The sequence below is a fragment of the Cynocephalus volans genome, chromosome X (genome assembly GCF_027409185.1).
Source record: "Cynocephalus volans isolate mCynVol1 chromosome X, mCynVol1.pri, whole genome shotgun sequence".
Taxonomy (NCBI): Eukaryota; Metazoa; Chordata; class Mammalia; order Dermoptera; family Cynocephalidae; genus Cynocephalus; species Cynocephalus volans.
The window spans coordinates 168,490,447-168,561,232 of record NC_084478.1 but is presented as its reverse complement, the minus strand read 5'-3'; the positions used below and the strand labels follow the sequence as shown (position 1 = coordinate 168,561,232).

The 70,786-nt window shown below is 46.0% G+C and overlaps 4 protein-coding genes and 1 pseudogene across 4 annotated transcripts; 2 read left to right on the top strand and 3 right to left on the bottom strand.

The window, feature by feature from the left end:
• The first annotated feature begins 1,081 nt into the window (after window positions 1–1,081).
• Window positions 1,082–2,176, top strand: LOC134367627 (melanoma-associated antigen 10-like). Its single transcript, XM_063084374.1, has one exon. It carries the CDS (start codon window positions 1,082–1,084, stop codon window positions 2,174–2,176), a length of 1,095 nt encoding a protein of 364 aa, XP_062940444.1.
• An 8,192-nt stretch (window positions 2,177–10,368) lies between these two features.
• Window positions 10,369–10,437, bottom strand: LOC134368735 (U4 spliceosomal RNA; annotated as a pseudogene).
• Window positions 10,438–26,279: 15,842 nt separating this feature from the next.
• Window positions 26,280–27,571, top strand: LOC134366576 (EOLA-like protein). The gene is made up of 2 exons (XM_063082938.1): window positions 26,280–26,532; window positions 27,348–27,571. The coding sequence occupies exons 1-2, from the start codon at window positions 26,280–26,282 to the stop codon at window positions 27,569–27,571; spliced, it is 477 nt and encodes a 158-aa protein (XP_062939008.1).
• A 1,324-nt stretch (window positions 27,572–28,895) lies between these two features.
• Window positions 28,896–30,326, bottom strand: LOC134368551 (heat shock transcription factor, X-linked member 3-like). Its single transcript, XM_063084985.1, has 2 exons — window positions 29,847–30,326; window positions 28,896–29,420 (listed from the first exon to the last, which is right to left on the bottom strand). Exons 1-2 carry the CDS (start codon window positions 30,324–30,326, stop codon window positions 28,896–28,898), a joined length of 1,005 nt encoding a protein of 334 aa, XP_062941055.1.
• Window positions 30,327–30,496: 170 nt separating this feature from the next.
• Window positions 30,497–50,925, bottom strand: LOC134368550 (transmembrane protein 185A-like). Its single transcript, XM_063084984.1, has 6 exons — window positions 50,913–50,925; window positions 46,817–47,009; window positions 44,186–44,393; window positions 38,544–38,627; window positions 32,720–32,896; window positions 30,497–30,598 (listed from the first exon to the last, which is right to left on the bottom strand). Exons 1-6 carry the CDS (start codon window positions 50,923–50,925, stop codon window positions 30,497–30,499), a joined length of 777 nt encoding a protein of 258 aa, XP_062941054.1.
• Window positions 50,926–70,786: the final 19,861 nt, after the last annotated feature.

The window sequence follows — 70,786 nt, the reverse complement described above, 5'->3', positions numbered from 1 at the left end:
GAGCTGGGTCAAAGGATTAGAACCCGGGTCAGCACAGGGAAGAGTGCCGGGCCATGCCAAGATGCAAGGTACGGACTTCGGGTACATCCCACACCAGAACAGACGGAATTCCAGTCCCGCCCTGCCACTTTTGTCAGCCATGAGAGGGTACAGAGCATAGTGGTTGGCTGGGGCGCCCCTCACTCCTCCTTCAGTACCTTATGAAGGTGAGACTTTGGTCTAAATGAAGGCGGCCTCAGGTCAAAAGAGGGAGTTGTTTCAGGCTCAGCCAGCTGTCAAAGTTAGGACTGAGGGGACCCCCTCATCTCAGGACAAGTAGATTCCACACTTGCTGTCCTCCCTATGGGGCCCTGGCAGATGTGGCCAGATGTGGGCCCCTCACTGCCCTTTGTTCCATATCAGGGGTGTGAGCTCTTGTTCTGAGAGTTTCTCAGGGCAGCAGAAGGGTTGGGTCTGGGTCCTGCCGGGGGAAAGATGAGGGCTCCGAGTGAGTATGGAGGGGACCATTCATTCACCGCAGAACAGTGGGGACCTCACAGAGTCCGGCCTACCCCTCCTGTCAGCACTGGGAGCCCAAAGTGTCCTTGCAGTCTGCAGCCTGAGGACCTCCTCTGTTCCTCTTACAGGAGCTCCAGGAACTGAGAGGTGAGACCTTGGTGTGAGGCAGTGTCCTCAGGTCATAGCAGAGAAGGCCGAGGAGTGCAGGAGTCAAGGTGAGGTGCGTGACCTGAATGAGTACCAAGGGCCCCACCGGCCCCGGGACCGAGGGGACCCCACAGCACCTGGTCCCAACGACAATACTGTCAGTGCCGGAGCCTCAACCTCTGGTGGCTGCACCCTGAGGAGCCGTCTCATTCCCCCTTCAGGTCCACAGGAGACAGGCCGACCAGGAGGCCAGGAGCCCTGTGAGGCCCCGAGCACCACCTAAGGACAAGACCTGTGAGTAGGCCTTTGTCACAGCCCCCTAGGGTGTGGTTCTAGGCTGAGGCCGCTCACCTGCTCCCTCCCTCCCCCAGGCCTGTGCGTCCCCATCACCCAACTCCAGCCCACACTCCTGTCTTCTGCCCAGGCCAGAGCCATCATGCCTCGCCCTTCAAAGCGTCGGCGCTGCATGCTTCAGTCCCAAAGTGAGACGCAGGCCGTCGTGGACGCACAGCTTTCGGAGGCTGAGGAGGAGGATACTTCTTCATCCTCCTCTACCTGCTCCTCCTCTTTTCCCTCCTCTTTTCCCTCCTCCCCCTCCTCCCCCTCCTCCCTTTGTCCTCTACTCTCAAGCAGCCCAGGGGGGGAGGAGGAGGTGTTTGCTGCTGAGACACAGAGTCCTCCCCAGAGTCTGCAGAGAGCCGGCTCCCCCCTCACTGCCGCTGCCTCCACTTCATGGAGTCAACCCAATAAGGGCTCCAGCAGCCAGGAAGAGGAGGAGCCGAGCACCTCGCAAGACCCTCAGTCCTTGCCCAGAAATGAGTTTGATAAAAAGGTGGATGATCTGGTAAATTTGCTGCTCCTCAAGTATCAGATGAAGGAGCCGATCACAAAGGAAGAAATGCTGAATGGTGTCCTCAGAAACTACGAGGACCAATTCCCTGCCATCTTCAGCGAAGCCTCTGAGTGCATGCAGCTGGTCTTTGGCATTGATGTGAAGGAAGTGGACCCTGCCGGCCACTCCTATGTCCTCGTCACCACCCTGGGCCTCACCTACGATGGGATGCAGAGTGATGACCAGACCATACCTAGAACGGGCCTGCTGCTATTTGTCCTGAGCATTATCTTCATGGAGGGCAACTGTACTCCTGAGAAGGAGATCTGGGAAGCGTTGCGTGTGATAGGGGTGTATGCTGGGAGGGAGCACTTCATCTTTGGGGAGCCCAGGAAGCTCATCACTGAAGATTGGGTGCAGGAAAACTACTTGGAGTACCGGCAGGTGCCCGACAGTGATCCCGCATGCTATGAGTTGCTGTGGGGCCCGCGTGCCCACGCTGAAGCCAGGAAGATGAAAGTCCTGGAGTTTTTGGCCAAGATCAATGGGAGCGATCCCAGATCTTTCCCACTGTGGTATGAGGAGGCTTTGAGAGATGAGGAAGAGAGGGGCCAGGCTAGAAATGCCACAGTAGATGATACTACTGCCATGGCCAGTGCCAGTTCCAGTGCCACCAGCGGCTTCTCCTTCCCCCAGTAAAGTCAGGCAGATTCTTCGCCCTGTTTTAAGTCAATGATCTTCCCAGTCAGTGATCTAAGTAGTGGCGGGCCAGGCTGGGGCTGGGGCAAGTACAGTGTTATAACCTCATTGTCTTCGCATTTTATTTGGATAACTTGGGGACTTGTCTTCTTTTCTTTTTGTTATTTTGAAATGTTATTACTTTGACTAGAAGGTGTATTAGCTTCGCAATCTAAGTTTACCAATGATGTTAGTCACACATTTATTTGTTGTTTATCCAGTTTGGAGAAAGAGTTTTGCTGTTTTTGTGCAACATATTGGGGAGCCTTCCATCTTATTTGTAATCTGTAACAAGGTGCCATGGCATTGGGATCAGAACTGCCATGGAAATGTAACAGAGTGTATTAGTAAACTGGAGAAAAAGATTTAAAAGGGTTCATTTTTTTATTTCCTTACTGTTTTAGTCTATCGTTCTGTACAATTAAAAAATATACACCTGGATCTTGTTCGCTTATTCAAATCAAAATTAAATTGTAATCAATGAAACCCCTGCTCACTGGTGCATTTCTTCCCCAAACATTCATTGAGCATCGCTCTCTGGAAGGCCCTGTGTTAGTCATGGAGATACTAGGATAAGCCAGACCCACGTCTACCTACAGAATGGGGGAGCCTAGGAGCAGCCACCATATTAGGAGTGTGGTGAGATGTCCTCTAAATCCTACAGAACAAGTAGATAAGGATTGGCCAGAAGGTGGGTCTCCAGGTGAGAGCGGTCGAGTGTGAATGCCCTGAGCCAAGGCAGCTTGGGAGTTCAGGCATCTGCACCTCCCTCTGTGGGAGGTGTCTGCACTGAAGCTGGGTGGTGGCAGGGGCCAGGCTCTCAGACGCTGTGTCTTAGGACTGAGAGCAGAGCCTGGATTGAAAAACTGCTCTGAGCAGGTCCTTTTGGATGGTGGATCAAGCAGAGAGAACTCTCCACCTGGGGCAGGTATGGGAGGTGTCCTGCACTCCTGTGCCAGTGCGACTGAACACAGCGCAGGAAGCAGGTGATTTGTACCCACCACCTGCAGGGATATCTTGATAAATAAGGCTGTTAAGGGATGCCCACAAGTAAGCTGGCTCCATTAGAAGAATGTTTTATTTAGGTTACCTTTAGTGTAATTTAGACAACTCCAAGCAAGTGTGAAATAATTTTGGGTGGGAGTGAAGTGAATGAAAATAGTGGTTTGGATGGAAAAGCAGCTGGGAGAGAGGGAAGGAGTTGGTCCTTGACTCAAATTCCGGGAACTGTGAGGGTCATCCAGCTGGGAAATGCTCTCCCACAACCACGTTAGATAATAGACCCTCTGAGAGAAACAATTCACGGAGTCATTTGCAAAGCAGCGTTTTTGGCTGACTTGGCATCCCATATCCCATTGAGCGGCATATTCTGAGATGTACTGGAGAACAACCACCACGACAAAAATTCCCGAGGAAAGGGTGGTAGGGTCTGGGGGTGAAATAATACTAGAAATAACTGCCAGTCACTAAATTCCAATATACACCAGGTACTCTGCCAGGTGCTCTACATAAGGTACATACGTTCCAAAGTCCTGTTGGGCAGGGCTTATCAAACCCGCTTCACGGATGGAGATCCTGAGGCTCGTAGGGCTTGGTAATTTCCCAGGACCACATGGCTAGCAAGTGACATGGCTGGGACTAGACCCTTGGCCTAAGTTCATCTAGAGCCCACTCTGTTTTTACTCCTCTCAGCCAGAGGCAGGCCTTCTGACTCGTAATTCGTTTCTCTTCTCAGCACTGCATAATGTCTCTCTGGTAACAAAAAGAAGGACCCTGTGGCCAAGGTACTAAAAGCAGGCCTAAATAAGGTGCCAATGAGAATGAAGCACAATCTGGGGATAGTGTGCGGACTTTGTTAACCTAGGGTCCTCCTGTCTCGATCCCCAGGGTGCCTTAAGAGCTGACTCTATCCAGGAGCCAGCACTTCCGTCTGGCCCCCAGCACTTTCCTGCATCACTGTACCCTTCACCTGGTTGTGTCCTGTGTGGCATCCTGTCCACCTCTAGAACCTGGCCTGCTGACCAGCTTGTCCCTCTGGACTCCTCTGAGTGCTATGCCTTGCTCCCAGCAGGACAGCGCAGAATCACCCGCTCAACTCATGACACAGAATTCCTATTCCGTACAGACGTCCTTTTGCTGTCCTCTTCCACCTCTGGAAATCCTTCTTATAGCAACAGCCCTTTCAATATACAAGTTGACTTTGGACAGTGATGTTTAGATACCTGGTTGTTCCCTTGGGTACCTTCAACAAACTCTGTTTTCCAAATGAGCTGGTGAGTGAAACTGATGTGACCCATCATCTACTAGTTCTTTGGAAATGACCCTAAAGTTAGAGGACTAGTTTTTGAAGCTGCCCTGGTATTTACAGTAGGATTTTAATGGGATGTCTAATTTGAAACAGGCTAGTGAACATATACTCAGATGAGTGAGCTTAACTAGGTGGTCAAAACCAAAGCCTCCCTTATAAGTAGAGAAGGAAAGACCATGGAAATTACTGTGCAGCAAATATCTACAGAGGCTGAATTCCTAAAACCTCTGGGGGCCCCTAAAAGGTGAAAAATTGTCTCTTGATGGATATGCTCTCTGTAATTTAAAAAGAAAGAATAATTAACCACCTGTCGGGCTAGGGCTCAGACCCTTCAAACCCATTGTACAGACTGGGACACAGACCCGTCACATGCCAGGCCGGGTCACCAGATCCGTCATGTGCCCGGCTGGGCCACCAGACTCCTCACGTGCCAGGCTGGGCCACCAGACACCTCACATACAGGTCACGCGCTATGAAATTGGGAAAAGACCCCAGGAGCCATTGGCACAGTTGACGGGTTCAGTCCAAAGCGAGCTCAGTCCTCAGCTTCCTCAGCAGCAGCAGAAGCAGCTTACAGCAGCCTCCAGCAGCAGTGCTGGTGGCCTCCCGAGGCATCCCGGGGGCCCTGGCAGCAACAGCTTGGAGCAACAGCCTCCAGCAGCAGTAGTGGCCTCCCCGTGACCCCCCTGGGGCATCCCGGGCGTGGGGGGCACTGTGGGTCAGAGCCATTGTCCTTTATACTTAAATCCGATAACCCAGGACATCTAGGTGCGAGTCAGACAACCAAAGAACACCTGGGTGCACATGCGCAATTACATTAGACAATAACCAAGGTACTCCTGCGCACACGTGAATATTTACATCAAATGCTCAGCAAGATTGTGAACATCTGAGGGACCCTGACCATTTACCTTCACTTTCCCTACACCATCCTTCTACTGTTTCTTGTCTGTGTACCCACAGGAAAATCCTGGTTTTCAGCATGCCTAATGGCACCCATTATTTGTGTTCAGGCCTGTTCAGTCATGTGGAAAGGAGCAGAAACACACAGGATTTTGAACATTCATCAAAAGGAAGGAGAAATTCTCAGTGCACTGAGATTATAGACTATATTGCAGAAAAGTGCTATTGCGTGAGGAAGGCAAACCCTCCCTGCTGAGATTTAGAAGATCCTTGGAAAACTACATGTGATACCAAATTTGAGAGCACCTGTCACATACTAGACACTTGAAAAAGTTGGAGGATTAAGGCAAATTCGGCCTTCTCAGAAACTGCTCCAAGAAACGAGGATGGTTATTGTCACAAAAATTACAATGGTTGCTTTTTTTGAGCATCTATTGTGTGAAAGTGTGTGGGGGAAACTACAAGCTTTCATCCATACTTTGCCTCTCTCTCCTTTGTGGGCCTATGGAAAGGCTACATTGCCAGTCCACTTGCAGTTAGGAAGGGTCATGTGACTACCCTTTTCCACTGAAATATGAGCTGAGGCATCGTTTGTCACATCCAGGCACTTGAGAGCCAGTGTGCCATTTCCATTCTTTATCTTCCACTCAATAGCAAACGTGGCAGCCCCATGTCGAGGTGGTGGAACTACAATAGTGAAGTATCTTGGATCCCTGGGTCCCCTGATAGTGGAGACCTGCCAACCGACATCAACATCCGTGTGCTCAAAAAATAGACTTTTGTTACGTTAAGCCATTCAGATTTCAGTTTTCCTCTGTTGCGTCAGTTACAAAGTCTGGCAATTACTTTGATTAAGATATAGCTACTACAACTATTGTTAGGCATATTTAAATACTTTAATTACAAAGGCAATAGTGCATATATTCTTATTACAAAAAATGTGAAATTACATAATTCTTCTCTTTACAAAGTTCCTCCAAAATTCAGCCCCCTACTCAAACATAACCACAATTAACATATTAAGGTGGTTATTTGGTTAGGGCAGAAAGGTTGTGAATATTCTAAATTTTTATATACGCTGCCAATATTTTACTCCAAAAATGCTGTACTGGTTTGTGTTCTCAAAAATTAATATGTGTGAGCATCTTTCACTCTCAAATAAATTTTACCATTCTTTTAAATGTTGGTCAAAATTACAGGTTCCTGTTATTTTAATTTGTGTTTTCCCATTTCCTAATTAGGTTAAAGAGAACATTAATTTAATTCCTCACCCATGTAAAGCTAGATTCATGAAGCGATGTCCTGAGTAATAGGATGCCACTGGGCATGATCTAAAATTTTGCACTTTGCTTTGGAAAGGATTTGGTCAGACTGACCGGGAGCAAGGGAAGGAGAGCAGACAGCACGCCCTCAGCCAGTGGGTTACCTCGAGTGTGATTTGGCCAATTGTAAGCAAGGAGCTGGATTTGGGGTAGGGGTGAAATGAATGAAAATAGTGGTTTGGATGGAAGAGCAGCTGGGAGGGAGGGAAGGATTTGGTCCTTGACTCAAATTCTAGGAGTTTGAGTTGCATCCAGCTGGGAAGACTCTTCCACACCCACATTTTGAAATATATCCTTTGAGAAGTAACAGTTACTAAATTTTAGTTGTGAATCCTCCTTTTCTGGCTGATTAGCTACTCTATGTTCATGGGGGCATTGGGAGGATCCAGGGGACAGCAACTGCCAGAGTCCACGAGACAGACCACAGGCAAATCCAAGTCCACGGAGCCCCAGACAGACTGGTGCTCGGAGCTCTGAACCCAGAGTTCAGCACAGGGGGTGAAGGGACCAGAGAGGATAAGGGGGAGAGGAGGGAATGCAGGACTGGTGACACCCCAACCTCCCTCAGAATCCCCCATCTCTATCGGGAAGACAGCTGGACCCCACATCATTCTGGGTGAGCTACATGTCTTAATTTTTTTTTTTAATTCAAAATATTTTAACATTTACTTGTCCATGTTTCCGGGGTACAGTGTGTTGTTTCAATACGTGCATATACTGCACAATGATTCACTCAGGGTAGAGAGCATGGTTTTGTCCCCATTAGTCCACCACTTATCCTCCTCCCCACGCCCATGCCTCTGGTCATCTTTATTCTACTCTCTACTTCTACGTGAACCACTTTTTTCTTTTTTAAGATTTCAGATATGAATGATATCATGCAGCTTTATCTTTCTGTGCCTACCTTCACTTAACGTGATGGTTTCCAGTTCCATCCATGTTGCTGCAAATGGTACCATTTTTCTTATGGCTTAGTAGTATTCCACTGCGCATATGTACCACGGTTATTTTTATCCATTCATTCATTGATGGACATTTAGGTTGATTCCATCTCTTGGCTATTGTGAATCGTGCTGCAATGAATATGGGAGTGAAAGTGTCATTCTGATACATTGATTTCATATCCTTTGGCTATATTCCCAGTAGTGGGATAGCGAGGTCATGGGGTAGATCTATTTTCAGTTCTCTGAAGAACCACCATACTGTTTTCCACAGTGGCTGTACCAATTTATACTCCCACCAGCAAGGTGGAGAGTTCTTTTTCCTCTGCATGCTCACCAGTATTTATTTTTGTCTCGTCGATAATAGCCAGTCCAACTGAGGTGAGATGATATTTCATGTGGCTTTAATTTGCATTTCTCTGATGATTAGTGATGCTGAGCATTTTTTCAAGAACCTGCTGGCCACTTGTATGTCATCCTTTGAAATGTCCATTCAGGTCCTTTTCCCAGTTTTTAATTGGGTTATTTGGGGTTTTATTTCCTCTTGAGTTGTTTGAGTTGTTTACGTATTCTGGATATTAGCCCCTTGTCTGATGTGTAGTTTGCAAACACTTGATCCCATTCTTCAGGTTGTCTGTTCACTTTGTTGACAGTGTCCCTTGTTGTGCAGAAGCTTTTTAGTTTGATGTAGACCCATTTCTGCATTTTTGCTTTAGTTGCCTGTGCCTTTGTGGTCTTGCTCGAAAAAGTGCTGCCCATTCCCATTCCGTGTAGCATTTCCCTTATGTTTTCTTCTAGCAGTTTCAGAGTTTTGGGTCTCAAAGTTAGGTCTTTGATTCACTGTGAGTTGATTTATGTGTATGATGAGAGATAGGGATCTAGTTTCAATCTTCTGCATGTGGATATTCAGTTTTCCCAGCACCATTTATTGCAGAGGCTGTCTTTTACCCATTGTATATTTTTGGTACCATTGTCAAAAATCAGTTGGTTGTAAAGGTGTGGGTTTATTTCCTGGCTCTCTATTCTATTCCATTGGTCAATTTGTCTGTTTTTATGCCAGTACCATGCTGTTTGGGTTACTATAGCTTTATAGTATATTTTGAAGTCAGGAAGTATGATGCCTCCAATTTTGTTCTTTTTGTTCAATATTGCTTTTGCTATGCAGGGTCTTTTGTGGTTCCATAAATTTTTAAGATTTTTTTTTCTATTTTGGTCATTGCTATTTTGATAGCGATTGTGTTGAATGGGCAGATTGCTTTGAACAACATGGACATTTGATGATGTTAATTCTTCCAGTCCTTGAACATGGGATATCTTTCTACTTATTTGCATCCTCTTCAGTTTTTTTTCCACCAATGTTTCACTGTAGAGGTCTTTCACCTCCTTGGTTAAATTTACTCTTAGGTGTTTCACTTTGGGGGGTAGCTGCTGTGAATGGGATTACTTTCTTGATTTCTTCATCTGCTATTTCGTTGTTGGCATATAGGAAGGCTACTTATTTTTGTGTGTTGATTTTGTATCCTGCCACTATACTGAATTCATTTATTAGTTTTAATAATTATTTGGAGAAGTCCTTAGGGTTTTCTGTATATAGGATCATGTCATCTGCAAATAGGTATAGTTTGACTTCCTCCTTTCCAGTGTGGATGCCCTTTACTGCTTTCTCTTGCCTTATAAAAGTGCTGGCTAGGACTTCTAGTACTATGTTGAATAAGAGCGGGGAGAGTGGGCATTCTTATCTTGTTCCAGATCTTAGAGGAAGAGCCTCTAATTTTTGTCTATTCACTATTATATTGGCTGTGGGTTTGTCATATATGGCCTTTATTGTGTTGAGGTACATTCCTTTTATATCTAATTTGTTGAGTATTTTCTATCATGAAGGGGTATTGGATTTTATCAAATGCTTCTTCTGTTTCTATTGAAATGATCATATGTTTGGTTTTTTTTCCCCTTCATTCTGTTGATGCTATGTCTTGTGTTTATAGATCTGAATATGGGGCTGAGCCCGTGGCGCACTCGGGAAAGTGCAGCGCTGGGAGCACGGCGACACTCCCCGCCGCGGGTTCGGGTTCGGATCCTATATGGGAATGGCCGGTGCACTGGCTGAGTGCCGGTCACGAAAAAGACAAAAAAAAAAAAAAAAAGATCTGAATATGTTGAGCCATCCTTGTGTCCATGGAATGAATCCCACTTGATCATGGTGTATGATCTTTTTAATGTGTTGCTGGATTCTGTTTGCTAGTATTTTGTCAAGAATCTACACATCTATGGTCATTAGGGAAATTGATCTGTGGTTCTTCTTTCGTTGTGTCTTTTCCAAATTCAGTATGAGGGTAATGCTGGCCTTGTGGAATGAGTTTGGATATAGTCCCTCCTCTTCAATTTTTTGGGAGAGTTTGAGAAGAATTGGTGTTAGTTCTTCTTTAAATGTTTGACAGAATTTGGCAATGAAGCCATCTGCTCCAGAGGTTTTCTTTCTTGGAAGACTTTTTATTACTGCTTCAGTCTCATTACTTGTTATTGGTTGGTTTAGGTTTTCTAGGTTTTCATGACTTGACTTTGGTAAGTTTTATGTGTCCAGGAATGGTAAGTTGTATGTTCCAGTTTGTTTGCATATAGTTGTTTGTAGTATACTCTTATGATCCTTTGTAATTCTGTGGTATCAGTTGTAATGTCCCCTTTTTCAATTAGCAATAATCGCGCCTCGGATAAACCTCATTGGCTACGATACTGCCACTGCACAAAGCTTGTAATGTCCCCTTTTTCATTTCTGATTTATTTATTTGAGCCATCTCTCTTCTTTTCTTCATTAGTCTACCTAAAGGTTTATTGATTTTGTTTATCTTTTCAAAAAACTAATTCTTTGTTTCATTGACTTTTTGTATTTATTTTAATCTCTAATTTAGTTCTGCTCTTTTCTTTGTTATTTCTCTCCTTCTACTGACTTTGGGTTTGGTTTGTTCTTGTTTTTCCAGCTCCTTGAGGTGTAACGTTCGGTTGTTTATCTGGAGTCTTTCTTCTTTTTTGATGTAGGCATGTATTACTATCAACTTCTTTCTTAGAACTGCTTTCACTGTATCCCAGAGGTTCTAATATACTGTGTTTTTATTTTCATTTGTCTCCAGGAATTTAATTTCCTTCATGATTTCTTCATTAACCCATTCATTGTTTAGCCCATTGGCTGTCCAACAGGTAATTTGTCTCCACCAGCACTCCAGCTTCTACTGTGCCCTGTGTAGGCTCGGGCAACCTTACTGGTTTCCATTTAGCATGTGCAATTAATATTGCTTGAAGGGTGGATTCACATACCTTCTGTTTTACAGTACTAGGTAGGGGGAACTTTCCCCAGTCAGACGCATTGTCCTTCCCCAGAACATAATCAGGTAACAGACACATCTTCTTTACATAAAGCCTGTTTAAACATTCCATTATCCATAATCCTATCAATCCTTACAGTTTTTATGTTCTAGTCCACCCCTGACCATTTTATTCTTTCTTTTGGAAAAGCCTTTGTGTTCTTCAGCAAGGAGTTGAGCCAAGGGATCCTTGCCTGTTTGTCAGTCTTTATCTTGATTAACCTTCCTGACTACTGCTCCAGGCAATTTCATTTATTTGGTGGTCAGCCAGTATGGGGACCCAAACCCTTGACCTAGGTGTTATCACCACCACGCTCTTGCCAGGTGAGCTAACCGGGCAGCCCTCCCAGGCAATTTTAAATCACATTTCTCACTGCAAACTTTGCCTCCAACTTCTTAAATTTCTCCACAGCGGTAGAAAGACAGCAAACTTGTTTGGAACCCTTTAATGCTGGGGGACCAGCAGGGCCCATCCAACCTTTGATAGTGTTGTATTAAGATCGTTGTTTTAACCCCATCAATTTCCATTTTATTCTTTTCATTTCTTAATAACCATCTCAAGATTTCCACTCTGCTGGGATGAGTTTCATGACTCTTCCCTTTCTTTTTCCTCTTAGTTTCACCCCATCAATGTTTTCTTTATTCACCTTATTTCTTAACTGTTTTTAAAAATTCCCACCTTTCTGGGATGAGTCCTTTGACTCCCCTCTGCCTTTCCCCATCCTCTTGTTAATTACCCTCATGTTTTTATTATCATCTGTAAGACCCAGGAGGGGAAGCTGAGACAGCAAACTTGATAACGCTTCCCTGATGGTAGCTGTCTGGCAGCAGTAAGGTTCCATGGGGTGCCCATGCTAAAGGGGCCCTATTAACCACAGCATTTGCCACGACCTGGGAAATGGGCATATGCAGTGGGTGGACATCCTGGTCATCATAAAGCCAGTCCCACATGGCTTGCATACGAGGCATAGCAGCTGCTTCATCTGGGGTGGGCCACTTAGTATTTAAAAGGGAAGTTGGGCAGTCCCCGTTCTCAGGGTGAACAGACCTTACAGTGGCCTTTGTTCAGTTCACCAGGCTGGCTGTTCCCTCGGGAATAACCTCCTGTGTGTCTGGATCATATACAGCTGTGATTGTTCCATAGCACATAGTGGGGCTTTCATCAACCCAAACTTTCTTCACTGTGCAGCATTGAAAACCAAAGATACTGCTCCAAATCACTCTCACAATCCATTTCAGTAAAGGCTCCTCAGCGAGCTGATGAAACCGATCTACGAAATGAAACAATTCCTTCACACTACCTCTGATCTCAGTTGTTTCTTGGTTTTGCCGTTCCCCCACATTGACTGCCTCCTTAGGAACCACAGGTCTTAGAGTTACTTTGTGTCGTCCCTGCGTAATTTTCCCCTTGCAAGACAGCTTTCAGGGTAGTGGCTGAAGCTCAGACCCACTGAAATCTGGGCTTGGTCTAGCATCAAGGTCCAACATGGCACTCTCTTTTACTTTCATTTTAGCTATTACAGGTAACAATAACCAAGGGATTGAATATTTTTCTGTTTTCTTATTAGTTTGCATTTCCTTATGCATCCAGTGAACCAAGGACTTGGATCCATCTCTAAATTCCACTGGTAACTTTTACCTTTCATAGCTGAGCGCAGCACAGATGCTGCTCCACACCACAGGTGACCATGCAGCCACCCAGGAATCAAAGGATCCTCATCCCCCACCCTTTTATCCTTTCTGTTCTGAAACCACATGTTTCTGTGAGACAGGACGGATCTAGCAAATCCCACATCTCACCAAATGAGGAGTGGGAAAAACAAAACACAAACTGCTTTTCCTGTACTATTATAGCACAATTATCAGCACAGAAGATCAACTTCTGATTTCTGTGACCAGAAGAGTGGGGACTTCTCCCCACCAGCAAGCAAGCAGCCAGTTCCACAGCCCACAGCTGGGTGTCCTCTAATTGAATTCTGGCACTGTCTCTCTGGAGATAGCATCAGATCCCCCAGGTTGGGGTTCAGTCCTCAAGACTCTCCCACCCCCACTTCTGATGCCAATTGTAAGTCCCAGGTTGTTTTACCTGTGCTTCCGACTGGCCATAAATCAGGGTTCCCATAACCCTCTCTTTGGGTTTGATTAATTTGCTGAGCGGCTCAGAACTGAGGGAAACACGTACTTACATTTACTGGTTTATTACAAAGGACATTACAAAGGATGCAGACGAACAGAGGCATAGGGTGAGGTATGGGGGAAGAGGCACGGAGCTTCCATGCCCTCCCTGGGCCAACCATCCAGGAACCTCCCTGTGTTCAGGTATCCAGGTGCTCTCTGAACCCAGGCCTCTAGGGTTCTTATAGAGGCTTCATTAAGTAGACATGATTGACTAAATCATTGGCAATTGGTGACCAACTTAACCTACAACCACTTTCCCCTCCCCCGGAAAGACTGCCTTGTGCTTTCCTGTGCCCAGCCCCCATCCTGAAGCTACCTAGTGGCTGCCAGCCATTAGTCAATTCATTAGCATACCAAAAGACAGCACTTTGGAAATTCTAAGGATTTTAGGAGTTCTGTGCCTGAATACAGGGAAGAAGACTGAAAATATATCTTTGCAGTGTCACATCTGGGATCTGTGAATATCTTAGATTACATGGCAAAGGAGAATTAAGTAAGGTAGCAGATGGAGTTAAGGTTGCTAATCAGCTGACAGAGTAGCCTGGATTATCCAGGTGGGCCCAATTTAATCGATCACACAGATCCTTTAAATATACTAAAGGGAAGCAAAAGAGTCTGGATCAGAGCAATGTCATGTGATACTCAACCGGCCATTGCTGGCTTTGAAAATGGATAAAGGGGCCAAGGAATGTGGCAGCCTCTGGAAGCTGGAAAAGGTAAGGGGACGGTTTTTCCCCTAAAGCCCCCAGAAGGAACGCAGCCCTGTCTAAACCTTGATTTTCACCCAGTGAGATTTCTGACTTCTAGATCTGTAAGATTATAAGGCATTGAAATTGTCGTATTTTGTTGTGGTGGAAAGCTATTAGCGACCTCTTCATTCTTTGAAAAAATAGTATGTGATGTTTCCTTTACGACATTTTAAATAAATTCCCGGTATGCTTTAGATTCAGGATTTTAAAATGTGCAGATAATTAGACCTCAGCCGTGAACATTTAGAAGCGCCTCTGAGGGCCCTGGAAGGCAGCCGGATTTCTGTTGCTTGGGTCTGATTCTAAACTGCTTCACAAGGTGATTGGAGCCTGCGCGTCTGGTTTGGGGGCCCACTGGCTCTCTCCGGAGGCCTTTGCCATCACTCTCCTCCAGTCCTGATGGCTGCTTGAAGCAGGTGCTGCCTGGGGCCAGCGGATGGAAGGCTTCTGATGTGCCCAGGCCACGTCTACCCTTCTGGTGAGGCTGCAGAGTGTGCTGCCAGCGGCCTTTCTCGCTGCCCTCACCAGTGCTGGGGCTTCAGCTAATTGTGCAGATTCCCTCTCCCAAGGCGGGCGGGTGGGGGGCAGGGGGAGAGGACCAGCACAGCAGTGGGTGCACCTGGACCCCCACTCTAGCCTCAACCAGTTTTGAGCTCTGCTTTTATTAGTTTTCTACCTAGAGCTTTTCATATGATGTCAGAGGATTCTGCAGCTTTAAACAAAACAAAACAAAACACTTCTGAAAACTGCTATAGGTGAAGAGGTCCCCTGTTCAGTGAATATCTGTTTAAAGGAGAGGCTAGAAAACATCTGGTTGGCATTGCTAGGTGGTTCTGCATGGGATTATTTTCCAAATCAGAGGTAATATCTTCTTCAGGAAGTATTGCTACAGTGTGGAGTTCATTACCACCAAAGCAGTGCCACAGCATAGCCAGCTGTGATATTCTTCTTCTAATTATTATTGTTGCTTCCGCTAGCGTGAGATGGTGGAACTGTTAGGTGTTTATTTGTCCTAAAGGCACTGTGAGAAAACCACTGAGGTTCTAAGGGCACTTGAAGCACTAAGGGAATCTATGGACTAAACCCACCGCAAGCCAGAGGACAAGGAAACCCACCCATGTAGCATGTGCCAGTCTGGCTTGGGGCACTGTTGGGAAAATAGAATAATTTAATCAGGCCCCCTTGTCTTAGGTCAGGTTGGGGTTAGTGCAGCACATTCTTTGTAAGAAAATTGTGTGAGGGGGTGGAGTTAGTGGGCCTGTGTGGCGCTGCAACTTGGCTGGCATTTGCCTTGGGCGGCCACCACACACAGCCATGCTCTAGAACCTATGGCTTCCAAGGACCTGTTTGCTGGTTACCTAGCTCATAGACCTGTGTGTGAGGGATCTGGTGACCCAGCCTGGTGTGTGAAGGGTCTGTGACTCAGTCTGGACAATATGCCTGAGGGGTCTGTGAGCTCTAGACCCAGCTCTTGCTTGACAATTGGCCCAGTTGACAGGATTACGGGCAAGTAAAAGAGCTCAACAGGCACAGAGGGCAGGTGTGAAGGCAGAAAGCAGGCCTGGTGCTCAGTACACATCTGCTTGTTGAGCCAGGACCCATGTGGGTCACTGGGGGTGAAGCAGACACTTGCCCCCTTCCTCCCCAGGTTGAAAGCTGTTCCTGTCATGTATTGTTGCATAATCAGCCTTCGTGAACTTAGTGGCTTAAAACAGCAACCGTTTTACTATGCTCATAGATTCCATAGGTTGGGAATTCAAAAGAACACAGCAGGGATGGGCCTCAGTTAGGAAGACTTAGGTGACTGGGTTAGAATCATCTGGAGGCTTTTTCACTCGCATGTCATAAAGGATGTCTCAGCTGGGGCTGGCCACTGAAACACCTAAGTGTGGCCTCTGCATGTGGCTTGGGCTTCCTTACAGCATGGTGACTATTGCACTTCTTAGAGCCCTTTAGGCTCTGAGTATTCATTCAGTGGATAAGGTGCAAGCTGCATGCCCCCACCCACACACCTTTTTTGTTTTTTAACTTAAAAAATTGTTGTTGGGCTGGCCAGTTAGTTCAGTTGGTTAGAGCGTGGCGTTACAACACCAAGGTCAAGGTTTCTGATCCCTGTACCAGCCAGCAGCCAAAAAAATAAAAATAATAAAAAATTGTGGTAAAATACACACAATTTACTACTTTAACCATTTAAAAGTATACACTCCAGTGGCATTAAATACGTTTATGATGTTGTGTGACTATCACCACTATTGTTACTGGACTTAGGTCTGGCTGCTCACCCCCTCGAAAAGGAAAGAAAAAACTCAGAAGTCAAACAGTTGGTGTTAGAAAAGCAGACGTGTTCAGCTGAAGGAGATGGCAGGCTGTCCCATCTCAAAGACTTACATTTACTGAGGGGTTTTTAAAGGAAGGCGTGAGGGAATGGAATGTGAGAGGTGAAAAGCAGGAGAGCAGGAGACATGAGTTACAAGGGGTCCGTGTCTATGGGTCAGGTACAAGGTCTTGCCAAGGCTTCATCTGGTTTCTGTTCTCATCTTTGCTGTTATCTCAGGACCCTGCCAGATTTTGATTTGCACCAGTGACTTGGCTAGTGCCCAAGGTCAGCTTCAGTCATTTGGCCTTGATCATTTCTCAAAACTCCTCGAGTCTCAAAGAAAGAACTGTTAGCTTTGCAAAGTACTAATTAGCTTCTTGGCATTGTTTTCCTACTTAGCGAGCGAGCGAGATAAGAAAGTCCGGGGATGGGAAGCAAGAGTGGAGAGAAAAACTGTCCTTGTTAAAATCCCCCCACCTCCCCCGCAGCCCAGGCAGCTTTAGGTCCCAACATGGCTTCAGTCCTGCTCACTCCAACACTATCTAGTTCCAGAACTTTTTCATTACCCCAAATGGAAACCCTGGACCCATTCAGCTGTCACTCCCCTTTCCCACCTCCCTAGCTGCTGGCAACCACTCATCTGCTTTCTATCTTTATGGATTTGCCTCTTCTGGACATTTCATATAAATGAAATCCTGCGATATTTGTCCTTTTGTGTCTGGCTTCTTTCACTTAGCATCATGTTTTCTAGGTTTCTCCATGTTGTAGCGTGGATTGACACTACATTCCTTCTTATGGCTGACTAGTATTCCGTTGGGTGGATACACCACACCATGCTTACCCACTCATCAGCTGACGGACAGGTGGGTTGTTTCCACCCTTTGGCTGTTGTGCATAGTGCTGCTGTGAGCATTCATGCACAAGTCGTTGTTTGAACAAGTGTTTTCAATTGGGGGGAATATGCCTAGTGCCTGGCCTTTTATGACCTTCGTTGGAAGTCATGCAGTGTCACTTTCACTGCATTCTATATGTTTGAGTCATTTAAGGATAGTGCAGATTCAAGGCAAGAACATATATGCTACTTCTCAAGGGGACAGTGTCGAAGAATCTTTAGCCAGCATTTAAAACTGCCACACAAAGCCACTCAGACTTCAAGGTCCAGCTGAAATGCTGCAACCTTCCTGGAGCCTTCCCCAGCTCTCCTGGTTGGTGTTAATTGCTTGTAGCTCTACTATGATGCCTACTTCTCTGGATTTTTATGAAATGATCACATGTTTGTTATTGTCCTGGTTAATAGCTTAGCTCCATGTCCACCTCTTTCTTTTCTGTCCCTTCCCATGATGCCATGCTGCTGTTGTCAGCTGTTGGGCGCTCTCTCCAGTGAAGGGGGTGGACTCGCTGGCTCTGAGGGTCCTTCCAGTGCTAAGTTCTGTGTGCTTGATCTGGTCTTATTTGCAGAGGCTTTTCCCATGGGGGAGGCCTCCTCCAGGGAGCATTGTGCCCAGCATGCAGCTCCCTTGGAGGAGCTTGTAGAGCATGGATCTCAAGAGGTTTGGATTAACCCATCCATTGAGGATTCATAAAGCAAATGTACTTCACAGGGCCTGGTTTTCCAAAGCCTTGCAGTTTCAAATATTGACCTTGCAAAGGACAGGAAATTTTCCTCAGGCTATAGTCTCTGTTGTAAGATAAAGATTTGTAACACAGCAAGGTCGCTGGCTGAAAGACAAGTTACTGATTGATATGTAAAGATATTGAGAAATTGCTGTAAGAAAGGAATGTTTGCTGAGATCAAGCTTTTGTTGGTGGATCACTTAATTGCCTTACTGGAATGTTATTTGGCTTGTTTCAATGAAAGTTACCAACCTATACTGTTGAACTATAACCCCACCTATGTTCTCTTCCTGTAACTTCCTGGTCTGGAAAATAAATGCAGGAAGAGAACCCCAACTCATGGTTAATTTCCCAAGGAAGGAATGCCTCTTGCTCAAGGATTCTGGGGAAGATTAACCACTTGAGAGGTTCTCACTGCTTAGAAGAGATGGGCTTTGAGTAATCCCTTGCAGCTCTGTCACCCAAGGGAAGTGTGGTGACAAATCTGGGGGGGGGGGCCTAAGCAACACCCAGCAAGGTGGGGAAGCCTGGGAATTTGCCCTTCTCTACCTTGGAGAAGAGTCACTGAGCACCGAGCACTTTCCTGGGTAGAGGCTGTTGAGCATTTTCTCAACTAAGGCACTGTTGACATTTGGGCTGGATAGCTGATTGGCAGGGGGTGGGGTGGGTGATGTTTGGCAGCACCCCTGGCCTGTACCCAGTAGATGCCAGTAGTATCCCCCTCCCAACCAAAAGTTTGGCCAACCAAAAATGACTTCAGACATTGCCCAGTGTCCCCTGGGGGGCACAATCACGCCTGGTTGAGAAACGCTGCTGTAGAGACATTCTTTGTAATTCCACTCTCTGTTTTCCGTATTCCTCGTGAGTCACTGAAGTTTTCTGTCATTACCACATTGCCTCAGGATAGACATGTTGGAGTAAATCAGATCAGAGCCAATCTTTGTGGACTGGTATCAGCTCAGCCGACTCCAGGATTACACCCTAGACTCCTTGATGAGCTTGGAGCTCATCCTAGTTAGATCAGGCATGTCTCCAAGCTCTGTAGGTAGCTGCTTTCTGCATAGATTTCCACAGATGGCATCTCCTCTCCTTTGTGTTGATCCTCATTACTTTCAATTGTGGACGGCAACCTTGTCTTTTTTAATACATCTTATGGTTTTCTGAGAATCGGTGAAGAAGAATAAACAGCAAAATGAGCCAAAGACTTGACCAGGCAATTCATAAAAGAGGAAATCCCATTGGACAGCAAACATGTGAAGAGATGATCAACCTCATTAGTAATCAGAGAGATGCAAATTAAGCTGTAATAAGATAAAATTACATACCTCCAGTAGGCTACAAAGATCAAGTCTGACAATGCCCACCCTTTACATGATGAGTAATGTGTGCTCTTTTTAGTAAACTTGGAAAATGTGGAAAAGTACAGAGAACCCAAACCGCATAGCCCAGGGATAACCACAGTTAACATGTTGGAATATAGTGTGTCAACGCTCTTCTCTGTGCAGAAATATGTATTTCGCATTATTGGTTTCAAACTGCGTATAGCTTTCCCTCTTCATTGTGAAATATAACACAGATACAAAAAAAGCACAAGGCCTATATGTAGAGTTTAACAAAGAAATATAGAGTGAAGACCTGTGTCACCATCAACCAGGTAGAGAAATAGAATGTTGACCACACCTGGGGAGACCAGGTTGACCCTTTAATCCCAGCCTTTCCTCCCCCGGAGGTATCCAGCACCCTGACTTTTGTGCAGTCATTTTGTTGCTTTGTTGCATATCCTACCACTTGTGTATCAGCCCTAAATGATGGAGTTTAGTTTTGCTTGTGTTTTAGCATGTATAAATGGCATCACACTGTAGTAATCTGTTTTGATGTCCCCCCAGCGTTGTTGATGACCTGTTGTGTGTAACTGTCGTCTATATGTTTTCATTGTTATGTGTTGTTCCACTGTCTGAATATACTATGCTTTTTCTGTTTTTTTAATCTAGTCTCTTATTAGTGGACATCCCGGTAGTTTCCAGTTTGGGGCCATTTCGAGGAGTGCTGCCAGGAGCATTATTATGCAGATATTTCTCTATGGCAGAGATTTTCAGACTGTGATCAGGGAACCATGAGACCTGTTCAGGGGGTCTGCAAGGGCCAACTGTTTTCATACTAACATTGAGATGTTATTAGCCTTTTGCACTGTCGTCTCATGAGTATACCGTGTGGTTTTCCAGCAGCTCTGAAACGTGATATTGTCACTCTGGTGGCTAATGGAATACGAGCTTATATCTTGTGGTTTAAAAATGTCTTGGTTTTAATTTCTAATATGATAAATATCAGTAGATATAATTCACATAAACAAAAGCTCCTTGAGGTCAATAGTTTTTGAGTCTACTCATATAAAGGGTCCTAGGGCCAAAAGTTTGAAAATTGCTGCTCTAGAGTTATACCTAGACGTGGAGCTTCCGGGTTACAGTGTTTGTAACTTTGATTTTATGAGGTGGCATCAAACTGTCTTCCAAAATGTTTGTACCAACTTATATTCCCACCAGCAATGTGTAAAACTTGCTGTTGTGTCATAGCCTCACCAGCACTTGGTATTGTCAGACTTTGTTATAATATCAGCCTTTCTGTGTTTGTAATTTTTATATTATGGTTTCATTTGCATCTCTCTGGTTACTAATGTAGTCGAGCATCTTTTCATGTGTTTATTGTCCAATTTGATTTCTTCTTTTATGAATTGCCTGATTAAGTTTTTGACTCATTCTGTTTATTCTTTTTCTACTGGTTCTTACAGTGCTTTATTTCCTTGTGTGCCTGGGTTTTTTTTTTGTAATCAGCCGATTACTGCTCATTGTCATTGAAATATGTGTGGGAGCAATCTTTGAAGTCTAGAATAAGTGTGTCTTCTTCCAAAGATCAGTGTTTGATTTTTGTCAGGTTCCTTGTCAGGTTCCTTGTGTGATTATCCTGGGACCACCTTAAATAAGTTTCTGACCCTTTCCCTTTGTTTTACCAGCATCAATGCAGCCTTCCCTGTAGTTCCTGGGGGTTGAATTGGGGAGAGGCAGGTTCATTTCTGAGTCACCCAAGGGTGTAACATGTTAGGGTCCCAGTTTAATGTGGGAAGAATTTTCCGTCATATTCCTCAATTTAGTGGCCATGGGCCTGGACTTCAGCCCCTTTTGCCTGTCTTGGAAGGCTGCCGAAACCAAGATCAAAGTTTGTCTAGGTTGGCAAATGCGCTCAGAGCAGGTGGGTAGGTGCGCAGGGGCTCTGAGCTCTCTGGGTGCCTGCTCTTAGGTCTTGTCACGGTGGTTTTTTACTGTCTCGTAAGTTCTTCAGAAGATTTAAATGTTTTCAAATGATGTTGTTAAAATTAACCATTTTAGTTGTTTTTAATGAGAACGTTGGTCTATATCTATTCTGCCATTATTAGAAACAGAAATTGATATATGTATTTATCGTGTTTGTTTATATAACCTTATATTGTAAGGCTTTCCTTATGTAATTAAAATTGTTTTGAATATATGATTTTTGATGGATATTTAGGTTGACCCCAGGTCTTTGCTGTTACAAAAGGCATTTCATTAAATGTCTTTGAATATAATACTTGCTTGAAGATAATGGTGTCTTGCTCCAGGGTGGCCAGGAGAGGTTGGGGAGAGAGGGTCTAGACCTTACTGCCCAGTTAACATTAACTCTCATTTCTGTTATTGTCACGTGCACATGTGGGGTGGCCAAGGGGCATATGGAGCAGCCCTGCTGCATGGTCTCAGTCTTTTCTGTGCAGTAGGAGGCAAGGTCTTGTGCTGAGAGTGTGCGTAGCCAGGTAGAGAGTTCAGGTTGAAGAAATGAGCCCTGTCGGGAACAAAGGGGACCAATTAAGGAAACATGGATTGCCAAGCACCCCGAGGGCCGGCTTGAATCACACAACCTGAGCTGGCAACCGTGCCCGTGCCCGTCAATGCAATGTGGCACCACACCAGAATGCAGCAGGTCTGGGATGGCTCTACATGGTCACTTTCCTCTGGGAAGCATTAACTGAATGCTATGGATGTCCCGGGTTCCTGGCTTGGTGCCAGGCCAGTGGAGACGATGCAGGCACTGGCCCTGCCTCGAGGAGCTCCCAGGCTAGTGGGGCTAGAGAGTGGGTTCTCTTCCCAAAGCTGAAAATTGGCAGGGAGGGGACAGACCATCGTGACAGGGATTGCTGGTGCTGGCTAGAGTCTCTGCGGTGACCAGTCTGGGGCGGTGCCAGGTGGGAAAGGAGGAGGAGTCATTTGAAGGTCCTGAGGACAACCAGAAGTGATGGCAAAGGGCTGCCTGGCAGGCTCTGTGGGTCTAGTGGGGTAGCAGGTCGGGCCAGGACTGGGAAGATAGGGCCAAGGCCAGAGAGTGGGATTTCCAAGGTGGGGCCGTTTCTTGTCCAGCATGGGGATGGAGTGGCCTTTAGAAAAGTGAGGGCATGAAGGCTGTTGGGTGCAGAAGGAGGTGAAAGGGCCCAGGGCAGGATCTGGAGGATGGCAGGCCACAGCTCTTAGCACAGGCCAGATGCCTCGCCATGGAGAGAGAACCCAGCCACTGTCAGGCAGCTCCACCTCGCTCAGTGACTGACTAGCAGGGAATATTCTGGAAGTCAGGAGAGGACAGCCTCAGGGAGGCTGCAGCCTCAACAGACGGAGGGCTGTCTGAGAGTGGGGGCGGGTTCTTGGAGGGTCCCAATCTTCCCTCTAGTGGAGGAGACAGAGGTAGAAAGTCACAAAGGGACGTGGCCATGGTCACAGACAGACCCTTCCTATCCATTGCTCTGAGCTGCGGAAGCCCCTCCGCCCACGTTAAAGCAGTTCCATTTTCAGACACCGCACAATTCACCCATTTACAGTGCACAGTTCAATGGTTTTCAGTATATTCAGAGTTGTGCAACCATCACCATGATCTAATTTTAGAAAAACCTTACCTTGAAAAGAAACCCCCGACCCTTTAACTGTCCCTCTTCTGTCCTGCCCTAAACAGCCACTAATCCACTTTCAGTCTCTGTGATGTCCCCATTCTGGACATTCCATAGAAATGTGACTATATAATATGTGGCCTTCTGTGCCTGGCTGCTTTCACGTGTCATCATGTTTTCAAGGTTCATCCATGTTCCGGCGTGGATCAGGACGTCGTGCCTCTTTTATGGTTGAGTAGAATTCCGTTGTAGGGGCAGACCACAGGGGGTTCACCCGTTCCTCAGTCGAGGGACATTCGGGTGGTTTCTACTTTGTGGCTGCTATAAACATTCGTATGCAGGTTCCCACGTGGACTTAGGTATTGACTCCTCTTGGGCGGAATGGCTGTTTTCCAAAGCTGCTGCATCATCTTACAGTCCCACCAGAGTGTACGAGGATTCCAATTTCTCCACGTCCTCACCAACGTTTATTTTGTTTCTCTTTTATTCCAGCCCTCCTAGTGGGTGTGAAGTGGTAGCTCACTGGGGTTTTGATTTGCATTTCCCTAGTGACTAATGAAGTTGAGCGTCCTTTCATGTGCTTATTGGATGACATGTTCTTGAGTGAAAGTCTGTCCAGAGCAAAAGGCACTAAATTAGGAACCAGGAGGCCCTGGCCCTACCCTGACTCACAGCCGGTCCTTCACGTTTCTTGTGACATTTGTTTATTCCCAGGCACTTCAGGGTACATTAATCCTTTATGAAGATGTCTTACCATCCCCGTCGTCCTGCTTGAGAGCAAGGACCTTGTTCATCCAACCCATCCCTCCTGTTCTATGGTTTCACGTGCCGTTCTCTTTTTTCTTGACTCACCTGAAAACGTGCTGAAGTTTCTCTTCGTCCTACAACATCTCTCCTTCCTCTGCCTCCCTGTTCCGCTAAAGCCTCGCCTCCTTCCTTTTTCAAATCATCACTCCCGGCTTTTCCTCATTTCCCTTTTGCTTCTCAATCAAACTGGATTATGGCTTTTGTCATTTGCCCCACTGGTCTACTGAAAGGTTTCACTAAGGCCACCAGGGTACGTGTAGTTTTTAAGTTGACTGTTGAAGTAGCAGGTCCCAAGTCATTGACACTGGTGACTTCCCTGGGGAGTGGAGTTGGAAGGAAAGGGGTGACTCTCACTGCTTACTGTCGATTTGTTCTTTGGGGGGATGTATACAGGGAGCCTCTGGAATTCGCTTAGAGAGCAGGACTGGGTGTAGTGGGGCATAGAACCGATTAATCAGAGTTGGTGGTGGGAAATGTCTAGACTAGTGACATCCAAATGATGGGCTCTAAGGGAGACTGCACAGGACAAGTGAATGGCACCTGCTCCTCAGCACGCCCATGAAAGCGAGGAGCAGCTGGCAGAGTCAGAAGAGGAAGGGCTGTTACAGCACTGCCGTGGGTGTCCCCACTAGAAGCCATGTATTGTATCCGGCTCATTAGGGAAGTTCCAGCTCTTCCACCAACAGGACACGGGAGCAAGGACAGCAGCCCACCAGTCAGGGGACACTCACTCATGATTTGAAACAGCTCCAGGGAGGAGCAGGGGGTTCGGCATAAGCTGGCAACCATGGGTGGGGAAAGGATTCCAGGAGGGGACACTGGCGTGGATGACAATTGGAGCTGCTGATATTTCGGGTCCCTCGCAACCCTGAGGCCTATGTCCCATGGAGAACCTACCTTGTCCCCCTCACCTCATGTCCTCGAGCTTCCCCAGGGACAGAGCAGGTGCATCTCACAAGAATAGAAGAGCAAGCCGTCCTCTGTTGATCCAACATTTACTAACCAGCTCCCGTGTCCTGGGCACCCGGCTTACCGCAATGAGTGACCCACAGGACTTACCCTCAAGGAACTTGGAGACGCTGGATGGCCGACTCTTGCAGTGATTACAACCCTGGGTTACAAGAGCCTGATGGAAGGAGGGTTGGGGCAAGGCAGAAAGTGCCACCCGAACTCAGAGACAAAAGTACCTAACATTTGGGGGGTGGGAGAGGCAGTGAATGTGACTTTAAACTTGGGCCCTGAAGGAGGACAGGGGTCTGCCAGGTCAAGAGGAGCCGGGTCTTCCAGGCTGTGGGAATGGCCTGAGATAAAGCAAGGCGTCCTGGCAGGGCAGGCTGGTTCGGGGACCAGTGACCAGGCAGCACAATGTGACCCAGCACAGAGTGTTAGGCGATAATGTTGGAGCGAGCTGTGGCCGACTGCACTAGGAGAAGGCTTGGCAGGGTTCTCGATAGGGGGCTGATGGCAGTCTGATGACGACTGGAGATTTACAGAGTGGCTAGGAGCAAGCAGAGCCTGCCTGGGGGGTTCAGTCCAGCGGTGCAAGCCTCAGTCTATGGCCCCGTGGACCCCAGGCAAGTGCTACTGCTCCTCTCGCAGCTTCCATGCCCTTTGGAGTGCCCTCTGGGGTACACACAGGGGGTCGGATAGGTCGCTGAGGACTTGGGTGGCCATTCAGTCCCTTCCCTAAGGGTGCAGCACACAAGTACCCCAGCTCCTCCTCATGCAGCCCCGCCCCCAGCTCCTGCTCCCACCCCCAGTCCCTCCTCCCCCAGCTCTTTCTCACAGCCCAGCTTACCCAGCAGCTCCGCCCCAGCTCCTCCTTGTCCTCAGCAGTTGAGTGGGTCTCGCAGTGAGGGTTCAACCCGATGATGCATGGATCGTGCCCACCCCAGGGCCTGTCACAAACAAGGTGTGTGTGCACTGGGGCTAGTTGTTCTCGTTCTCATTATTTCTTTCTCAGGGCTCAGGGCTGGGACAGGGGAAAGAGGTTGAACAGGGTGGCACCTGAAGGAGTCGGGAGGAGACACCTGACGGGGACACCTGAGGTCACAGGTCACTCCTAGGGCTGAGCTGAGGTTGGATACCAAGGACTTGTGCTCAGCAGCCCTGGGATAGGAGCCAGGAAGCTCAGGGCCTGCGGTGCCTGGGGCTGGCACAGCCAGGGAGCTGAGAGTATCGGCGAGGTCTGGGTGTGGAGAGGGCAGCAGGAGAAGAAGCAGAGCCCAGGACTGTCCCTGTGTGCTGCCAGAGGGCTGAAGCCAGCCCCGACTCTCACTAGCCCACACTCGTCCGTGTTCCCCTCGGACTTGATGACCTCTGTCGTAGCACTGATCACACGCTGTCCTGCCTGTGCCTTTCTCTAGCTGTCCCTGCCATAGTCCGTGAGCTCTCCGAGCATTCCATCAGGTCGATCTGAGTGACCCAAATCCCAGCCTTCCCAGTCCCAGTCTTCCCTTGGGCCTGCTGTGCTGACAGAGGGTAGCAGTGAACCATCGAGGTCAGTGTGGATTCAGGGCACCTGGGAAATGGGGTGAAGGTCAGGCCCACTGGCCGTGAGCTTGGAGGACTGGTGTGTGATGAGCTTCTGTGTTCCCACAGGCCACCGAGGCCCAGAGAGCTTGCGGAAGATGAAGATCTGTTGCCTCTCCTTCCGGCAGCCTTATGCTGGCTTTGTCTTAAACGGGGTCAAGACATTGAAGTCACGTTGGTGTCCCCTGCTCGACAGCCACCAGAACCATACCATTGCCATCCACATTGCTAACAGGGACTGGGAAGACGATGCCTGGTGGGAGCTGCTGCAGGGGAGGCTCGGGATGACGCCCGCTCAGATTCAGGCCTTGCTTCGGGAAGGGGAAAAGTTCGGCCGAGGAGAGGTAGCTGGTAAGTGACGATGTGCTGATCGCTGTGCTGATGACTCCAAGTGCTGCCACCCTGGATCTGGCTGGGGAGTTTGGGGGCTTCTCTTTTGGCTTGAACTGGTTTGTGTGTTTGCTGCAATTTTCTTAAGCAACGCACCTTCAAGGGGGCAGCAAGGGGCCCTGGGCTGGGGTCTGCAGGCCCAGCTTGCCTCTCCTCCGGTAAATCATTTCTCTGCTCTGGGCCTCGGTTTCCTCTTCTGACCTGTGAAGCTGGGTCAGGTCCATGATGTCATGTGGTGCTGGGCTGTGCATGTGCGTGTGTGGGGCAGAGACCACCAGAGGCAGCACAGCACATTCTGTGGGTTGGCTGCCTGCCTGGCTTCACTTGCCTGCCCTGTCCCCACCACCAGTGACACCCTGGGCTAATCCCTTCACCTCCGTGGGTGGTGGGGGGTCCACATCCGCACCTGTCCCTGGTGAACTGCCTCAGAGCCTCGTTGTCTCCATGTTCCCGTGCAGTGGCTGGTGCCCTTCCATTCTCAAACTCCTACCCTCAGCAGTCTTGCTGGCGCCTGCACGTTACTTGTGTGGCTTCACAGGGGAGCAGGCCCTGTCCTCTTCATTTCAGGAGAGCTCCCTCGGCCTCACCCAGGATTCCCGGAACATGTTTGGCTCATCATCTGTGCTCCGTGAGAAGGCCCTGCTGCCCTTCCTGTCCTTGTGGTGATGTCATCTAAGTCTGTAGTGGCCGTAATTTTGAATAACCAAGTTGTCACACTGGCAGGCCTTGGTTTATGGAAGGGAAAACCACCTGTATGTTTCTCTCTTTGTGCACAGGGCTCATTGACGTTGGGGAATCTTTGGAGTGTCCCGAAAACTTAGCTCCTGAGGAGGTCGTGGAACTGGAAAATCAAGCTGTCCTGACCAACCCGCAGCGGAAGTACCTGACTGCGATTTCCAACCCCAGGTGGTTACTGGAGCCCTTACCTAGCAAAGGGGGAAAGGATATATTTCAGGTGGACATCCCAGAGCGCCTGATCCCTTTGGGGCAGAAGGTGTGACGTGTGTGGGCTCCTGAGAGGAACGTGGCTGAGAAACCAGCTAAATCATGGCACCGTTGATTCGCGATCTTGGTGCACGTGCATGTAGATCAAGTTAAGTGTGGATTACCCCTGCATTGTAGCGTGCTTCCCACTGCATGGCACTCACAGAAATGGGTTTCTGCGCTTACTTGAAGGAAATAGGGGTGTTGCTGGTCATTTTGGTCTTGCTAATGTCTGGATTGTAGAAATAAATGTGTTGAAGGTAACTGTGAAGTGTTTGGCGCTCCCTTATTTTTCCCCAGTCTTTGTTCTGTTCAAAAGTCGTCAACTGTTTGAACAGCATCCTGGTGACCTTGTGTAAAGCGTGGGTCCAGGCACTGAATGTTTGCCCGAGAGTGACCAGCCATCAATAGCCTGACTCAGCCAGGAGGAAGACGATGTCAGACTTAGAAACATGCAGCTGTCCATCCTTCCAGATTCCTCTAGGTCTCTTGTACACACGTCCCCCAGTCATGAAGGCCAATGGTTCATGAAGCCTGTTTGTCGCCCGCAGCACAGAGCTTCTTCACATCCAAACAAAGGACCTGAGATACAGCTCTCATTGAGTGAGGCTGATTTTGCAAAGTGATCAGTGGTGTTATAATTTTGTAGCAAATCTTTGTTTTTCTTTTGTGATTTCCCAGCAAAGTTTCTAGTGGTGGTTAGCTATGAGGATCATGGGCTTTCCTGCCAGGCATGGACTGGAGTGGCTGGTCTCTTCTGAGCCAGGACATAGTGTTCGTACCTCCCTTGGCAGATGGGGCAGCCTCTTTGGAGGGACCCTGGGTGCTGGGTTGGGACACTCAGCTATGGAACAGAAACTTCCTGGCAAAATTGTGGGGACAGTGATGAGGAAGGAATCTCTTGTTTCAAGGTACAGGAATAATGTAAGGTAATACTCCCAAGGTCAGGAGTGAGGCTGTTCTGTCTCCTGAGCAGCAGGCGAGGCTCAGGGGACTGGATCATGCTGGGCGAGCCCTCACAGTTTCTAGCAAATCCTTTGCTGAGTGTGTGGAAATGCTGCTGCCTCAAATGGAAGAGAACGGGGACCAAGCCTGTCTTGGGCAGGGTCTTTAGCCTCATGTCAGTGAGACATGTGTGGTATAGACGGTTAGAAATGACACGGAGTCCCAATACTCATTTATGTGGTTTATTTGCTACCATGGGGTTTTGTTGTATTTATTAAGACTAAAAATGGCTTCACCGTTAGTAAGTGGCACTTTTTATACTCAGTGGCCTGTGAGTTTAGGGACATGGGTTGTCCTTAAACTGTTCACAGAATGCAAACATGTAATCAGCCCTCCTACTCCTCGTTGGGCGGCTCACTGGGAGCAAATAATAAGAGGGTATCAGTCCGAGTTGGATCATTGATGTAATACAAGGTCATTGGGAGACTATTGCCTTGGTGAAGTGGGAGGTTTGGGAGCAGATGCCGTGCACCTTCCATCCCAGTGTTGGCCCTGGGCTCAAACCTAACATTCACAGAGGTGCCTTCCCTCCCGCTCGGATCATTTGGCTCTTGAGGAGGACGATTTCCTATGGGATGTCTAGCAACAGTGCCCCTAGACAGGGTACCCCCAGGGAAGATGGAGAACTGAGGGTTACTGGGTCCCTGGACATTTGGGGCTTCCCCCTGGGACTTGCTGTTGGCTTCTTTCTTGGCCTTAATGTGTTGGATTCGCAGGGAATGTCTCGTAGGTACCAGCTTCTTTCTCTTTGCGGTTGGTGCACAGGTTGCTGGCAGAGCAGTGTTTCTGAGGTCACCTTTTTTGTGGATGTTCTCAAGGAGCCCAGGCTGGTCTCTCTGAAAATTGGGGTTACTGTAAAGCTGAAACAAAAGGAAACATTTTAGTTAGTCTGAGGTTAGATGTCCATTCCTTTTCTCCCCAGAATCACCAGGGTCTTATTTAATGATGGAGAAAGGAAATGTTTAAGGTGTTGGCCAGTGTCACTGTGTCCTATAGCATGACCTCACTAGAGAGAAACAATTCATAAGTGAGGGTGGCAGTCTGTACATTTGACATTCCCTGGCTCTGAGTCTCTACTCCTACCCACAGAGTATCTCTAAGGGGGTGGTAGTTTAATATCAAAATCTGTGCTTTCAAAGTGTAGATTTTGATCTGTCCATGAATAACAGCTCATGTTAAAGTTGTCCTCAGAAATGAAACTCTTGTAGTATATCATTCACCTTGGCGTCCTGTAAAGATGTTTGTGTAACAGAGAAAAGGGGTAAGAGGAGTATTTTCTACTTTACCATAATTTTCTTGTCCCCTGGAGAATCAGCTGAAGAGGCTTTTGTGCGTGTTTTGCTGAATCCATAGCGGTTCATTTGGCGAATGAAGGTTTTCATGCTGTCTGTTTCAAAAATTCTGTCTGCGCCTCTCTGGCGAAGAATTTCCCTCTGGAAAAGGTCTTCCTCTATGATCACGGTGTGTCCATCGTCATCCCAGCGCACAGACTCGAAAGCGTCATCCTCAACGATCTTCCAGAGCCTCCTCGGGAAGGAGAGTGTTCTGGGGTCACTGTCCTCTTCCACACTGGACGCACGTTGGTTTTGATCTGCTGGTTGTTCATCATTTTGGGAGTCTGAATCTTGTCCCACGGCTTGGTCACCTTGGACGTCTGATACCTCCCTGGGATCCAGGTTTGGATCAGGTGGGACCCCGCTTGCTGGCTCTCCACCAGAAGATGAGGCGAGCTTGGTTTCACGGTCTTCAGTATCCTGACTATCCATGGGCTACACTGTCATCAGGAGCACTTTGTACCCCACACCATTAACCACTGTCCCAGTAAGTACAAACTGCCTTCACTCTGAGTGGCGATGCCCAATAAATACTGTCCACAGGATTCTAGAATCTCGGTAGGGGGGCAACCGGCTGCTGAAGTCATCGTCCTCTTTATTTGTCATGTGATGTCACGTAGGTGGCTCACGGCCAGTCTGGAGATTGAGCCCTGGCCATGTGTTGGGGGGGATTCGGTGGCTGGGCCCCCCAGCTTCTCTCTTTTCTAAAAGTGTAGAAAGGGTGGTTCAGATTCCCAGAAAGGTCTCCCATGTGCTGAGAGACACATGGTTTCACGGGGCCAGACCCTGGATTAGTTGAGCAGCCTTGATCCCATGGCCACTCCCACCCCTGAAGACAGGGGCGGCCTGTTGCCGGCCTCTCTGGTTTGCTCAAGGGCCAGTCCCCAGTTAGTCCGAACTTGGGTATCTCCAGGACTGTCTGGGTCAGCTGGGCCCCTGGGTGACTGTACCTCCCAGGAGATGGTGGTCTCTACCAGGCTGGGAAATCTAGTCTCGGTTGGTGTCCCTCTTCTCTCCCCATCTCTTTCCTGCTTTGGTCTCTTCCAACCACTCCTGCTGGTGGGTTCCATCTTCTCAGAAGGGCCCAGAGAAAGAGTGTGACTTATTACCACCTGCTCCAGTTGTCCTCAGAGTGGGGCTGCGCCTGAGCACGGTCGGAATGCTCCTCTTGCTCCTCTACCAGAGTGGTACTCAGAGCACTGATGTGTGATTGGATGGGCACATGCTCGCCTGGGCTTTGCACTGTCATGTGGAGCTCTGCCTGTCCCAAATGCATCCCTCCACCGATCCCAGCAGGGTTGTCTTTACTTTCCATTTCTTCCTCATACATCCTGTTCTTATTGTTGGAGACCCTCTCATTTCTGAGGCCTGCTTTACAGAGACTCTACTGTGAGGAAAGTTCCTACTTGTTTAACTAGACATGAGTAAACGATTGCAATACAAAAATACCCATGAACGTGTATTTGAAAACAGATGAGAGTCCGGAGGACTGGGGGAGAGGCGGGGAAAAAACCAAAATAATTGTCATTTTCAATCACAAATGAGAGGACACAACCCTTTCTTTGGTGATACCTGCTCTCTAGCCATTGCCGACAACTTTGTTCTTAATATTCACTCTGCACAGGAGATGGATTGGAACAGTGGAAAATCTCCATGCTGAGAGGATTCTAGGTCGTCTTCCCACTAAGTAGTAGCCCCTCTAATGGCCAGGCCTTTGTTACTAAAAGGGGAGTACAAAGTTGGTTTGAAAGAGACCCTTTCGAGGCATCTTTCAGTCCAAGGGCGCTAATCCTTATCATTTCTGGATTTGGGATTGGTCTGTGGACACCATTCTTTTAAACAAGTTTACAAAGCCTTCATTATTGGACTCGGATTAACCTGTATGCACGTGCACGTACAGGCTTAGAATTGAAATGTAATTCATTTTTGATGTCTCCAAAGGTCACTCCTAGTATTTTCAGTGAAACGGCCAGTGTGCTTCACGTGCGTGGCAAAGTCTTTTTTCTTAAGCGAATTCTTAAGCCTGAGAGTGACATATCGCAGTGGCCTTTGCTAGCGTATGCATGCTGCTGATGACTTCTAAAAAGGCTTCGGCCGTTGGGTGGGAGGGGAAGGGTAGTGAAGAGAATGCCCAAGGAATCCATAGCTCTGGCTTTCAGCAAAGAGCTGCTATTTATGTGATTTGGTTTAGACACATGTATGTCATGTCACTTGCATAGGACCATTAGCTAACATTCTCTTTTTTTTTTCAGAATCACTGAAAGTCCACCAGGATTGAGAGTGTACGGCCTCTGGCTCTTATACTGGGAAAGGGAAATAATTCACAGTGCCTTCTCAGTCCAGTCAGAGAAAGGCATTATAGGAACTCCGGTCTCCAGCAGCTTTGGCCTCTTAGTCCTTCAGGGGCCTTGGGCTGCCACTCAGACAGTCTTTGCAAGGAACCTGCCATGCCCAAGCAATGTTGAGAGAAATGATCGGTTTTCTCTTCAGTGCTCCAGAGCCCCCCAAGATGACCCCTCTGTGTCACCAGCTTATGAATGGAATCACCACAGTCCTGCCTCCCAAGCAGAGCACAGCTGACTCAGGCACCTGTGAGGACCAGTGACCCCCTGTGAAAGTGACCTAAGTCATACATTGCTGCACATTCTCTCTCTCTCTCTCTCTCTCTCTCTCTCTCTCTCTGACACACACACTCACACACTCAAATACTCTCACACACACACTCACACACATCCCAACTTTCCTCCTCTCTCACACACACACTCACACTCACAGACAGTGAGTGACAATCTGGTGGCTGACAAGCTTTCCCGTAGAAAGCTCACCTCAAAAGTAAGAAGAGGCACGACAATGGTCATCCAGCTCAGCGCCATTGTGATGTGCGTCCTTCGCTGTTCCGCAATCACGTCCATCGAGCGCAAGAACAAGACAGACCACACGATGTAGTAGAGGACCACGAGGCAGAGGAAGGACATGAGAATCCACAGGGGGACACACGCCACCTGAGGGGAGGAGGAGAGGAGGATCTGTCTAGACCTTCTGCCCCAGCCTCTGACAGGACGCACTGTAGTCACCTTCCTCTCCAGTTCAGGCAGCACAAGCTGGCACGAGGACAGTCCCACCTCCCAGGACTGTGGTGGGGACAGCATGGGAAGGAAAACGTGGAGCGTGTGCACGACAGGGCCCACCTCCCAGGAAACGTTGTCATCAGTGCCTGTTCCTTCAGGTGACAGCCTCGCATCTGGCCCCGCATCCTCTTCTCTTCCTGACAGCCTCCCTCCTTCCCTCCCTTCAGCTCCACATGACTCTGGTGGCTTCACATCTGCCCAAGGAAACGGGTCCCTGCTGTCACCCTGTGCACATACGCATGATATCGCCCCGACATACTTTCTCCACAGGCAACATTTCCCCAACCTGCTGGGGGTGCTTTGACAACACATTTGCCACCATGTTCCCAAGAAACTGCGGCTGCCTGGGCTCCTACAGACCCCCATGTCCACCCCTACCAACTTAGTGAGCTGGGCAGATTGATGCTGGGGATGTAATACCACCCGTCCCTGCCACCACGCCAAGGCACATTCTGAGTATGTTGCTGCTGTACGTGAAAGACCTCGTCTCACCCACACTCAGGCCTGCTAGATGCACCCTGGGGCGTCGCCTGCCCAGGCTCTCTTGAGTCATTTTCCTACTGCCTGCCCTGGCCCCTGTCACCACTTCTCATTTATCCCTTTTTCTTTTATTATTTGTCACACAGTAAAATGGCTGTATGCTTTTGGTGTACAGTTCTGTGAGTTTTAACACACATCGCCACAGGATGGACATAGAACATTTCTATCACTCTCTAACGCTTCCTTGTGCTGTCCCTTCATTGTCACAGCGTCACCCCACCATAACCCCTGGCAACCACTGCTCTGTTCTCTATTGCTATACTTTTGTCTCTGTTAGAATGTTGTGCAGACGGAATCACACCGCATGTAAACTTTGACTCAAGTTGTCCCGTGTCCACGTGTTGTCCCTGTCATAGCTGAGTGGTATTCCGTCGCAAGATGACTGCAGCTTGATCATGCAACCATCCAGTGATGGTGGTTCCAGGTCTCGGCTATCACAAATAAGGCTTCTGTAAGCACTCGCACGTGGGCTTTTTTGTTGCTGTGTGTTTTCATTTCCCTAGAGTAAGCTCCCAGGCATGGGACTGCTGGGTCACATGGTCAGCTGTATAAGAAAGTGCCACATTGTTTTACAGATCGACAATATAATTGTCTTCTGACCAGAACTGTAGGAGTGTCCCTGTTCCTCTGCATCCTCCCCAACACGTGGGACTGTCAGTGATTTTAGTTTTGTCTTTCTGACAAATGGGCTGCGGGACCTCGTGATAGGTGGAGTTTGCCTTTCCCTCGGGTAAACTTTTCATGTGCTCATTTGCCACGTGTACATCGTCTTTGTGAACTGTCTGTCAAGTCTTGTCAGTTTTTAAATTAGATTTCTCCCTTCTTAGTTTTGAGTTTTTAAGAGTTCTTTGTATGTTTTGGATACAAGTCAATGCTTTTTTTCTTTTTAATTGGTTATGAATATTCATGAGTCACAAAGCTGATTGTCACCCCTTGGGCCCAAGATGTGAAGGCCAGATTCATGGTGGCAGCATACTCACTACCACAAATTGCATTTGTACCCCATGTTCCCCACCCAATTATCCCCATCCTCCCTTCCCCTTCCCCTATCCCTCCCAACCCACTTTGTAGCCCAAAGAATGTTCTCTCCCTCTGCAAGTCCAATGCACCACTGTGGTCTTTCTTTCCTTCCTTCTTTCTCTCTTAGCTCCCATATAGGAGTAAGCATATGCAGTATTTATCTGTCTGGGCTTGGCTTATTTCCTTGAGCATAAGTTTCTCCAGGCTCATCCATGTTGTTGCAAATGGGAGAATTTCATTCTTTTTTATGCCTCAGTATTATTCCACGGCATATATGAACCACATTTTCCTTATCCAATCATCCATAGATGAACATTTAGGTGAGTTTCATGTCTACGCTATCGTAAACAGAGCTGAGACGAAGATGGGAGTGCAGGTATCCATTCAAAATGATGATTTCCATTCCTTTGGTTATATACCCAGATGTGGGATTGCTGGATCGTATGAAAGATCAATCTGTAGTTGTTTGAGAAACCTCCATACTGTTTTCCATAGTGGTTATATTAATTTCCAGTCTCTCCAACAGTGTAGGACCATTCCCTTCTCTCCACATCATCGCCAGCATTTGTTATTCACCATCTTTTTGATTATAGTCAGTTTAACTGATGTGAAGTGGTATCTCAATGAAGTTTTAATTTGCATTTCCCTGATGACTAGTGCTCTTAAGCATTTTTTCATGTACCTGTTGGCCATTTGTATGTCTTCATTTGAAAAATGTCTATTGAGCTCCTTTGCCCATTTTTTAATTGGTTTAGTTGTTTTTTTACTGTATAATTGCTTGAGTTCTTTGTATAGTATGGATATTAACCCCTTGTCAGATGCATAATTAGCAAAAATTACCTCCCACTGTGTAGGTTGTCATTTCATTCTGTTGATTGTTTCCTTTTATGTGCAGAAGCTTTTTACTTTGATATAGTCCTATTTGTTTATTTTTTCTTTTGCTGCTTGTGTTTTCAGGCTCATGTTCATAAAGTCTGTGCCCAGACCTAGTTGCTGAAGTGTTTCACGTAGATTTTACCTTAGTAATTTTACAGTTTCATGTCTTATACTTAAGTCTTTAATCAAGTTTCTACAACAAGAACTACAAACCACTTATGACATTAACGAAAGAAGACACAAAGAGATAGAAAAAAGATATTCCATGCTCTTGGATTGGAAGAATTAACATTGTGAAAATGTCTGTGCTACCCAAAGTGAGCTACAGATTCAGTGCAATCCCCATCAAATAACAATGACATTCTTCACAGACATGGAAGAAAACAATCTTACATTTCATATGGAACAACAAAAGACCCCAAATAGCCAAAGCAATCCTGAGCATAAAAAATAAAGCCAGAGGCATGAAACTACCTGACTTCGAATTATACTACAAAGATATTGTAACCAGAACAGCATGGTACTGGTATAAAAATAAAACTTCAGACTAGTGGAGCAGAATTGAGAACCCAGTAATCACCCCTCAGGCTTACAGACATCAGATATGGGACATAGGCATCAAAAATCTACACAGGGGAAAAAACTGCCTCTTCAACAAGTCGTGCTGGGAAAACTGGTTATCCATATGCAGAAGAATGCAACCAGAAATGTACCTCTCACCATACAGTAACAAGAATTCAAGTCAATGTTTTCACGTGTGCTTTGCAAATATTTTCCTCTGATCTGTGGCCTGTCTTTTCGTTCATTTCATTTTAATTCTGAGTAAGTGCAAACTTCTGATTTCTTTCTTTTATGAACCATAGAATTGGTGCCACTTTTTGGACCATCTTTTTATTCAAACATAATTGATTATGTGTGTGGGTACAGATTTGTATATGATTACCTGTGTACAGTATGTGGTGATCAAATCCGGATAATGAGTATTCTCATATTTACAAAACGTAACCAGTCTTTGTGACCCTTAGCCAATTTCTTGCTGTTACTCTCCCGTCCCCCTCTCCCACCACTAATAACCACAGTTCTGTTCTTTTTTGAAAGTTCAACATATTATTGTTATTGTTTCTATCTTTTCTTTCTTCTTTTTATTTTTTATCTCCCACTTATGAGTGAGGACATGTGATATTTCTCTTTCTGTGCCTGGTTCATTTCACGTAACATAATTTCCTCTACGTTCATCCATGTTGCTGTGAATGGCAGAATTCCATCCCTTTTTGTGGCCAAGTAGTATTACGTTTAGTATCTGTACCACATTTTCCTTATCCAATCATCTGTCAATGGACATCTAGGTTGGTTCCAAATCTAGGTTACTGTAAATAGAGCTGTGATAAACATGAGACTGCAGGTATCCCTTTGACATGATGGCTTCCATTCCTTTGGGTGTATATGCAGCAGTGCGATTGCTGGATTGTATGGCAGTTCAATCTGTAGTTGTTTGAGGAACCTCCTAAGTATTTTCCATAATGTATGCACTAATTTACATTTACAGGTGCCATTTCTATGAACTCTTCATGCAATTGCATGCCCCAGAGATTTTTCCTATGTTTTCTTCTAAGAGTCCTATAGTTTTATATTTTACTTTTAGATCTATGATTTGAGTTGTATGTGACTTTTTAATCTTCCTGATTCATTTGGAGTTCTTGTTTGCAGGTTTTGCTCAAGAGTCTCTTCTGCATAGCCTGTCTTCCCCCTTCCAATGCACATCTGTGATGATGCACTCAATTCTTGGAGTTTCCTTCCTGGGTGGAATGTCAGTGATTTTAACAGCTTTAATTGCTCTCTCTCCTACTCAATAAGGAAAATGTGCAATCAGACTGCTTCATCCACTGAGAGCTGTACAGCACTGAGGGTGGAAAAATCCCTCTGCTCACTTGCAGAAAACTCTGAAAATTCCTAATCTTTCTCTTTTTTTGCTGATTGTACCTTATACTAAAAGTTTGGTCTTATGTGGATTTCTTTCATCCATGTCACAATAGAAAGTTTTGAACCCAATTATCATTCTCCAGATACAGCACCTTGAAGATGTAGGATAGGTGCCTGAAGAATATTTCTGATTATGAAAGTTTCATCCAAGCCTTTGGGCAGAAGTGATAAATCTTCTCTTTAATATTAGAGTATACTTATGTTACCTTATTTTCTTCCCTGCCTTCAATTGAATATTTTCTTTTTTACTATAGTTATTACTTTCATTTCTTTTTAAAGGTAAACTGGGTTTAACACTCAAAATGTCACGTGTGTATCTAATAACAGAAACCAAAACACTGGCATGACCTCACCTCCCACAGGCAATGTAACTTTTCTGCCTTTGTTCTCAGTTTTCTTTCTATGCATTTAACAGTTGAAACCATCCTATATTCTCTAATCTTTAGCTTGCCATTTATCTATCTATCCTTTCTATCCACAGATGATTTTAACCAAACACTCATTAACTGAAGTCACAGTTCAGAAGTCTGATGTAGATCCCTCCCTGGCAAAAGTGTAAATTTGTACAGCTTTTTGAAAAGCAAGTTGGTAGTGCAATATATATATTTAAGAATCTCAAATAGTCCATACCCTAGTAATACTGTTTCTGGAGTTTTTACTAAACAATTTTAAAAAATCAGGCCAAGATTTTTAGGCAAAAATATATACACTGCAGCATGATTGAAAATCACAAAACACTGACAACAGCCAAAATACTGAGAAGGAGCTGGTTTGATAAATGCATTTGAAGAATATTTTGCATCACATGAACTTTAAAAGTCATGTTTATAAAGACCTTTTCTTTTTTAACATGGGAAAATGCTTCTTATTAAATGTTAAAACAAAAAAGCAGAACACACAATTATACACACGGTATGATCCCAACTATTTGTATAAAACAAGGAAATAAAATCACTAACCGTATTATCTCCCAGTGGTGGGATTATGGGTAATTATTAGTCTATTACCTAGGCTTTTCTGTCTTTTCCAAGTTTTCTATAATAAACATAAATTACTTTTATAATAAAAAAGAAAAAATTATTTAAGTATTTAAAAAGTTACATACAAGCCAGGGCCAGTGGATGATCTTGTCCAGTCTTAAGGCAATGAATATAAATTGGAGAATGTTGACAGAACACAGGATTTCTAACTAAAAATGAAGAGAAGAGTCAGTTAAACCAAGTAAAAGTTGTATTCCATACTTCAGTTATTTGATGAACAATAAAAGGCAATGCAAATTATAATACAGTAAAACTTTTATTACATTGCACTTGAAACTCCTGATTTTTGGCACCAGAGGAGCACAACGATGTTCTGCTGTGGAGAAACATGCCCAGCTTCCTGCCTGGCCCTTCCACTCAATGCTGCCCTTCCCCTTCTGCTGTTCAAGGCCTCAGCCTGCCTGCCCACCTGATGACCTTGTTTCCAAGTTTAGAGAGAAATGAGGCAATTTGCCATGGGCACTCCAATGTTCCTTCCTGCCCCTACCAACAATCATCTTGACTTGTAACCACCCTTCTTCTCATACCTAGGACTGGGTCCTGCGTCCTACCCCTTCCTTTGGGGCTCCTTGAGGAACTGTCACATCGAGGCATCAATTACAGATTCTTTACTGCATCTTTAACACGGCCTATTCCACTGATCCTTCCCAGCAGCACAGAAACAAGTTAACTCCTTCTGATTAAAAAGAAAACCGCCAAACCAAATAAACCCACCCCTCCCTGATCCAGTACCCTTCTTAGCCTGAAGTTCCTCTACCTGTAGCAGCCAAGCTTTGCGATAGCAATGATACTGAAGGCCTCTTGTTTCACTGCCGTTCCAAGCTGCCCCGCTGTGATGTGGCCTCTGTCCCTGGAGAACCGGGAAACTGCTTCCACCAAGGTCACCAATAACTAGGGGTAGCGGAACGCTTTATTCACATCTTCCTGGGAGTCTTTGCAGACTCTGATAGTGCTGACAGCTCCTTTCTTGTAACCCTCCTTCTGGGCTTCTAGGGTCCCATCATGCACTCTTGGCCTCTTCCTGGTGCTCTGACATTTCCATCTCAGCTTCTTTTTCCTCTGCTTAAATCGCGATGCTCCCCACTAGAGACACATGAACACAAACACACACACCTTCATTCACTCACTCTACTCTGGTGACGGGAGCGAAGAAATGTGAGCCACGCCCCTGGCTGGCATTACCTCCTAGTGCTTGGTTCTCAAATTCATGTCCCACTTAAGTCTTCTTGCTAAGCACTAGACCCAGCTGTGCAGGTGCTACATGGTTCTCCTAGAGGATCTGCAAATTAAGCCAGTTCCAAACTGAGTTCATCATCCCTTTTTCCTTGAAGCCCACTGTCCCTCTCTTTTCTGTAGCCTCCCGTAGTACTGTAGGCACCACAGCAGCTTCAGTCCCCAAACTGTGAACGCAGGAATCACCCTACACTATTTTTCCCACATGCTCACGTTCAGTCACCAAGTCCTGTCCACTCTACCATGCAAACTCCTCTTGAATCCCTGGGGACTATCCCACCTAGTCAGGCCCTCCTCCTCACCAACCCCCAACCACCTCAACAGCCCCCTTGCTGGCCTTGCTGGCTGCGGTCGTGATGGCCCTTTGCTCCCACATGCCCTCCAGGCTGCTGTGCATTGCGGTGGCAGTACTCACTGCTGCCTTGCCTACAGAATGAAAATCTGTGACCTGGCCCAGAGCTTCCCCTGCGTTCTCAGTTTGCAGGGCATTTAGAGACTCAATAATTCTTCCACAGACACCTAGGCCAAAAGAAATACCTAATAGTTCCACTGATTTAAGTAATTCGTCCTAAACACAGCAAATAGTTCTGTCCTAAGTAGCCATTTGAAAACATAATTCACATAAATCAAAAGAAACATATTACTTTTCTTCATTCTTAAATAACCACAACTAACGCCTAGTGGCACTTCCACTCTTGTTACCTCTTCTTACCTGAATTTTCACACAGCGCTAGGTTTCAATCACAGCAACTGCCGATCACCCAGCTTCTTAAAGATAGGACATCACCAAAAGGAAGGTAGTGTGACCTAATGGTAAGACTATAAACTATTTCGAGCTAGCAGTTTGTATGGTGTCCCAACAAATGTCAAGCATCACTGTTTTCTTCAAAATGTCCACTATCTCCTGGTGCACCGTGAGTTCATTAGGGGGCCTGGCGTACCTGAGCGCATGCTCTGAGGGCTGAGGATGTGGCCCCTATCCAGCCCAATCCCTTGGTAGAGGCTCCGTTCCTTTTGCCCCAATCCAACAGTATCCTCCGTTCTCCACCTTATGCCCCAGTGAAATCTGAACCACATGGAGTCCACTCGGCAGTTGTGTTTTCTCCTGCCTCTACGCCTTAGGGTGCCTGAAAAGTGCTATCTCTTCCCCTCTCACCATAGGGCTCCCTGGCAGATCCCAACACTTCTTTCACATCTCTGTGCGGAGCCGACCCTCAATCGGCACGTCCCCAACGAAGGTACTCCTCCTGAGACACAAGACCCAAGAGGGAGCTCAGCTCCTGCGTGTTGTTTCTTCCCATAGGTAGGAGTGCCAAGAGGATGAATATACCAAAGACCTGCTGTCTGTCGCTCATGCCCAATGCAGTCCTAGCCCTTGTGTATGCTTTTGCTTTCTAAAAAATAAAGTTCCACATTTTTACAGTTTCCTTTAACTTTGTTCTCAGCCTCCATGCAACAGCATCCGGGTAACTATCAGTGCTGCTCAGCCTCGGCAACACTGCTCCCTCTGGGGGAGGCTAGGAAACACGTAGGAGCACCTTCGGATGTCACAAAGACCCGGGGGACAGCACCTTCACTAGGATTTAGTGGGCAGGGGTCAGGAATAAGTGTCCTGCAATGCACAGGACAGTCCTGTTCAACAACAAATTTCCTATTCAAATGCCAATAGCACAGCTCCCTCCCCTACTGAGAAACATGGATGCAAATGGGTATTACCTAGAACGTGTTGATTTCCTTGATTTTGTTTAATTAAAGCTTTTGTGATGACTTCCAATGCTTGGTTTTACTTCCTTTGCTCAGGTAATAGAAAAAAGCATGCAAAGCAACACAGGCGTAAAGTATAAAGTGTATGACTAGGTGGAACGGTGCCTTTCACCAATATTGGGACTGCCGATTGGGAGGAAGGTGGATGAGGAGTCTGGAGCTGACGCGCGAGGTCGGAAATAGGGCTTGAGGAAGCAACAGCGCTTCTGTGGCAGTTGAAGCAGGAATGGAAACATGATCATTCAGAGAAAGCATGTGCAGTGAGGATAGAAAACGCCCAAGACTGGACACTGAGAAAGAGCGACTTGTAAGGAGTGGGTGGGGGAAGAACACAACGAAGGAGCTGAAGACAAGGTGGCCAGAGTGTCAAAAGACCAGAAATGAGGGCAGTCTCGGTCGTTTCAAGAAACGCTCAACAGTACCAGGAGCTACAGAGTGGCCAATGGTCAGAACTGATGAGGACTAAAGAGGCCCGTGGGACTCGGCCAGAGGAGTTTGTGCCAGGTTCCGGGAGTGCAGGGGGCTTTGCAAGGACCGAGGGAAGGAATAAGGAAGTGGGGAAGGAACAGCACTGTTTCAAGGAGCTTTTTTGGGCATGGAATGAAAAAGCACAATGGCTAGACACGGTTGGGAAGGGTTTGCTGCTGCTGTTTTGTTTTCTCTTTCAGATGAGAGAGGCCAGAGCCACTGGATCAGGTGTGGCTAAGTCAGTCCGGAGCAAATGCTGAGAGGGGATAGGGGCTGAAGCACAAGTGAGACTAGCTGTCCCCAGGAAGGAGGACTCACAGGGAGGACGGAGAACAGGGAGGACTTTAAGAGGGGCAAAGGTTTCAAGTGGCTCCTGGGGAACAGGAGCACCATGCGAATAGAGACAGATGGGTAACGGCTGCCCGGGCACGGGAGAGTCCAACTCGACACTTCTCAGTCCTGCTCTCATTACTGCCCTCCCACGCCGCACCCCAAGAAGCCTGGGCAGACATTTTTTTTCCTAATTGTGCACCCCTGTTCCCATGAAATATTAATACCACAGATGCTTTGTACATAATATACTGTATACATATTGGTGCTTCATTCATGAAAAGAATGAGTTTTCCCCATCCCAAACCAATCTGCACCCCATGGGAGGCTGGGTGCTACTGCTCCGTTGAGAATGCCTGGTCTGGCTGAAGTGGAGACCGTCAACCTGGGGTGGTTCAGTCCACAGGTCACACGACTTTCTTCAGCAGTCCCCAGCAAGCAGCCAGAGGGGAGCAGTGCCAAAGAGAAGTGGCTGGATCACTGAAGGCTTAGGGAATGCAGGGACGGATAAAGTGGGCCACTGGAGGCACTCCCCTCCACAATCCACCCCTACCTCCCAGCCACAGCCACGACTGGCCTTTCCGCCAGCACCAGAGTTGAGAACCTCCCCCATGTTCACAGCCAAGCCCTTTCTGGCACTCTGGGTCCCATTCCCTCTGGGTCACACAGGGCCTTGCTCCACTACTGTCCCTTTCTCTGACTACCTTTTCCTCAAGCCTACACCTGGGGTCAAGGCTCACATGAGCGACATACACTCTGGCTCCTATGTGCCCTTCCAACCCAACTACAGTCTCCTTCCTTCACTCTTTATCCTCATGGCTCGAAACAAGGCATCTAGAGTCTCCAGCTCTCCCTCAACCAGTTAGTACACAGTGTTGGGCCCTCAGCTTCTGTGAAGTTAAATGCCTGACTTTGGAATCAGGCTGACTGAAATAGAATCCTTGCCCTGGCCCTTAAAGTGTGGCCATGAACCAATTATTTACCCTCTCTGGAAAGCGAATGCACCTACCTCACAGGGTTGTTCTAAATATTTAATTAGATACCCCTGTTGTGAGGTGCCTAGCACAATGCCTAGCACAAAGTGAGTGCTCAGTAAATGTTACCTGCACTTATTTTCATTACTCTAGTATTAGTATTACTAGTCCTGGTATTTTATTCATCTGTGTATCCCCTATGCTTAGGCAAAAAGGCCTACAGTGGCATACAGTGAATACCAGATAAATGATTATCGAATGAATACACAAACGTGTGGACACATCAGGATAAGCTCACCATAGAGCACCTGAGGTGCAAGATCATGAGGTCTGAGTTGCTGAGATAGTTAGTTTTATGTGTCAGCTTGGCTGGGCTATGGTATCCAGTTATATAATCAAACATCAGGCTAGGGGTCACTGTGAAGGGACTGACATTCAATAAGGGAGATCACCCTTCATAATGTGGATGGATGGGCCTCATCCAATCAGTTGAAAGCTGTAAAAGCAAAGACTGAGGTTTCCTGCAGAGGAAGACTTTCTGCCTCAGGACTGCAGCCTCAACTCATGCCCGGTCTCCAGGCTGCCTGCCTGCCCTATAGATATCAGACTTGCCAGCTCCCACAGTCATGTGAGCCAGTTCCTTAAAAGAAATCTCTTTGTATCCACACCTTCATTTATCCTATTAGTTCTGTTTCTCTGCAGAAGCCTGACTGACACAGGTGGATAGGGAAAGATGTGAAGCTGGGAGAAGGCTGATGGCCTGGGTGAAAAGGCCAGTCCAGAAAGAAACAATTATTTCCATTCTCTTTTGTTTCCCAGTATCCCATGATCTAGAGTTAATGATCAATCTCTTCCTACCAAAGGCATAAAACTGACATTAGAATAACTGACCAAAAGATTTTATTTTTGAAAAAATTCTTAAACATATGAGATCTCACCTCTAGTGACCTGTCATGTCGAAAGCCCCAAACACAAGCTGCAACAGACACCGGGGAAACAAAGAACAGTGGCATGAAGACCAGAAGCCAGAAGTGGCTTCCTCTCTCCATCCTGTCACAGACCAGAACTTCAAACATCAACAGCAGCAAGTGGATGCCCACTGCAATTAACATGGCTTTAAACTCCACACACGTTTCTCCTTCTGTTCTAAAATGGGACAGAAGAACAGGAAGAAGGAGAAAAAACACCCTCAGTTCAGAACTTCCATTATAAGCAAGCAGTTCAGGGCAAATACCGACTTATGTTGATCCTTTGAGTTTGACTCGTAAATTTGACAAAAAGGCACAGAGAAAAGAGGTAGAAAGCTAACTTAAGCCTAGCTATCAATAGGCAATCCTTTAAACATCAAAGAATTACTATCTGACAACAAATGAACATTATAACCAAGCCGGATTTTAATGTTTTCACTGCATAAGTATATTCTCAGAAAGAAGCAGTTATTATTTACCTGCCAATGTACATATACACTTGTGTTCATAAAGTTAGTTCAACCACAAGAGTTAGCTCCCACATTATTCAGGCTGATTGCTTCTAATGCTAAAAACTGGCAAAAATCCCTTAGGTCTTATGATCGTCATCTCTCAACAAATTAAAAATCATGTAAACCACACTTCATGCAATAGTACAAAAATAACTAACTTATGAAAAAGTGGGGGTCATAGTTCAATAAGAAATAGTATCTATCGTTTAGTACTATTTTAAAATGCAAATACAGGTGGAGTATCCTTTACCCCAAATGCTTGGGACCAGAAGCATTTTGGGTTTCGGATCTTTTTTTGCATATTGGAGTATTTGCATTACACTTACCAGTTGAGCATACCTAATCTAAAAATCCAAAATGCTCCAATAAGCATTTCCTTTGAGCATGACCTTTGAGCATCATGTCAGCCCTCAAAAAGTTTCAGATTTTGAAGCATGTTGGATCTAGGATTAGAAATGCTCAACCTGTAAAAAGTATAAATGCGTTTTTATTTTCCTTTCTATTTCATTAGAATCAATTAACACCTGCAGATGAAAGAGAAAGAACAAGAGTTAAAACTATTCTCAAACAAAATCAGTTTCATTAGCTGTTTAAGTATCATGCATAAATTTCATAGATTAACAGTTTAAATATGATAAGACTGCTAATCAGGAAAACGCTTTATAATGCATTTGAAAGAACTACAATGTTCCTTCAAAACACAGATGAATATTTATGATATGCATGTCTTGTTGGTGATAAATACTCCTGAGTGTAGAACACAGAGAAAATGAGGTCAGAGATTATTCCTGTAGGACCCAACAGCATTGCACTGGTTTGATGTTAACACTAGAATGACCATGTCTGTATGTTCCATACATTAGACCACATACACAATTCCTTTCCTTCCTTGAAAAATCTTACATCAAACCAACGAAGAAAAGTTTACATAGCTTCTAAATATCAAGCAGCGGGACCTAAAATCTTTAACTTTTTATTCTTGAGGAGCAAATATTAGATACCTGAAAACATGAAAAAGAAAAAATGTGCAGCCACCCTGGTAACCAATCTCTTAAAGAAATAATCTAATAACTTTAACATAGCTACACATGAATGGCCCTCATCTGCCAAGGCTGTCTGTGTGGCTAGTTTAAAGTTTTTAGATATGTACGTGATACATAATTTACACAATCTAAATCTTAAATTATTTTTAAAGTTAATAACCAAGAATTTAAAAAGTTGAGGAGGTCCCAACTTGTACCTATTTCCGACATGAGCAGCTACATGTATCTCCCTTTTCCCTCCCCACCTGCCTACTGAGCATTCCTTCTCTCACCATCTCCCTGGGAAAGGTTTAGAACAGCCTCCCACTTTCAAGTCCCCCCTTTTCCTTTCTGTAATTCCAATTTCTGTGAGAGAGAAGGGATAAGGGAAAGCCTCTCCCACATCCCAGACACAGCAGGCTGCACCCTAGAGTGAGCCAACTCCCAGGAATTTGGACCAGCTGAGGCATCCAAGAAGAAGAGCTTGGGGGTGGTGGAGAAGCTAAAAGTTACCCCTCTCCCTGCCCCCCAAAACTCTGCTTTCCTTCTCAGCATCTGGCCCTCAACTTTCCTCATTCCCTAGCCCCTGGCTCAGGGACTCAGGTTTCCTGGCCAAGTTATGTCCCCTTGCTAACAGTCGTAAAGCCCCACGACTAAGAGGATGGGACAAGGGAAGCCCCAGTTCCAAAAATGAATTGGAGAAAGAGAGACCCGTGATGACCAAAGCTAGAACTGTGAATGTCTTCTCCTAACAACAGGGTAGTTTCGTGCTTCTTAGTCTAGTGTAGCATATCAGTTCTGTATTTTGGGTACATTTTGTATTATATAGGCATGTATGGACTAGCTGGGAACTTAATCACCCTAAATAACACTGCTTTGTAAGGATATACATATCAAACACTTAATTTTTAGAAATGTAGAAGAGATTTCAGTTTGCCTGTACTATCCGTCTTATAAAACCCCAGATAGGTAGAAAAGGAAATAGTCCTTACTTTATCAAAAGTGAGAAAAACCAAGATATTGCTCCCTTAGGATGGAGACCAACAGATTTTATAAAGCAGTATTACCGATATTGAGGATTTCGTGCCCAGACTCCACTTCCAACTGAGGCTCCAGCAATGACCATTAACTTCCACAGCCATATTGGAGCAAAGACAGCCCAGTAACTCCACTGAATGATGCCATCCAGACGAAGGGCCAGTAGCACAGAGAACAGCAGAAGACAGGCGTAGATGAGGAATTTGCTAGGAGAAAAGTAAACTGATTAAAGAGGGTTCACTTTGACAAACATGTGATATTGAAATGCAGAGTAATAACAGCATTATTTGTCAGCACATAAAGAGTCACTAATTTAACAATCATTTATTCAAAATTCCTATATAGCAGACATACTGTGTTGAGGATAAAGGAAACATAAAGAAAACTAAAATAAGTGTCCTGCTTTCTAGGACTTTCTAGGAGGACGGACTCCACACAGAAACGTACAGTTATAACATGTTGGTTGTAATGGCGCGATGGAAGCTGGGAAGAGGAAATATGGACTCTGTCTGAGGCACTGGGAAGCAGGTGGTGACCCTGAAGCTGGTTCCGGAGGAAATGAGGAAAGCCACCAGGCAGGAAAGGGAGTGACATGAGGAAGCATTCAAGGCAGAAGGAATGAGCCGTACCAGGACACGGAGACTGGAAAAGCTTGACATGTTCAGGATATGGTACTGGTCCAGTTCTGTCACTGACTATTTGACTGTATTTTTAAAAAGCCGGACATCTGCCATGTTCATATGGCATGTACATTTTAGTACACATGTAGTCATCTCGGTATCTGCAGGGGGACTGGTTCCATGACCTCCTGTGGATTCCAAAATCTGATGATGTTTAGGTGCCTGTTAAAAAATGGCATAGTATTTGCCCATAACCTATGCATATACTCCTGTACACTTTAAATAATCTCTAGATTAATTATAATACCTAATACAATGTAAATGCTATGAACGTAGTTGTAATGATCTTTTTAAAATTATATTACTCTTTACTGTTGTATTCTAATATTTATTTATTTATTTTTCAAATATTTTCAACCTGTGCTTGGTTGAATCTGCAGATGAGAAACCCACATATGGAGGGCAGATGACTGTATACAGGAGGATGTGTGTATGTTATGTGCAAATACTATGCCATTTTATATAACAGACTTGAGCATCTGCGGATTTTGGTATCTGCAGGGTGGTCCTGGAACCAATGTACATTACTTATAATACCTAATACAAAATAAATGCCACAAAATAGCTGTTATATTGTATGAATTTTTATTTGAATATTTTGTTGCATTCTTTTTTTTATTATGTTTTTGTGAATATTTTCGATCTGCACTTGGGTGAATCTGCAGTTGCAGAACCCACAGATACAGAGAGCCAACTGTATTGTACTTTTCATGACAGAATAAATTATGTGCACACAGGCACATGCACACAAACTACACACACACACACTCCTATCTCACATAAAAAGGAATTAATGTAGAGGCTGTCCTTGAAATATTAATCAGAAACTATATTGTTGATGATGTCGACTTCCAGCCTTGATATAATAACAGGAACAGGATTTACCTTCCCACCTTAAACGAGAAACTGGGCAAAATATACAAAACAGTTTTCAGACACTGTACAACAGGCAGTGAAGGACAGGGAGGGAGGGAGGAAGCAAAGAAGGAAACAAAGGAGATAAGCCTCACTACTGCCCCAGTTAACTGGCTGGAGATAGTTTCCAGGCTGCAGCAAGAAGGTAGCTAAAACACAACCCTGTCAAATAATTACATTAAAAGCACATGGAATAAATACCAATTTAAAGACAAAGATTATCAGATTGGATAAATAAGCAAGACAACTATATGCTGTCTGTAAGGAACTCATTTTATCTATAAAGTCACAGAGAGATTAAAAGCAAAAGAATGAAGAAAGTTATACTACACCAACACTAACCAAAAAAAGGTGGATTGAGTATATCAATATCTGTTTTAGTCTTCTACCGCTGCTGTAACAAATCACCACAAATTTAGCAGCTTATAACAATGCAAATTTATTATCACACAATTCTGTATGACAGAAGGCCAGCTGGGCTTGTTTGTTTCAGTGTAAGCATCTCATACGGCTGAAATCAAGATATCCGTTGGCACACCTCTTATCAGAAGACTCTGTCCAGAATCTCTTCCAAGCTCATTCAGGTTGTTGGCAGAATCCAGTTTCTTATTGCTGGCTGTAGGACTGAAGTCCTTGTTTCTTTGCTGGCTGTTAGCTAGGGGCGGCCCTTAGATACTAGAGAGTTCTTTTGGGTCCTTGCACATAGGCCCTTATACCTCAAAGCCAGCAACAACTATATCAAATCTTTCCCATGCTTGGGATGTTTTTGACTTCTTCCATCTCTCTCCTGCTCTCAGTCAGAGAGAGTTCTCTGCTTTTCAGTGTTCATATGGTTAGACTGGATCCACCTGAATAAACAAGGCTAGTATCCCTATTTTAAGGCCCAGTGGTAGGCAAAATTGTAAAGATGTTTCCCAAGATTCCTGTCTTGGTAATTCAATCAAACACTGATTTAGGTACTATTGTGAACGGACTTTTCAGATGAAATTAAGGTTACTAATCAGATGACCTTAAAACAGGGGGATTATCATCTCACCCCAGTTACACTGGCTATTATTAAAAAGACAGAGAATAACAAATGCTAGAAAGGATGTGCAGAAAGGGGAACTCTCCTACACTGTTGGTGGGACTGTAAAGTAGTAGAGCTATCATGGAACACACACACACACACGATGGAGGTCTCTCAAACAGCTACAGATAGAACTGCCATATGATCCAGCAATCCAAATGCTGGGTAAATACCCAAAGAAATGGAAATCATTATGTTGAAGAGATACCTGCCCTCCCATGTTTATTGCAGCTCTATTTACAATAGCCAGGCTATGGATCCAACTGAAATGTCCATCAACAGATGACTGGATAAGGGAAATGTGGTATTTACACACAATGGAGTACTGCTCTGCCATAAAAAAGAATGCAATTCTGCCATTCACAGCAACATGGATGAACTTAGAGAATATTATGTTAAGTGAAATAAGCCAGGCACAGAAAGAGAAATACTCCATGTCCTCACTCATAAGTGGGGGATAAAATAAAGAAAGAAAGAAAAGAAAGTAAGAAAGAAAAGAAAGAAAGAAACAAAGAAAGAAAGAAAGAAAGAGAATCACAAAAATACATTCAACCTCAAAAAAAGAAAAAAGAGAAGAGAGCTGTGGTTATTAGAGGCAGGGAAAGGGGGAGAGGGTGCAGGTTTAGTGAGAAAATACTTAAGGGTCACAAAGATTATGTTTTGTAAACATGAGTATACTAATTATCATGATTTGATCACCACATATTGTACACATGTATTGATATTCAATTCTGTATCACACAATTATATATAATCAATTATGTCTCATTTAAAAAAAACTGTCAAAGAAACAACAAACAAACAACAGCAACAACCACAAAAAAAAAAAAAAAAAAAAAAAAAACAGGGAAATTGTCCTTGATTATCCAGATGAGCCAAATGTAATCAGAGAAGCCCTTAAAAGAAAAATAAGAAGGCAGAAGAATAAGGGAGATGTGGTGGAAGAAGAAAGATGAGGCACAATGGGAAGTCAGAGAGATTCCAAACATGAGAAGGTCTGAACCTACCGTTGCTGGATTGGAAGACAGAGAAAAGGAACCCTGAGCCAAGAAAGGCAAGCAGCCTCCAGAAGTACAGAATAACTCCTGGCTGAGAGCCAGCAACGAAATGCAGGCCTCAGCTCTATAACTGCTGGGAACTAAATTGTGACAATAGCCCAAATGCGTTTGGAAGCAGATTAATCCCCAGAGCCTCCAGAAATGAATAAAGCCCTGCTAACAATTTAATTTCACCCTTGTCAGAATCTAAGTACAAGACCCTAGTGAGCCATACTATACCTGGAGACTTCTGACCTAAAGAACTGTGAGATAATGATTCTGTGTAGCTTTAAGACATTAACTTTGTGGTAATTTGTCATGGTAACAAGAGAAACTAATACTGTAACCTTAAATATATCTTCAAAGTCTCCTTTGCCATGCAATATAACACTATCACAGGTTCCAGGAATTAGGGTTGAGATACCTTTGGGGGCCATTCTGCCTACTAAAGCATAAGACAAAGTATATTTTGAACAAGGAATCTTACCTGGGACAAACAGAGGCAGTTCATAATGATAAAGGAGTCAATTTGTCAAGAGGATATAGCAATCATAAACATTTATATACCTAATAAAGCTTCAAAATGCATGTAGAAAATATTAATCAAACCAAAAGGAGAAACAGAAAAATCCACAATTATAACTGGTAATTAGCATTCTTCTCTCAGTAACTGATAGAACACATAAAACGAAAACTACTAAGTATACAAGATTGAATCAACACTATCAATCTCAACTTGACCTAATTGATATGATAAAGAGTTCCTCCCAACAACAGTAGAATGCAAATTCCTTTTAAGTGAATGTAGAACATTCAATAGGATAGATTGAATTCTGGGCCATAAAAAAAGGCTTAACCAATTTAAAAGGATTGAAATCATACAAAGTAAAATTCTAAGGAAAATGGAATTAAACTAGAAATCACTAACGAAAGATATCTGGAAAATTCTCAAAATACTTGAAAATTAAACACTACACTTCTAAGTAATCCATAGGCAAAAGAAAAAAAAATGAGAAAAATGAGAAAATATTTTGAACTGCATGAATGTGAAAATACAACAAACCAAAATTTGTGAAGTACAGCTTAAAGCAGTACTTAAGGGAAATTTTACCATCAAACACTTAACATTAGAAACAATCTCAAGTCAGTGATATACAATTCCACCTTAAGAAAATAGGAGGAGAAAGAAATTATTAAAAGTCAACAGAAAAAGAAAATGATAAATATAAACATAGAAATCAATGAAATACAGTAGAAAGACACTAGAGAAAAAAATCAATGAATCGAAAAGCTGGTTCTTTGAGAAGATAAAGAAAATTGGCAAATCTACAAAAAAAGCATATTATATTATGACCAAGCATGATTTAGCCAGGATTGCAACCTTGACTTAACATTTGAAAATCAGTAAGCATGCTTCACTGTATTAGTAGACTGAAAAAGCAAAAAACATAATTATCTCAATAATTGCAGAAAAAGCATTTGACATAATTCAGTGCCTATTCAAGATAAAAGCTCTAAACAAATTAGAAGTGGAAGGACATCTATGAAAATCCTATAAACATGGCAGTGCAGGTATCCCTTTGACCTGCTGTTTTCCAATCCTTTGGATATATCCCCGGTAGTGGGACTGCTGGATCATATGGTAGTGTATTCCAGCTCTATTTACAATAGCCAGGTGATGGAACCAACCTAAATGTCCATCTATGGATGACTGGATAAAGAAATTGTGTTATATCTACACAATGGAATACTACTCAGCCATAAAATATTTTTCATTATTATGAAATTCTGGCATTTGCATCAATGTGGATGAGGCTGGAGAAAATCATCCTAAGTGAAACAACCCAGGTACAGAAAGAGAAACACCACATGTTCTCACTCATAACCAGGAGCTGAATCCATAAATAAACAAATAAACAATAGAGAGAGACAGAGAGAAAGAAGGAAAGAAATAACAATCACAGTAATAGATTGAACGTTTAGAAAGAGAGAAGTGAACAGTGATTACTAGAGGTGGAAAACGGGAGGGGAGGGGGAGTGAGAGGGGGGCCAATGAGGAATTGGTCAATGGACACACAGAACGATTGCATATTGTAATGATGAACAAGCTAACTATTCTGATCATCGTCACACGTTGTACACAATTACTGAAAATCAATGTCATACCCCACATGTGTGTATAATAAGTTATCCTTAAAAAAAAAAGAAAAACCTATAGTTATAATGCTTAATGGTGAAAGAGTAAATACTTTCCCTTCAAAATAGGAGACAAGTATGTCCACTTCAACTCGTCTATTCAACTCTGCACTAGAGCTGTTAGCCACAACAGCACACTAAAAAGGAATAAAAGACAGAGATTTGAAAGAAAGTAGTATCTGTCAATATTTGTAGGCAACATGATTGTCTATGGTGAAAATCCTAAGGAATCTACAAAAAAGCTACTACATCTAGTAGTAAATTTAACAAAATTGCAGAACACAAATTAAATGTACAAAAAATTATTGTATTTCTATATAATATAGATGACAAATTGGAAATGAAAAATTGTAAAACTATCATTTACTGCAATTCTCCTATAAATCTAAAACTATCCTAAAATTAAGAGTTTATGAAAAAACTACCATTTACACTAGCATCAAAAATATGAAGTACTTAGGGATAAATATAACCAAATATGTGCAAGATCTGTACACTGAAACCTACCAAGCACTGGTGACTTATTCTATTCAGGCCACTATAACAAAATTCCATAGATGGGGTGGCTTATAAACAACATAGATTTATTTCTCACGTTTCCAGAGGCTAGAAGACTGAGATCAGGACACCAGCATGGTTGGGTTCTGGAGAGGGCTCTCTTCCAGATTGCAGACAGTTGACTTCTCATTGTATCTTCATGTGGTGGAAGGAGAGTGGGCTATCTCTCTGGCCGCTTCTTATAAGGGCATTAATACCCTAATCACCTCCCCAAGTCCCTACTTCTAAATACCATCACATTGGGGATTAGATTTCAACACATGAATTTTGAGGAGACACATTCAGTCTGTAATAACCACCAAGAAATATTAAAGACCTAAATAAATGGAGAGGTATACCATGTTGATAGATTAGAAAACTCCATACTGTTAAGATTTACATCCTCTGTGTATCAGTTTCCTATGTCTGCTGTAACAAATTACCACAAACTTGGTGGTTTAAAGCAACACACACTTATTCTCTCGAGGCCAGAGGTCCAAAATGGGTCACAGTGGACTTAAATCAAGGTTTCAGCAGGACTCCACTCCCCCTGGAGACTCTAAGGGAGAATCCATTACTTGCCTTTCCCAGTTTCTAGAGCTGCATCCCTTGGCTCATGGCCCCTTCCTCCATCATCAAAACCAGCAGCATAGCATCTTAAAATCTTTCTCTGCTTCTTTCACATTGCCTTCTCCACTTAATAGTATCTCCCTCTGCCTCCCTTTCATGAGAACAACTGTGATTACATTTATGGCCCACCTGGATGATGCAGGATACTCTCAACATCCCAAGATCTTAAACTTAATCAAATATTTTGCGATAGAAGGTAATCTTCACAGGTTCCATGGAAGTGGATCTCTTTGAGGGCCATTATTTAGCCTACCACACTCACCAAATTAGCCAAATTATTCTAATGATTCAATGCAATCTCAGTGAAAATCACAGCAGGCTCTTTCGTAGGAACTGGCATTCTGACTGCAAAAGTCACATGAAAATGCAAAGGACCTAGAATGGGCAAAACAGTTGTGAGAATAAACAAAGTTCAACAGCATATGCTATGTTGCTTCAAGGCTTACCGTAAAGCTACAGTAAACAAGGCAATGTAGTACTGGCGTAAGAATAGACATATAGGACAAAAAACACAGTCCAAAAATAAGCCCATACATTTACTGTCAGTTAATTTTCCTCTAAGGTGCTAAGGCAATTCAATGGAGAAAGGATTGTGATTCAATAAATGGTGCTGGAATGACTAGATAGAAGGGGAAATGCACCTCGACTCTAATCTCACAGATCATATGGAAATGTATGTGAATTGGATCACAGATCTGAATATAGTACATTAAAGTTTACAATTCCCGAAACACATAGGAAAAATAATATTTGGAACCTAGGGTTAGGCAAGGATTTCTCAGATAAAATGTAAAATTGGACTTCTTCAAAATTAAAACTCACACTTCCAAAAGACATAATTAAGAAAAAGAAAAGTGAAGCCACAAACTGGGAGAACATATTCTGACAAAGAACCTGTATTTACTATATAAAAAGGGGTTATACAACTAAAAAAATAAGAAAACAACCTCATTAAAATAGCCAAAATATATGAAGAGACAGCCCATCAAGGAAGCACACAAAAGGCAAATAAGCACAAGAAAAGATGCTCAGTATTTTCAGTCTTTAAGAAAATGCAAAATAAAACCACAATGAGATAAAATTGCCTGCTCACTAGAATGGCTAAAATTAAAATGATGAACCATAACAAGTGTCGCCAAGGATATGGAAGAACTGGAGCTCTCATATACGCTAGTGGGAATGCAAAATGATACAGGCACTTTAGAAAACACTTTGGCAGTTTCTTATAAAGTTAAGCACGTACTTATTCCATGGCTCCAGCAATCCCACACCTGGGTATTTACACACGAAAAAGGGAAACATATTTCCATACAAAGACTTGTGTTCAAAGGTGTAAAGCAGCTTTATTCGTAATAGCCTCTAGAAACAACAAACTGGTAAATAGTTAAACCACTCACGGTACATCCATTCGATGAAATACTAAAGAGCAGTAAAGATGAACAAACTGTGAATGTATAAACAACATGGATGAACCTGCAATGCATGATGCTAAGTAAAATAATTCAGACTGAGAACACAACATACTGTATAAGTGCATTCATTTGGCATTATGGAAAAGGCAAACCTATAGACAGAGAACACAGATCAGTGTGGTTACCGTGGCTGTGTTGGGGGAAAGGCTGACTCAAAGGGGCAGGAGTGAATCTTCTGCAGTGATGGGACTGTTCCATATCTTTGGGTGGTAGTTACACAAACATGTGGATTTGTCAAAACCCACAGGGCAATCCTCTAAATAGGATAAATTTTACTGCATGTAAGGTATACCTCAATAAACCTGACTTATCTATTGACTTATCTACACATACGGACATACAAAAGTATCAACATCGTCAGCTAACATTTATTGAATGTTTATGGACTGCCAGGTACTGTGCTCTTCTTCATGCATTATTTCACTTAAGCCTCACAGCAACCCTATGAGGCAGGCACTTCCACTATTCCCATTTCACAGATGAGGATCAGGGCCTGAAATGTTAATTAACTTGTCCAAGAGCTCACACAGCTGGGATTCTGAAGCCCTTTTAATTGAGTACTATACTACATTGACTTTACACCGATAATTAAACATATTTAGAAAAGTATCTGGATAAATACACACTGAGCAGTTAGCAGTTATCTCCACTGGGAGGATGAAGGACAGTATTACACTCCTTTGCTTGTGATATGTGAGTTTTCTGCAAGGTGCACGTACTGCTTTTGTACTATGAATAACATAAGTCAGAAGCAAACTTCCAAGAGAGGAAACTGCTGTGGGAGAACCAGCAGATTTGGAAGGGTTGCTAACTAGAATATATGTAGCTTCTGTGTGTCACAGTACTGTCATCTGTAAAATCAGAGTAATAATATGTATCTCATAAGGTGCTTGTGCATATAAAACAATGAACACAAAAAGTACTTTGTGTAAGTCAATCAACCACTAAATCAGTGGTTCTCAAAAATTTTGTTTGAGGACTCCTTTGCACTCTTAAAAATTACTGAGGTCCCCAAAGTGAGGAGCCCAAAGGAGCAGCTGCAGGACATCCTCACCAACAATAAGAGCCGCTTAGGCCTGGAGGAGCTGCTTCTCTCAGAGCTGAACTCACCAAGCTGTCCCCAGACAGGCGACAGCAGTAGCATCTCCTCCTTCAGCTACCTGGAGATCCCGCGGGAGGAGAGCTCGGCCATTCCAGCCAGGTCCTTATCCAGCAGCCCTCAGGCCTGGCCCTGTCAGCCAGCAGAGCTGTCAGATGAGGAAGTGGCTGAGCTCTTTCAGTGGCTGGCAGAGACACAGCACGAGAAATGGATGCTGGAGGAGGAGGTGAAGCACCTGGAGGGGAGCAGCGCCTCCATGGCAGAGGACCTCTGCAGGAAGAGCACCATCGTTGAGACCTGTGTCATAGACAGCTGGATCCACGTGTCTGTGGCAGGAGCCACACAGACCACAGTGGGCTGGGCAGCGTCCCGGGAGATTTAGTGAAGCCAGGCAACGAGAACCTTCGGGAGATGAACAAAAAGCTGCAGAACATGCTAGAAGAGCAGCAAGCACCAAGAATATGCACTTGCACAAGGACACGGAAGGTCTGTCCCTGGAAACTGTGAGCCTCAGCAAGGAGTGCGTGGGGTCTCCTGACCCAGACCTGGAGCCTGGAGAAGACAGCTAAGGACCTGCAGGCTGCACCCACTCCCTCCCCTTCCCACACCCCAGGATGCCATTCCCTTGGGCTGTGGTGGGAAAATGCGGGCCCACTGAATAGGTCAGGAGACTGGACATTAAAAGGGCCAGAGGCCTGATGGCTGGTGATAATGACCCTGTCTTAGGCCAGAGACCCCAGGGGAGTGGGGCTCCTCAGGGAAGGGGCAGGGATTTCTCCTTCTTGGCCCTGGTTTCCAGGGTCTTCTGCCTTCATCTCTGGGACACATATTTTATGAACGGCACTGACAGATGAATGCATTAAACAAGACCCACTAGTAAGTCTAACAACTACCCTGATGTGAAGTACACATGGTCATTATTCATGGACAAAATGGTCACAGGTGCTGCTACGTGACCGTTTACTCCTCTGGAATGTTCTGTACCTTCATAATTGAAGGACATGCTACATTTCAGTTATAGGCTGGTAGAAATAGAGGCAATTTTTCCTCATTCTATTTCATGGACCCTGCCCCTCCACCCCTGCCATCCTCTCCGAGGATCTCTTGGGAATTGTTGACCCAGCTTAAGGACCCCTGTATTGCACCCATTTTGCAGATGAGATGAGTAAACTGAGGCTCAGATTGGTGAAGGGATTTGCTCAGGACTGTGTAGTATTGAGACAAGATGAGAATTCGACTGTGTGGCCCCAAAGCCCACTTTAGCCTCCTGCCCTCCACCTGTAAATCCAAGACAGCCCTGCTCACCTGACTGGTTGCTGGGAGAAATCAGTGTGGTGTGTGTGCAGTGGTCCAGTCTACCACAGGGGCTCCATGAGCAGCCGCTCCTGAGGTCCTGTGAACACCTCGATGAGGTGCAGGGCAGGGAGCAAGCGGGCACTGGGTATGTGCCGTGCAGCTGTCAGCATCCTGGATAATTTGAGGCTGTTTTGGAGGAGCTCAGCCCTCATTCAGAGGCTGGGGCTGCAAGTTGGCAAGCTGAGCACAGGCCGGGCTCGTGGCCTGGGCCCAGCTGTGTGGGGCGGGGAGCTGGATGGTCACTACGGCACCAGCAGGAAGTAAGAGAGGCTTCCCCAACCTTGACTCAAACCTGCCAGGTGAGGAAGCCTCAGAGGAGAAAAAGAATTGAATCAATCTCTCGGTTTCTTTCACATGGCCATGTGCACAAGATGAATATAGCATGGGAGATGTCAAAAGGGATCTTTTGGCCTTGGCTTCCTGCATGTGGAATTAGCTGCACGTGGTCCATTCTCTCTTGCCTCCTCTCCAGGGTATCCTGAGCCATCCCTGGCCCAGCCACAATTGCACTGAGGCACTGGAGGCTCCTGGGTATCCCAGGGCTGAGCCTGTCTCCTCTCAGCCTCTGTGCCCTGAGGGGACTCAATGGAGACCCATTGTTGGGGGAGCCTGTATAGTCCTCATGCAAGGGTGGGAGCTGGGAGCTGCAGAGGCAGAAAAGGAGCCAAGTCCTGGAACCTGTGGGGAGATAAAGGAGCAGCTGGTATCCCCTAGACAGGATTTCTGGCTTCTCTGCTTCATGTGACTTCAGACAAGTCACTTTACCTCTGAGAGGCTCAGTTTCCCCAGCTGTAAAATAGGGATCATTACAACAATCTACCTCTCAGGGTTACCAAGAGGAGTAAGTAAGTGAATGTAGGAAAAGACCCATCGCACCCAGCCCTGGTCACTGCTGGCACTCAGAAGGACGTGGAAATGGGGTTAATTGGCATGAAGTCACATTCCCTGGGCTCAGATACCAGCTCTGCCTCTCACTGGCCATGTACTCTTGGAAAAACGACCTGCATTTCCCAAGGTCAAGATTCCACATCCGTAAAGTGGGAACAATAAGCATATCGTTGTCCCAGGATTATTCTGAGAATTAAATAAAATAACTCATTAAAGTGCTTGGCACGTAGGATGTACTTAAAAAGTTGGTATGTAAAAAATACAGTTTGGGGACATCCAGGACTCATGAGTGGAGAATGCCATGCCCATGATGTTATTTGGAAGGCCCCAGATCACTAATATAGAATGTAACATAGGGAAGTATACAGCTCCCCATTAAAGTTCAAAGCATGAGTTCCATGTAAATATCTTTCCATTTCTGTCTTAGAGAAGCCATCCCGCCCTGTAATAAGTTCTTGGAACCTTTGGGAAGAAATGTTAAATGACAAAACCTAGCATGCAACAACTTGTGGCATTTGCCTGTTTCTTTTCTCAGTCAACAAACCCTCAGAGCACCATCTGTGTACCCAGCCAGATGCATGCTGGCGCTGAGAGGCCGGGGGGTGGAATGTCCGGTCCTCGTTCTTGAGGGGTTCACCATAGAAGGCCATTGGGCCTTCCAGGCTGAAAGTTCAGATGAATAGCCTAAAATTGACCAAGTGGCTGGCTTTCTTCCACTCGGAAACACACTGGAGAGTGAATATTCTAGAAGAGTTATCCAACAACCATTTCTTGAAATCATAAATGTCTGAGAGTTGCTGCAGTAATTTAGATTATCTTGTTTTCTTTATTCACGGAAGCCAAGATTTTAATGCTACATCTGTGTATCTTTTGTTAATCAGAACCAAATGTTGAGTGTGAAAATGACTGGAAATTACACTTAGGATCAGAACGTGGGGTTTCAGATTCCCTTTTGGAAGGCAGCACTGAGGAAAAAACACACAAGACGTTCTCCCCGTAAATCACCCCAGATGTTGCAACACCCGGTCTCCTGCCTCCTCCCCTCTCCTGGTCTCCTGCCTCCTCCCGGCTTCAGGAAGACTGGCATGGAGCATCCTGGGCACAGGCTTCCACGGGTGGGTAGTAAATATCCCATAGCACAAATTAAACCTCCAGCCCCATCTCTCCTCTGAACTTCTTCTTTTTCTGCTACTAGAAATCTCCACCTGCATGTCCTACAGGCACATGCAAAATGAATTCATCATTTTCCCCAAACCTGCTCTTCTATCTGCAGACAGCAAATTGACATAAGGCACCACCTGGTCCTTGCTGAGAAAACTGGGACTCGTTTCTGATCCACCACCCCCACATGCTGCCCCTACATCAATCAAGTGCTGACCCTCTTCTCTCTGATTTAGTTCCCCCTTCCTCATCCACTTGCTCCTGTCCTCGTCTGGGATCCCTCCTCAGATCCTGGACCACTGCAGCAGGCTCCTCTTGCAATCCCCCAGCAGTCGGTCTCCCTCCTCTTCATTCCCACCCAGATCCCACTTGGTCACGGCTCTTTTTGAGAACTGAATCGGAACCTGAATCCATCAGTTTCCTCCACTTGAACTCCACCTTTGAAGAAAAATATAAATGATATCAATATAAACTCATATCTAGAAGTTAGTGAAATGGGGGACATTCCAGGAGCTGACCAGGACTCTCAGGAAGCAGATGATCTTCCTTTCTCCTGTCCATCATGTCCTGGATAATGGAACTGATGGTCTGGTGGCAGGGTATGGCACCTGTGCTGGGCAGGTCCCTTTAGGACATGGAGGTGACTCAGAGACAGTCCCTGCCAGTGAGGGGCTCTGAAGATAGGGAGAGGATGACTGAAAGGAAGGTTTCAAAAGGGATCAGAGAGGGGCAGATCCAGCTGGAGAAGAACCTTGGAAGGCAGGCCAAAAGTTGGACTGATGCCCATGGGCTGGGGTGTTGGCAGAGCATTAGCAGGACAGTGGATGAGCAGTACTGGGCTTTCAGGAGAGAAGGCTACAGGCCACAAACTCTCCCACGCCCCTTTTTCAAATCGTACTAGCCTCTCCCTTGGGCTTTGCACTCGAGAATCAGAAGCGGGGATAGAGACCGCCCTGGGCCCCACCATCCCTCACCTAGAATTGGCTTCTTGGGTCTGGGCCAGCATCTCCACAGTGCTGGGAGGCCTGCCTGTTGCAGCTCAAGGGGTGCTGATTAATAACAGACTTGTATGCATTTGCTTGGTTTTGCTTTGTTTTTTAGAAGATGGCCAGGAAATAATATTTGCTGGGTGAATGAATGGCCCCCATTTCTCTAACATAGCTTCCCTCCCAGTCTGCCCTGAGGTTCCCAAAGGGCAAAGCTTGTTACAGGAACAGAGGCAGATAGGCTGCTGAGAAACCGAGCATCACTCAGAGGGTTGGAGAAATCAAATTTTTATTATGCCAGCAGGCCCAGAGGAGTTCACACTCTGAAATCTGAGCCCCAAATGAGGTTTTACAGGAGCTTATATAGCCAGGGGTTTAGGTTTTGTTTTCTTGGAAACCACATGGCAGGGGTTAGGCTGATGCAAGAAGCAGGCAGTGTTACAGAAGCAGAATGAAAAGCAGAAGGACAGGCATGGGTGTGACCTCTTCTGGGCTGTCCATATCATTCCCCCCTTTGATGCTCTCTCTTCAGTTCTTTGAATGAGCATCATATTCGGGCCACAAGGGAAAGAATGATGTAGAACACACAACAGAAAATCAAAACAAAAGCAAATATCACTAGTCCTAAAAAACAAAGTGCAGCAATTTCTGCAGGGGCGCACTCCCTCATCGGAGACCCTCAAGCTTCAGTGGTGTGTTGACTGGTCAGCTTCCAGCGTGACCAGGGCCGCGCTGTTGTTCGGTCACCTCTGGAGTCGGACCTTGAGTGGGTTTGTGGAGTCAGTCTTTATGGTCCAGGTTTCTGTGTCATCTGGTGCAGCTGCCTTTTGACCCATGTGTGATGGATCCAGGGAGGGCACGAGAACTACAACTATAACTGCTGTGGGACTGGTCAGAACAACCATGTGGGGACCTGTCCAGACAGGCTGGAGAGGTCTTTTTTTCCAATCTTTGACCCAGACCATATCCACAGGCTGATGGGGGTGTGTCCAGTTCCCTAAAGGAATAGGGGCCCATTCTAGTACTTCCCTTGTGATCTGATGGAGAGTTTTTCCTAGAGTTTGCAACTATTGGGATAACCCTAGTTCCCCCAACTGTTGGAGGTTTCCCTTCAGTTGGGCTACAATTGGGGGTGACCTGCCATACCTGACCTCATAAGGGGAATACCCCAAAGGCCCTGGTGTGCATCGGACCCAGAGTAAGGCTAGGGGCAGGATTTCTACCCAAGACAACTTTGTTTCCTGGTATAGCTTAGCTAGAGTGGTCTTGAGGGTCCAATTCATGCACTCAACTTTCCCTGAACTCTGTGGCCTATATGCCACATGGAGTTTCCCTTTGATTCCTAGTGTCTTGGTCAAAGTCTGAACAACTTCTGACACGAAGGCTGGCCCATGGTCAGATCCCATAGTTAGTGGCAGCCCATGCCTTGGTATGACTTCATTTAGGAGGGCCCTGTTTTCTTCCCATGTTTGCTCAGTATGGCTTGGCAGAGCCTCGACCCATCTGGTGAAGGAGCAGATTAAAACTAGAAGGTGCTTATAGACTCTGCATTGCCTTATTTCAGTGAAGTCCACTACTACGTCTTCAAATGCTGCAGTCCCGGTTGTTGGTGCAGCCAAGCCTGGAGGTGGCTTGGGTTTCTGCCCAGCTTGTTCTGGGCATGTGCCAGGCATTGATAACTGATGTGGGCACACAGTGAGGGGAGCCTAGTTATAAAGTAGTATTGGCTCGGTGTGGCTTCAAGGGTGGTCTTTCCCCAGTGGGTCATCTTGTGATATTGTGACACCAGCTGATAGCACAGCTGTTGGGGAACTAGAAGTCTCTGATCTGGGAGTTTCCACCATCCCTCCTCAGTGTTTATTCCTCCATCACTGGCTGTGCATTGGGCTTCTTCCTTTGTGTACCTCGGGGGCTGCATTGCTTCCAGTACCAGCATGATCTTGGCAGCATTGCCCAAGTCCACAGCAGGCTCTGTTTGGGCGGCTGCCCTATTGGCCATTTGGTATGCCACCAGTTTCCTTTACTGATTTTGTCAGTCCTTTTCTGGTGTCCTTTGCAGTGTATGATGGCCACTTGAGTAGGCTCCCACACTGCTTCAAGTAGTTGGAGGATCTCTTCTTTGTTTAAAATTGTCTTTCCCCCTGCTGACAATATCTCCCTTTCCTTGTATATGGCCCCATGGACGTGTAAGGTGGCAAAGGCATAATTCGAATCAGTACGGATATTGACCCATTTCCCCTTCAAGTTTCTGAGTGCCTGGATTAGTGCCCATAATTCTGCTCACTGTGCTGTCCAACCTTGAGGCAGGGGCTTTGCCTCTACAACTCTTTCATGAGTAGTTGTCCTTCCTGGACGTAGCTGCTCCCATCTGTGAACAGTTCTATGTCTGGGTCAGTCAAGGGCAGTTCTGTCAGATCAGGCCTGCTGGAGTATCTCATCCATTAGTTCTTCGCAGTTGCAATCTGGGGAGCCAGATTTGGTGGGTAGAAGCATGGCTGTGTTCAGAGTCCTCACTGTTTCAAGGTGCACCTGGAGGTTCTCGCAGAGCAGCCCTTGATAATGAACCATCCTGGAGTTGGTCAACCATTTGTACCCCTGACTGTCCATCAGGGCAGCCACCATATTTGGGACCTTTATGTTGAGGTTTTCTCCTAAGGTGACTTTGTCCACCTCCCAAATTAGGGCAAACATGGGTGCCAGGGCTCACAGGGAAGGTGGGCAGCCAGCTGCCAGTGTCCAGTTGCTTGGACAAGTATGCCACCGGCCTTTGCCAAGGTCCTATAATCTGGGTGAGTAATGATTCCCCTTTGCAGGTGAGAAATGAGGGCTCTAGTCAGCTGGGTCACTTGCCCAAAGTCTCATGGCCAATGAGGGTTTGAACCCAGGTGATCTCACTCCAGAAAGCACGCTGTTAAGTATTATGCTGTGCTGCCTGGGCTCCCTGCTCTAGCATGGCACATTCTTACTGCTCATTCTCTTTCTGTCCTCTCCCCAGTAGATCAAAGACCTGAGCTGCCAAGCCCTCTAAGCCTATGAGCAACTGGAGCACAGCGTCTAAGGCAACTGTGTTGCACAGAGCCCGGAGCACAGTTGGAACCAAGCCAGCACTCAACAGATGTTTGCAGAAAGAGTGCAGGGGTGCCTCACCTACTCAGACACCAAGCAGCCCCCACCCTGCCAAACCCAGGCCTCCCCCATGCCACATCCCTTGTTTTGTATTGCTTGTTTTTCTCTGCTTTATGCCAGCACCCCTTAGGCAGCTGTAAATTGATATCTGAGAAGAGAAGTCCTTGCTTATTCCTTCATTTAATGTAAATGACCTCTCACTCTTTCCAAATGGCTGGAAGGATTGCTGCTCCCTACCAGCAGTCAGCTCCATGGTCAACAACATTTGTTGGACACTCAAGAAACATCCAAATGCTGCAGTGAATTTGTCATAAATCAGTGTGTGGTTTTGCTTTGGGAAAGTAGGTGTGGGCATTGGGCAGAGGGAGGTCCCAGAACTGGCGGTGGGGTGGCCCCATGCAAAGGAGGCCATCCTGAAGGGCCCTCTTCCAGCCAGCCCTGCTGCAGTCACTGCTTTCTCTGTGGGGCACTGAGTAATTGGTTCTGCATGGTGTTTGTTACGGTTTATGTCAAAACCAGAAAGAAGGAACTCGGTGGGGAAGGCCCTTGTCAGAGACCATATGGTTGACTCCCTACTGGAGTCTCCGCTAACCTGTTCCCATTTAGGGGATAGGGGGGCTCAGGTCCTGGCGTGCATTTGTGAAACTCTTTGACCAAATTCTGCTTCCAAGGGCTCTTTTTGGAGATGGGTTTTCTTTGTAATATGCAGACTTAGAAAAGCCCCATAGAAGTGAGGAAGAGCGAGATCTTGCACTCAGAAGGACTGGAGTGTTATTCTTAAACCTCATCCCTCTGTACCAGGCTGTGCCCAGTGCCAAGTTTATGGGCTGACACTCCTCCAGTTGGATGCTTCCAGACATTGCTGGCCACCCGATTCAGAAAGAGCTAGATGGAAAATTCGGGAAGAAGCACTGTTTTCTTCCAGGGCTTTGGCCCATTTTTGCCTTCTACAAAAATACACTTTTCTATATGTAGCCACTGCTAGTCACAGGCCTCTCTCCCTTTTTTTAAAACTCAAGAATGTTTTTCAGTTTGTTTTTGCCATTTAATATTTTTCCCTACCAGCTGGAGAAGTTGTCAAGCACTCACATCCCTGGATCAACTTTTCCTGCAGCTTGCTAATTAAAATAAACCTCTGGCCATATTATGACGCTCTGATGTAATTTAAGGCTCAGTGGAAAATATTTGTGTATGTTTTCCCCACCTCCATAGCTCTTTGCTGGTATGGACGGTGGAAGACTGGATCACAGACCCTTCTGCCCCGTCCCGTGCAGGTCCTGATTCAGGTAAGCAAAAGAAATACCGAGTAGCTGCCAGCAAAGTGGACATGCTTTATTTTTAGACGCGACCTCTGCCGACCAGTGGTTCAGAGCCACTGCTGCCTTCCATACTGAAGAGTATCTAACATCGGCGATGAGCCAAGGGGTACCCGGGCACACATGCACAATAACACTGCTCTTATGTCACTTGTTTACAACAGATGTGCTGAATCATACCCAGCTAGATATGAGGCGAGAGGGCCTGACCAAACCAACTCCATTTTCCTCATAGACAGGCACTTGCTCTGTGTCAGGCACTGGGTTAGTTGCAATGCACGCATATGTGCTTGTTACAGGCTCCGGTCTGCTGTCTGTGGTGGGAATTGTGATCATCACAGATAAGAAAACCATGCTTCAGGGGATCAAGCAACCTGCTTAGGATTCCACAGCCACAGAGACGCAGAGAGATGGAGGCTGAATGCAGGATTGTTTGTTTGTGACTCTAAGTATGTGCAGTACTCGGCTTGGAGCTGGAGGAGAGACACATTTGGGATAATCACTTCTGAAGTTCAGCAGACATTATTTGAACATAGAATTCCATGGACATCTGACTAAATGCTCCTGGAAGTGTGTTCCACGGAAAAAGCCCTGACCTGGGAGCTTGAGGGTGTGGACCTCCTTCCTAATAAACTCCCTCCCCCACAAACATTCTGAGAAGTTTCCTATTAGCCTCCAGCCCTCACCACAAAATGAAGATGACAGTGGGGCTCCCAGGGGCCCCAGCACTTCAGGTGTGAGTCAGGAAAAGCTCCCCTGTCCCACACCCACCATGGTCCAGGCTCTATGGGTGGGTGTGGTGCCGTGCCCAGGCACGGGGTTGGCCCACTCACAGCGGGCAGCATCTAGGCTGCCAGTTGTCCCCTGGACTGTCATCCGAGTGCAGGAAACAGCTTCTCACCATGCCAGCTCTGGCTCCTCTGCCGGGAGGCCGTCAGTCTCGCAGGCCATGTCTTCCTGAACCTGCCATTCAGCCCCTGGGCCTGACAAAAGTGATGACAACACAGTAATGTGACAGTAAAATGGGCCACATGGATGGAGCACTTTCTGTTCCATGCACTTTAAGTTGACGTAGTAGTCAGGGTTCCCCAGAGAGAGAGAAGCAATAGGAGACGTGTAGACGTAGATACAGATGTAGGTATAGACACAAACACAGACACAGACACAGATACATGAGAGGGGGTTTCTTAGGTGAACTGGCTCACACGAGGATGAAGGCTGAGGAGTCGCACCACAGGCCATCTGCCAGCTGGGAGGCCGCCGGGGAGGTCGGTAGTGTGGCTCAGCCCAAGTCCAAAGGCCTCAGAACTGGGAAGATGATGGCGTTACTCAGTCCGAGGCTGAAGGCCTGAGAGCCCGGGGGCCGCTGGTGTCAGTCCTGGACTCCACAGGCTGGAGAGCCTGGAATTCTGATGTTGAAGGTGGGAGAAGAGTGTCCCCCAGCCCCCAGAGAGACCACCTCGCCTTCTCTCTGTTCTCGTTCTATCTGGCCCCCAGCTGGTTGGGTGCTGCCCACCCACACTGAGGGCAGATCTTCCCCACTAATCCACTCAGATTCACACGCTGATCTCTGCTGGAAACACCCTCACTCTAGGCATTCCTTTATCTGGTCATGTTGACATCGAAAATTAACCATCACAGTTGTATTAACTCATTTAATCTGCACAACAATCCCATCAGCTAGGTTCTATTTTTATCCCCATTTAACAGATGAGGAAGCTGAGGCTCCCATCTGAGAATACAGGGACCGTGGGGCCAAGCTTCTGACCACATCACTCTCCTACCCTTCTGCGCATCCCTCAGTATAACGTGTGGCCTCCAAAGCCCCTGAGGTCCTACCCCCACCCTGCTGCAGACACACTCCAAAAGCCCCCTTGTGCCCCTGGGCCTTTGCACCGACCATATGTCCCCCACTGCATTGTCCTTCCCCACCTGGACTGCCTGGCAAACACCTCTTCTTCATCTTTCAGTACTTACTGGAGCATCCGTGGTTGGGGCTCTTTTCAAGAGCGGCTCCTTTCTTCCTTCCTCTGTGTCCTGCTGTCCTGCCACATGCATCTGTCACAGGACATACTGCAGCTTTTCCATGTTTGCACCCCACCTCCTGTAGTCAGCAATGGGTCCTGGGGGACAGGGGCCAGTCTGCTGTGGGACTCTTGTGTCCTTGGCATCCTGCACAGAGTCTGGCCCATGCTAACTGCTTAGTGAGTGCTTGGGAAGGGCCCAGCTCCCCGACCCCATGCCCAGGCCTGCCTCATCTCAGGGCTCTGGCTCCTCACCCGATTCCCATACCACCCCATAGTAGGTTCCTCATTGGTAATTCAAACCACAAACTGAATATTTGCTGAAACTAAAGTAGCATCTTTCTAGATATGATTCCGGATGACATAAGCCAGCTGTTCTTTTCTCACACTTATTTGGTGCCTGTGGTTGGCTGGTGTCCTGGGCGTGTGAAGTGGCCCTGCAGAGGCCTGGGGAGAAAGCACACGGACACATAAATCTTACGGACATTGCCATTCATTTCAGCAAACTCAGCGACTGTGTTCTCAGTGAAGCTCCAGGAAATGGCCGGCTGGGGATGTGTGGTGAGCACGGGTCCTCGGTCTCCTGCTCCTCCAGGGAGACGTGCTGGGAGTAACAATGACAGCATTCTGTCAGTCCAGGCTGAGGTCTTTCCGAGCTGAGAGAAGTGCTCAGTGGGGACCTCTTACCCCCTGAACACCTCTCTCTAGAATTGCAGCCAACTGCCTTGCATGGCTGCCGAAGGTGCCTCGAGTAAGCCACGTCGACTGAATCTAATGCCCAGCTCCCACTGCAATTTCTCAGCGCTGCAGCTCTACAGTATCTTGACACATGGCCCATGGGTTACATAGCAATGTCTAGGTGGAACCTATGCACAGGCCCCTTGTAGCCACGAGATGGTGAGCCACCTGTGGCCACACCTGGCTGTATGCACTGGGGTTACAGGTCCTTCAAAATGCTGAGCTTGGCAGTTCTGTCTTTTGGGTGGTCAGTCAGCCTTGGGGTGGGGGTGGGGAGCTTTAGGGATGGAAGGAAGTGAATGGATTTAAGAGCTATGTAGGAAGCCCAATTGCCTGGATGTGGCATGATTACCGTGGGTCGTAAGAGAGTGGAGGAGGTAGCATGAATCTCGAGGTCTTTCTGGCTTGGGCAGCTGGCTAGTTGGTGGTGTCATTCACAGAGGCAGGAAATGTAGGAGGTGAGACAGGTTTGGGGTGAAGGTACGGGTATTAGTTTGCTCAGGCTGCAAACAAAATGTCACCGATTGGGCAGCTTAAACAACAGAGATTCATTTCCTTATGGTTAAGTCCAAGATCGAGGTGTCAGCGGGGGTGGTTTCATCTGAGGCCTCTCTCCTAGGCTTGTAGATGCCATCTTCTCCCTGTGTCCTCATGTGGTTGTCCCTCTGTGTGTGTCTGTGTTCTAATCTCCTCTTCTTATATGGACACCAGTCATGTTGCTATTAGGGTCCACCCTAAGATATCATTTTACCTTAGCAACCTCCCTAAAGACATTATCTCCAAGTATAGTCACATTCTGGGGATTAGGACTTCAAGATATGGTTTTGGGGGGACATGATCCAGCCCATAACAGAATGCATGCGGTTTTGAACAGGCTGAGTTCTGAGAGCCCCGAGACATCCAGGAGGTGATGCAGGATGTGTGTGCGTCTGGTTCAGACTAAAGGCTTGGCTGGGGCCATGAATTCGGGTGCATGTGGCAAACAGACAGTGATTGAAGCCACAAGGGAGGAAGAGTTGAGCCAAGACAGAGAGCGCAACAGGAGAGGGACCCAGCACCAAGCATCCAGGAACCCAACACGGAAAGGGTGGGTGGAAGCTGTGACCAGCGGGGCAGGAGGAAACCCAGGGGAGGGGGAGTCAGAAAGGGACGCAAGGAAGGGATTGCTTCAAGAAAGAGGGGGGTCGCCACATTGAATTGGCCTCTGTGGGAGGTGGGACCTCTTTGCCTCTGGTATTCCTGTTTCATGTTTTCCACATGACAGTGGACAACTTGGGGCAGGAGCTTGGTTTCATCCAAGTCCCCAGCACTCACCTCGGGGGCCTGGTTCAGGAACAGAATAAAAATTGAAATATGAAAATATTTATTTTCCTTAAGCAGGTGTGAATTTCTGTTTTCATAAAATCATCCTATTTTCTGGGACTTAAAGATGGGTTAATATGTCCTTTCGTCGTAAGAGGCTCACACCCACCCCAGCAAATGATCCTGAGCTAAAATGAAACACCCAGATGGGCTGTTTTACTTGGAAGTTAAAAAAGGAAAAGAGAAAAACCCTGGCTGTGCTCACTGTGGCTTTGTTTGGCCTTTAAACATTGATTGGTCAAAGTGAGTGATGCTTTCCAGATGCTTCCCTCTCCTCTAGCCTGGGGTCCCTGGCCAGCTGGGCTCCCCCCTCAGTCCGTTCCTTCAGCCCAGCCTCCCATGCAGCCAGCCAGCCTGCCTAGGCCTGGCTTCCATCCCTCCCGCTCCAGCTGTGTGGCCATGGCCTGGCTTCCTGCTGTAGAGGAGGGCTGGGCAGATGGTCCCTGTGGACCCTTCCAGCTCTAACAGTCTACAGTCGTGTCCCTCCTGGGCTTGAGAGTGCCTCAAGATGAAAGTCAGCTCTTAACCCAGGAGGTCAGCAGTCATGATGCCCTTTTACTTGAAAAGTAATCCCCAGAGATACCCCCGCACTTGGGTGTCCCAAGCTGCCTGCCCAGCGCCCCCCTCCACCACACAACTGGGTGCTACTGATGCTGTTCACAGTCTCACTGCCTTGATAAACCCGCTCCTGGTGACGTGAACCCCATGCTAGCTCTGCCTCTGAGGGCTGTCCTGGGACCCCTCTACTTCTTGGCATTTGTCACACACAGACTCAAATCGATGGACAGCTTTCCTTTCTTGGAATAAATATCTTTCTTGTATCCTGATACTAGAGCAAATTACTCAGACACCAATATTAGAATTTTTTGTGAACTTTTTCTTTTGAAATAATTATAGACTCTTAGGAAGTTGCAAAAACAGCACAGAGAGACCTCTACTTCTGGGAAGATGGAGTAGACATACTTTCCCTATCCCTCCTACTAAATACAAGTAAAAACCCTGGACATTATACATAAAACAAGTATAAGAAAACTTTAAAAGGTGGACAGAGGAAAGCAAGCTGATTAGAGACCTCGGGTTCCAAGGGACAACAGGGTGGAGGACTCCCTGGCTTTGCCTTTTGCCTCATATATGGTTGCAGAAGAAACTGGCATCTGGAAATGCCAACAGGTGCAGACAAAAAAATGTCCCAACAAATGTCTCTGTAGCCAAAAGACTAGGGAAGGGGCAGCGTAGATAGAAACCTTTTAGATAATAACTGCTCTACTTCAGCTTAGTGACACAGAAAAGAAATGTGGCCCCACCCACACCCATGTCAGGCTGTAAGAAGGCGCCCCAACCTCCCCACTGGGCGGGTATCAGAGAAGGCTGAGAAGTGAGCCAGGACTTTCATCCCCGCCACCTGGT

Excerpts from the sequence above, each read along its gene's own strand:
- LOC134367627 (XM_063084374.1), top strand. The coding sequence starts at position 1,082 with ATGCCTCGCCCTTCAAAGCGTCGGCGCTGCATGCTTCAGTCCCAAAGT.
- LOC134366576 (XM_063082938.1), top strand. The coding sequence starts at position 26,280 with ATGAAGATCTGTTGCCTCTCCTTCCGGCAGCCTTATGCTGGCTTTGTC. Across the intron at positions 26,533-27,347 it reads CGGCCGAGGAGAGGTAGCTG|GGCTCATTGACGTTGGGGAA; the intron begins GTAAGTGACGAT and ends CTTTGTGCACAG.
- LOC134368551 (XM_063084985.1), bottom strand. The coding sequence starts at position 30,326 with ATGGATAGTCAGGATACTGAAGACCGTGAAACCAAGCTCGCCTCATCT. Across the intron at positions 29,421-29,846 it reads CAGGGGACAAGAAAATTATG|CTTTACAGTAACCCCAATTT; the intron begins GTAAAGTAGAAA and ends CTTTTGTTTCAG.
- LOC134368550 (XM_063084984.1), bottom strand. Across the intron at positions 38,628-44,185 it reads GACATGACAGGTCACTAGAG|TTAGAAATCCTGTGTTCTGT; the intron begins GTGAGATCTCAT and ends CTTCATTTTTAG. Across the intron at positions 32,897-38,543 it reads TCATCCACTGGCCCTGGCTT|GTGGCGTGTGTCCCCCTGTG; the intron begins GTATGTAACTTT and ends TCCTCCCCTCAG.